The 60,948-nt window shown below is 45.7% G+C and overlaps 1 protein-coding gene across 3 annotated transcripts; it reads left to right on the top strand.

The window, feature by feature from the left end:
- The first annotated feature begins 11,387 nt into the window (after positions 1-11,387).
- On the top strand, positions 11,388-39,398 carry LRRC32 (leucine rich repeat containing 32). 3 transcript variants are annotated; one of them, XM_068139462.1, is made up of 3 exons: positions 11,388-11,739; positions 22,332-22,422; positions 32,794-39,398. In XM_068139462.1, the coding sequence occupies exons 2-3, from the start codon at positions 22,336-22,338 to the stop codon at positions 34,732-34,734; spliced, it is 2,028 nt and encodes a 675-aa protein (XP_067995563.1). In that variant the 5' UTR covers positions 11,388-11,739; positions 22,332-22,335; the 3' UTR covers positions 34,735-39,398. The 3 variants fall into 3 exon arrangements, with proteins under 3 accessions (XP_067995563.1, XP_067995572.1, XP_067995555.1); XM_068139471.1 differs by lacking the exon at positions 11,388-11,739 and adding an exon at positions 11,758-11,862; XM_068139454.1 differs by lacking the exon at positions 11,388-11,739 and adding an exon at positions 17,427-17,768.
- Positions 39,399-60,948: the final 21,550 nt, after the last annotated feature.

Here is a 60,948-nt window from a genome sequence, read left to right as displayed (position 1 = left end):
GGAAGATGTCCAGAGAAGGGCCACAAGGGTGATCAGAGGGCTGGAGCACCTCTCCTATAAAGACAGACTGAGAGAGTTGGGGCTGTTCAGTCTGGAGAAGAGAAGGCTCCAAGGAGAGCTTATTGTGGCCTTGCAGTGTCTGAAGGGGGCTACAAGAAAGCTGGGGAGGGACTTTTTAGGGTGTCAGGTAGTGATAGGCCTGGGGGGAATGGAGCAACACTAGAAATGGGTAGATTCAAATTGGATGTTAGGAAGAAGTTCTTCCCCATGAGGATGGTGAGACACTGGCACAGGTTGCCCGTGGAGGTGGTGGAAGCCTCATCCCTGGAGGTTTTTAAGGCCAGGCTGGATGTGGCTCTGAGCAACCTGCTCTGGTGTGAGGTGTCCCTGCCCATGGCAGGGGCATTGGAACTGGATGATCCTTGAGGTCCCTTCCAACCCTGACAATTCTATGATTCTAGGATTCATTATTTTTACTCCATGGGAAAAAAAAAAAAAAAAAAAAAAAAGAGAGAGAGATCCAAAATGCATCACTGAGGGTGGGTGGCAGTTAGGTTATTCCACAAAAGCCAACCCACTGCACAGGAAGCAAAGACATTTTGGAAATACCCCAGAACCCAGCTGTGGACTCTAAAAACAAACAAAAAACCAGAAATGCTTTCAATAAGTGATGCTGTATTGATGTATCAAGGGGCTATGGGAAGGATCAGAGGGTTTAAGGAACATGACAGAAATAGAGCATTTTTAGCTTATTTCTTTCCTCCCTAGGATTATGATTGCAACTTGTTTTTTTTTTCAGTGTTTGTCTGAAAAAAAATCATCATAGAAGGAGCAAAGGGCAGAGTAGATCAAACTTTTAGCCAACTGTGGTGAAATCCTTTTCCACAAAAGCTGACAATTACCTGTTTCATAATTCAGTGGGTAAAAAAAACCTGGCTGGATGGGCAAGTTTAAAGAGTGATGGGGAATGGAGTTAAATCCAGTTGGTGGCCAGTCACAGTTGGTGCTCCCCAGGGCTCAGTACTGGGGTCAGTTCTCTTATACATCTGAACAAGGGGTTAAGTGCACCCTCAGTAAGTTTGCAGGTGGCACAAAATTGGAAGGGAATGTTGATCTGCTTGAGAGTAGGAAGGCTCTGAAGAGGGATCTGAACACACTGGATCATCTGGTTGAAGTCAACTGTATGAGGTTTAACAAAGCCAAGTGCTGGGTCCTGCACTTATAGAATCATAGAATTGTTAGGGTTGGAAGAGACCTCAAGGATCATCCAGAATGGAATGGAATGGAATGGAATGGAATGGAATGGAATAGAATAGAATAGAATAGAATAGAATAGAATAGAATAGAATAGAATAGAATAGACCAGGTTGGAAGAGATCTTCAAGATCATTGTGTCCAACCTATTATCCAATACCACCTAATCAACTAAAAAATGCAACCAAGCACCCTATCAAGTCTCCTTCTGAACACATCCAATGATGGTGACTCCACCACCTCCCTGGGCAGCACATCCCAATGGCCAATCACTCTCTCTGTGTAGAACTTCTTCCTAACCTCCAGCCTAGACCTCCCCTGGCGCAGCTTGAGACTGTGTCCCCTTGTTCTGGTGCTGGTTGCCTGGGAGAAGAAACCAGCCCCCACCTGGCTACAACCTCCCTTCAGGTAGTTGTAGAGAGCAATAAGGTCTCCCCTGAGCCTCCTCTTCTCCAGGCTAAGCAACCCCAGCTCCCTCAGCCTCTCCTCACAGGGCTTGTGTTCCAAGTCCCTCACCAACTTTGTTGCCCTTCTCTGGACACATTCCAGCAGCTCAACATCTTTCTTAAACTGAGGGGCCCAGAACTGTACACAGTACAAGTTCCACAAGTTCCTCAAGTTCCTCAAGTTCAACTCCCTTTTACATTCCCTTACAGTTCTAAGTCTAGTAACTTCCTCCTTCAATTCAGTCACTAGGTTAAGCAGATAGTTGATCTGCAGCTCTCACCTGCTCAAGGCCATTTTGGTTGTGTTTAAATCCCCAGGCATGCCACAGGGTGCCACCATCAGTCAGTAATTACAAAATCTGATTTTTATAAGCATCTGTTAAAGGTCTGTTGCCCTAGAGAATTCTAGAGTTCCCCCACAACCCTTGAGGGCAATCTCCGGCACTGTTGCCAATGTTCTCTTTTTATCTTTACAGTTTCAATTGCTGTTTGTTGTTTCTGCATTGTTGCTCATATTGTTCAAATTGTTACTTGTTCCTGCTGGTGAGAGATCTGTTCCACAACAGAATATTTTGAACCAGTAAATAGGTTTTATTAATATTTTCCGTGGTATTTTTTAATTATTAATTAAGTTATTAATATTTTTATTAATCTTTCCTTCTATTGAACATTAATAGCCTCTTTGTGATCATAGCAAGGTGGTGAAGGGTCTAGAGAACAGGTCTGGTGAGGAGAGGCTGCGGGAACTGGGGTTGTTTAGTCTGGAGAAAAGAAGGCTCAGCAGAGACCTTCATACTCTTTACAGCTCCCTGGAAAGAGGTTGTAGTAAGGTCCAGCTGGTCTCTTCTCCCTAGTATCAAGTGACAGAATGAGTGGAAATGGCCTGAGATTGCACCAGGAGGGGGTTAGGTTGGATATTATGAATTATTTGTTTACATAAAGAGTGGTCAGGTATTGGAACAGGCTGCCCAAGGTAGTAGGGGAGTCACCATCACTGGAGGTGTTCAAAAACTGTGTGGACATGGCACTTCAGGACATGCTTTAATGGTCATGGTAGTATTGAGTTAACAGTTGGATGTGGTGATCTTAGAGGTCTTTTCCAACCAAAATCATTCAATGATTCTATGATTTTATTTTTAGATATAAGGTCTTGGATACATAATGCCAGAAAAGACTCCTTCACAGGATCAGAGAACCACAGAGTCACAGAACCACAGAATCTTAGAATCACAAAATCACAGAACCACAGAAGCACAGAACTACAGAACCACAGAATCACAGAACCACAGAATCTCAGAATCACAGAACCACAGAACCATAGAATCACAGAATCTCAGAATCATAGAACCACAGTACCACAGAATCTCAGAATCACAGAACCAAAGAATCACAGAACCACACAATCTCAGAACCACAGAACCAAATAATAACAGAATCACAGAATCACAGAACCTCAGAACCACAGAATCTCAGAACCACAGAACTACAGAGTCACAGAATGATGGAGGATGGAAGTGACATTTGAAGATCCTCTAGTCCAGCCCTCAGACAGAGCAGGATTACCCAGAGTAAATCACATGCACATGGGTTTTTACTGCTTCCAGAGACGTAACCTCTACAACCTGTCTGAGCAGCCTGTACACTATAGCTTCACTGCAGTAAATCACCACCTACCCAAAGCAAACAGTAAAGAGGTGCATCAGAAGGGCCAAGAAAAATGGGAAAACTGGTGATTTCAGTCATGGGTGATAGCTTAAAGTCATTTTCCCAAGGTCTGAGTCAATGGCAAGGACTGAAAACGCCAGGAGGAGCTACTGATTTTCTTCTTCCTTGTCCCAGCCAAAAGGAAATGAAAGAAAGGAAGAAGAAAGGATGCTGCTTCACACTTTGAACTGAGATCTAAAGAAAGAAACATGATCTTTAACCCTATTAGCACAGTTGACAGAGCCAACTGTTCTGCACCTTGTTTGGCACTACCTGATTCCGAGCTCCTCCTGCTGCAGTGGCATGCAGAGATATGAGAAGCATTTGCAAGAGAAACCACATCAGTCCCATCTGGTTTGCATTTCAAGACAAACCAGATTTGTCACATGGAGCATAGCTTCCTGAACCTGTTGATAAAGATTTGGATATTTCAAACACAGCAAGAAAAACATCCCTGGAGATGTTTGGGTTGGGGTAGACAGAGCCCAGAGACACCTTGAAAAATCTAAGGTGGATCATAGAATCAGCCAGGTTGGAAAAGACCTCAGAGATCATCAAGTCCAACCTATTACCTAATACCTAACACCCCATGACAACTACACCATGGCTCCAAGTGCCACATGAAAGCCTTTTAGAACACCTCCAGGGACAGTGACTCCACCACCTCCCTGGGCAGCACATGCCAATGGCAAATTACTCTTTCTGTGAAGAACTTTCTCCTCACCTCCAGCCTCAACTTCCCTCTGCACATCTTGAGGCTGTGTCCTCTTGTTCTGTCACTGGTTGCCTGGGAGAAGAGACCAACCCCCACCCATCTAAAACCTTCCTCCAGGCCATTGTAAACAGCAATAAGGCCTCCCCTGAGCCTCCTCTTCTCCAGGCTAAAGATTCAGGCTGCCTCCAGCCATCAGAGCCGGCAGGGCAAGTGCAAGACAGAAGGTCTCTGCTCTTATATCTGTCTTCTTGAGATGGTTCATCTGGCAGCTTTGCTTGCAAGTCATACCTCAAAGTTTCGCTAAGAACTGGTGTAAGCCTTAGGCCCACAGCCACTGGAAAGTAAAACCAGAGGATCCCAGGGACACTTTTGGCCTCCCACAATCCAAATACAAATTCCAGTTGCCCCATTTCAACCCCCAAAAATGCTGTGACTCTCTATAGCTCCTGAGATGCACTTTTTGTTGCCATAGAATCATAGAATTGTTTTGGTTGGAAAAGACCTCTAAGATCATCAAGTCTAACCATCAACCTAACACTACCATGGCCGTTAAACCATGTCCCAAAGCATGTCTTGCTGTCTTGCTGTCCCAGAAACTCCTACATAGAATCATAGAATTGTCAGGGTTGGAAAGGACCTCAAGGATCTTCTAGTTCCAACCCCCACCTGACACGAGCAGGGACACCTCACACTACATCAGGTTGCTCAGAGCCACATCCAGCCTGGCCTTAAAAACCTCCAGGGGTGAGGCTTCCACCACCTCCCTGGGCAACCTGTGCCAGTGTCTCACCACCCTCATGCTGAAGAGCTTCTTCCTAACATCCAATCTGAATCTCCCCATTTCTATATTTTTTTCCATTTCCCCCTAGTCTTATCATTACCTGACTTATGGCCATCATTTCCTCCTCACCTGTATTTGTGTTATCTTCTGTGGTTTCTCACTCTGCAGAAGACCCTCATCACCAAAGCCACCTCATCTAGACCCTGTGGTGGGATGTGCTCCTGTTGGGAGGCACAACAATACCTGCCGCTCCAAGTGATGTGCAATGGCCCTCAAGCACCCCACAAATATCTCAAGCAGTGCTTAGGGACAGGCATCCAACCATGAGTGAGAAGAGGAGCCAGGACTATGCCCATCCTGCAAATCACTGCATCATAGCATGGGCATGGTTGAGCCTTAGTCACATCTGCCTCGGTGAATCTGGAGTGGTCCTGGGGAACCAAACATGTTTTTTTCCCCCCAATTTTTGAATTAATTTCACAGATGCTTGTTCCTTGTGTCTGGTTTAGAGCCAGCTAAGGTATAATGGGGCTCTGATCAACCTACTTAGGGATGCTGCTGCTGACTGCAGGGGGGTTGGACTGGATGACCTTTAAAGGTTCCTTCCAATCCAGTGCATTCTATGATTCTGTGTCTCCTCTGCAGCTGCAAGTGGAGCTGTTTGCATCTTCCAATGGCAATGTCTTCGTGGCCCCAAGGCTAGGTGGACCTGAGGAAGGTATCACAGAGCACTAAGCCAGGCCTAGCCCAGGGAGATGCCAAGATGAGCATCTTCCTCAAGTTAACTTAAGACAATGCCTGACATGTGGCAGGTGCCATATGATGAGGCTGAGATGGGACAGGAACCACAGCTGAGCTGATGGCAAGGACAACCAACCCTCTTATCCTACTCACCAACAACATCAACATCAATGCAAGCCAAAATCCCAACCTGTAAAGCATCATCATGCCCCTAACAGCAAATTTCCTTGGCAGGAATAGAAAATTAGTGGCCAGAGCAGAGCTTTTGGGCATCCTGTTCCTCATGTACCTCAGAGCCGGAAGAAATGGAGCACCAATATCAGACTGGGTTGAGTCTGGGGAAATATCACTTCCAGTTAGAGATGAGCATCCTGTTGACATGGTACAACCTCCCTGAGCAGATGGTCAACCTCTAATCTTTTGCAAGAGACTAAAACCTGACAGTTCTTCTTTTCCTGGTTGGTTTCTTTTCCTTTTCCTTCTTTTATTTTTTTTATCTTTAGTGTCATATCTAAAAAGCAACTGGGCTAAAATCAGCAGAAGATGATGATGTAGTGGCAGTGAGATCTTGAAGTACCCTGAGAATGCTGGTTGACAGCAGCTGAACAGGAGCCAGCAGTGTGCCCAGGTGGCACTGAAGGCCAATAGCATCTTGGCCTGGATCAGGAATCATGGGGCCAGCAGGAGCAGGGATGTAATTTTGCCCCTGTACTCAGCACTGGTGAGGACTCAGCTTGAGCACTGTGCAGCTCTGGGCTCCTCACTTCAGGAAGAATATTGAGATGCTGGAGTGGGTCCAGAGGAGAGTGACAAGTTGGGGAAGGGACTGGAGGGAAAGTCTGATGAGGAAAGTCTGAGGGAGTTGCTGGTGTTCAGCCTGGAGAAGAGGAGACTCGGAGGGGACCTTACTGCTCTCTACAACTACCTAAAAGGAAGTTGTAGTAAGGTGGTGGTCAGGCTCTTCTCCCAGGCAACTTGTGACAGGACAAGAGGGCATGCTATAAAGCTGCATCAGGGGGACGTTTAGGTTGGGTATTAGGAAGCAATTCCTCACAGAAAGGCTGATTAGGCACTGGGATGGACTACACGGGGTGGGGGGGGTGGAGCTGCCATCACTACAGGTCTTTAAGAAAAGATTGGATGTGGCACTTGGTGGCATGGTTTAGCGGATGTGGTGGTGTTAGGTCACAGGTTGGACTTGATGATCTCAGAGGTCTTTCCCAGCCTCAATAATTCTGTGATTCTGTGATCTCAGTAACTGTGAATTTTGCTTTCTGTTCATACCCTTCTGCTTATCTCTATGCCAGCCCCATCAACCAAGCCTTTTCATCTCTCCCATGGCAGAGTGAGAATTCCATGAGACTTGGAAAGGCTGAGCCTAAGGTAGGCCATGACCAGTGCTTGACTTTGTGTGACCAGTGCTGACCTGTGGCCCTTTATCTGAAGTGAGATTTCCCTCTTGCCACATCCTGCTGCCCTAATGTGGAGGCATGCAGGTGGTATCAGAAATCATCACAGTATTGGTGTTTGTCAGCAGTTTGGGAAGCATGATGCTACAAGTCTTCAGGGTGTGGTGTCCCTTCTGGTGTCCTCAGGTTCTTTCATGGGATATGCATGGGTACATCAATGCTATCAGATAATCTGGCTCCCCACACTCAACCACACTGAAGTTTAGCTCTCTCCTGGACACCCTTCCCCACCAAACCAGCTTGGGTGTAGTTATGGAGTTTCCTTCAGGGCCTGCATCTGGTTTGGCTGCTTCTGCTCCACATTGTCCTCCTACACTATTCCAAAGGGGTTTGCATAGTGTCCCCACATTATCAAAAGCACTCTGGCAGACATATAACAGTGGAACAGTGACCTCAGGGCTGTGGGGACACCCTCCAGAGCTAGACATCTGAGTGATATTTACTCAGGCATCACCAGTTTTCTCTAGAGAAGGGCCAGGTCTGTGCAGATCAGGCCAGAGGTGACCCCCTGGTAGAGACATCTTTAGTGGGAGAGGTGTGCCTGGAGAAGCATCAGTACTCAAATGTCACTGAGGATCAGCCACAGGGTGACCCAAGATTTCTGCTGCCTGCACACCAGAGATGGAGGCCTAACAGCAGTAGGATTTGTGGGAACAATTCCTTCTGCTTCCATATGAGTCTGAAACTTACTCTCAGAAGACTTCTTATCCTTGCTGCAGGAGGGCATTTTCCTGTTATCTAGCCATGCATCATGTGGAAAATACAATTGGACCCCCATCTCTAAACATCAGCTCCACAACTCTCCTCCAGGTTTGGCTGCTATGACATCAGCTTGGCCTGGCATGGTCACAGGAGAGGATACAGTATGTTCTTGCTCCTCACTGAACTCTCACTGTGGATCAAATAACCTGGGAAAGAACTAAGAGGTGACTTCCAGCTTGAGTACACGTCCATCAGCACATCAGTGCCAAACTTGTGGCAAACCAAGTGGTGCAGCCATATTCACTAGGCATGGTGCCACAAGATGGAGTGATGAAGGATAGTGGACAGCTAGTTTAATCATTGCACAGAGCTGTTGGTGCTACAGAGCTTTTTCAGACCATGCGCTCACTCCTTGGTCCTACCCTGTATACTTGGGACCACCTATATCCCATAACAGTGTTATTCTGAGGACATCAAGAAAGTTTTTGGGTTGCTGTACAAGAGCAAAGTTCTCCATAGGATCTGATTCTGTGGGCAAGACAAGTCATTGAGAAATTGTTCACTAATTTATAAGCCCTGTAATAAATATATATACACAGCTGTACATGTCCTGCAGCAATAAAATCATGAGTGTTTAGAATTGTTAGGGTTGGAAGGGACCTCAAGGATCATCTATTTCTAACCCCCCTGACGTGGGCAGGGATCCCTCACAGTAGATCAGGTTGCTCAGGGCCACATCCAGCCTGGCCTAAAAAACCTCCAGGCATGACACTTCCACCACCTCCCTGGGCAACCTGTGCCAGTGTCTCACCACCCTCATGCTGAAGAACTTCTTCTTGACATCCAATCTGAATCTACCCACTTCTAGTGTTGCTCCATTCCCCCCAGTCTTATCACTCCCTGACACCCTAAAAAGTCCCTCCCCACCTTTCTTGTAGCCCCCTTCAGACACTGCAAGGCCATAATATGGTCTCCTCGGTGCCTTCTCTACTCCATACTGAATAGCCCCAACTCTCTGTCAGACCTCATAGGAGAGGTGCTCCAATCAGAATCAGAATCAGAATGAACTTAGCATTAGGTACATGTCAATATTAAATTTGTTAGTCTTGTTACACACTTACTGCAACAACACAGAATCATTAAGGTTGGAAAAGACCCATAAGATCATCACAGCCAGCCATTAATCCAACTAACCCATGTCCCAAACATGCAAAACATATTTACTGCAATATTTAGTCACAGAATCAAAGAACTGTTCTGGCTGCCAAAGGGCTCTAAGGTCATCAAGTCTAGCCATCAGCCCAACACCACCATGCCCACTAAACCATGTCCAGAAGTGACATGTCCACGCATTTTTTTAGTGCCTCCAGGGATGGTGACTCTACCACCTCCCTGAGCAGCCTGTCTCTATGCCACTCCTGCAGCAAAGAACTTTTTAATAACAGTCATTTTAAACTTTCCCTGCCACAATTTCCTTTCATCCTATCACCTGATACTAAGGAGAGGAGACCAACCCCCACCTCACTCCAACCTCCTCTCAGGTAGTTGTAGAGAGCAATGAGGTCTCCCTTCAGCATCCTCTTCTTCAGACTAAACAATCCCAGTTCCCTCAGCCACTCCTCACAAGATCTGTTCCTCAGGCCCTTCACCGGCCTCATTTCCTTTCTCTGGACATGCTTCAGCAACTCAATGTCCTTCTTGTAATGAACCACATATTTCACATCTGTGGATGTTTTCATCTTGAACCTTTTCATCCCAGGGTACTGCAGATCTGAAGTAACTTGAACTTGCAGGAGGAGGTGTGCTACAGAAAATGTGCAGTAGCCTGTTGCGAAGAGCCAAGGGCTAGGAGGTGGTGTATGTTAAGCAGAATCCACAAAGCTGTGTAGCGCATGGTATAAAAGGACATGGCTTCCATCTGATTTTAATAAGCACATCCAGGAAAGTGAGGCAGAATTGATGCTGTCCAGGAGAAGGCGGTCAGCACCCCAATTTTTGGAAGCAGATCATTTGCCATCATTGCATGTCTTGGTTGAAAGAGGGTGTGTGTGGGTGTGTGTATGGGTGTGTGTGTGTGTGAAACACATAGAATTATAGAATCTTGGAATCTTGGAATCATAGTATCATAGAATGGTCTGGGTGGGAAGGGATCTCCAAAGGTCATCCAGTCAAATCCTCCCTGCAGTCAGCAGGGACATCTCAACTAGATCAGGTTGCCCAGAGCCCTGTCCAGCCTCACCTTGAATATCTCCAGGGATGGGACCCCAACCATCTCCTCAGGCAACCTGTTCCAGTGTTCCACCACCCTCACAGTAAAGAACTTGTTCCTAATCTAATCTAAGTTTCCTCTTCTGTAGTTTGAAGCCATTGCCCCTTGTCTTGTCACTGCAGGCCTTTGTAAACAGTCTCTCTCCATCCTTCCTATAGGCTCCCTTCAGGTACTGGAAGGCTGTTCCTGAGACACCTACACAGGAGCTAGCAAAACCCTATTAGAAAGTGGAACTCTTGCAAACATGGGGAGCCAGTGGACATTTGCCCAGATACCAGAATGCTCCTAAATAGAAGACAGTAGGAACAATTTGCAGGTTTCCTATCAATTTGCACAGAAGCATTGCTTCTGGAATAAAAGGAATTTTCATACCCAAGGAAAAGAAACAGAAGTCCATACCATTGCCCTCTTTAGAAGACATTTACTTTATTACCCATCCAAGCATTAAATTGAATTTATCCTTTCCCCCAAGGGTACATTTTACCATCCCACTGCTGTGCCACAGTGACACACCTGAGTTTCTGGGACACCAAACAAGGTCTGTTTCCCTACTGTGATGCTTCCCCTCTGACTTTCCCTTTTCCCACACACCTTATCTTGCATGGATTTGAAGCTTAGGATTTCCACCCAGCTCATTCCCTGAAACAACATTGTGGAGAGGCTGGTACTGGTCTCTTCGCACAGGTAATTAGTGATAGAACAAGAGGGGATGGCCTCAGGCTGCTACTGGGTAGGTTTAGACTGGACAGTAGGAAAAAAAATTCACAGCAAGAGTGATCAGGCACTGGAATGTGCTGCCCAGGGAGGGGTTAAGTCACTAACCCTGGATGTGTTTCAAGGTGGTTTGGATGTGGTGCCTGGGGATATGGTTTAGGGGCGAACCTTGTGGAGTAGGGTCCCGGGTTAGACTTGGTGATCCTGAGGGTCTTTTCCAACCTGTGGGTCTGTGATTTACCCCAGTCCTGGAGAGAGCTCTGCCCCCAAGAACCTGCAGGTCATAGAATCATAGAATCGAGCAGGTTAGAAAAGACCTCAGAGATCATCAAGTCCGTGGGGTTGAAAACACCACTCACATCTGCAGAGCAGGCAGGGTGAACTTAGCTCAGGGACAGGCACTGTGAACTTCAGAGACAGGCATGGTGATCTTCAGAGGCAAGCACGTGTGCCTGCAGCCTGTGGAGGGGATTTTCTGTGGTATTCACAAGAGTGTTTCATGTGTCAATGCGAGAGGAGGGTAATTACCAGCTGAGAAGCTGCAGGAAACCAGCCAAGGTTGAACAAATGAAATGGAAAATCAAGAGAAGAGCAGAGGACACACACATTTTAAAACTATTACCGAGGTATGCATTCACGTGCTCCTGGGAGCCTGGGAATATATAAGAGCTCATGACTGCAAAGGAACGAATTCAAGGACTGGTCTATGGGGAGTATTTCTGTGTTGTGTTTTTTTTTTCCCTGTGACTTCAAACTTCTCTCAGAGCTCACAGAGTTTTAGTCAGCTGGCATGCAACAGAGGTACGACTTCCCCAAGGAAACTCTTCCTCAGCTTGAGCTGGAAAGGCTGCTGGGAGAGGCTGGGAGGCAGAAGGCTGCAAGCAGAGGCGAAACCTCCTCCTCCTTCTCCTCCACCTCCTCCTCCTCCTCCAGCCACAGAGCAGGTACGTGGAGACGCATGCGAGACCGGGAGCCGGCTGGAAAGTTGAGCTTTGGACTTCAGGAGAGATGGGGAATCTGTGGTGACTTAGAGCTGCAGCCTTTAAAACATAACACAGATGAGGAAGGTACTGTATAAATAAAATATGCTGTGCTTATGTACAGGCTGAGGAAGGGACGAAACACCCTATGTAGATGGGTCTGTGCACACAGCTGTATATTTAATCCATCAGGGACTTGCACTGCAGTGACTTAGAGCCTTTACTTTAAGGAGGCACCAGTTAGTTGATAACAATACAGTTGTCATCTGCCTGCTTTGTTGTAATTCTCAGCGTTTACAGCCGTGGAAGAGGAGGAGATGTCGGTGGGGTGTTGGGGTTTTTTTCTTTCTTCATGGGACTTTAGTCTATTTCTGGTGTTACTGCATTGTAGCAGGAGTGCTGCAGGGATGCGCTGGTTAAACGCTGCTCTCCCACACACCGAGTCCTATCATAGCCTTGGGCAAATCACACAGTGGCTGGGGTGGGATGGACAAAACGCAGCCTGCTCTTCTTACTATCAGCGCTGTCATTGAACTCTCCCTGTTGGAGTATAAGGTGTGAGACGACAGGGTTGGTGTTTTTTTCTACTCTTAGGATGCTGACAGCTTGAATGTCACCTTGGGAGGACTTACTGATAGCATTTTTGCTGCATCTGGATTGTTACCATGAGGAATTCGTCTTTGGGCAGTCTTTGGAAACTCAGTAAAGTTTGAGAAAATCCTGGGTTTTATACAAGTCAAAGATAATGTTCTAAGGCCAAACCCTGTTGTGTTTTTGCTAAAAGTAGAGATAAGTTCCCCTGAAGCAGAAGCCAGAAGTTTGGCTTTCTACAACAGTGGAAATCTCTTGGCTTTGTGTTTTTTGTTTGCTTGTTTGTTTGTTTGTTTTAACTAAGTCATCATTATTTCAAATTCAGCATTATTTTATTACTCTAAAATATTGAAATACTTTAGTTCTCAGTAACAAAACTTCACAAGCAGTCTCCTCTATTTAAAGGAGATGGTTACAACTTAATGATGGTGTCAGTGCTTGGCCTTTCACTAATGCAGTGATGGATGGATTCAAGGGTGGGTATTGGTATCATGTAAGACACATCTATTAGAAAGAGTTTTTCTCACTTCATTTTATCTCCTGTTGGATCATATAAATGGAATCCACCCCTTTCTCACATACTGACTCTACTCTCAGTAACAGAAAAACTGCTGAATTAAAAGCCAATTTTTCTCTCTCTTTTGCTACATTAAAGATGGTGAGGGGAAAAAAAAAAATCTCCTTTAGTTCCTGAATTTGAGTTCCTCCAGGGAAAGCATTTTGTGGTCAGAGAATTTTATCTGTAATGCCAGTGCATGTCACTTTTTGTTGATTGAAGTGTTCTTGTTCTCCTTTTCCCTTCTGCTGTTGCCCCTTTGGCCAGCTCACAAAGTCTCCAGCCTGGTGTCTTTCATGCAGTTCTCATTCACTTCCATTTTCTTTCCTGGAGAGAGGTGAATGAAGTAGGGGAGCTGGCTGAGCCCTTGTGTGTCCAGTTAATAGAAAATGTTCTTTTTGGTGGGGAAATATTGTTGGCCAAACAATAGAGGTGCATGTGGAGAGAGGACAAAGAGAAGAAGGCAGACAGTAGCTTCAAAAGACAGGAGGAAAATCATATTTGGATTAGAGAAGAGTCTGGTTTGATGTGTGGAGTTGGCACCAAAGAAGCAGGAGGCTCCATCAATCTGTGAGAGATCAAGCACAATGCAGGCAACATGAACAAACCCAACCAGTGGAGGCAGCTCCTGGAGATGCTGTAGGGGCTCAGGGGGCTGGATCTGTGCCTCCTCCTCAAAGTTCATGGCTTAGGATGGCATGGGCTGTTTATTTGTTTTGATAGGATTAATATTAATGTTGTCCCCAGCTCCCTGGTGGGATGAATCGCCAGGGAGCTATTCCGGTCGAAAGGGAGCAAGACTCGTCCCACTCCTGCCCCTGAAGTTCAGAGCCACTTTCTAAGGCGGGAGCTTGTTTTGTTTACTTCTCTGGAGAGATTGATTCATGCAGCTCGACACAGGACTCAACCCAAAAGCAGAGCCTTAGAAAGCAGCAACAGCAGCATTATGGATGGACAGACTCCAAAAGGTCTGGAGGTTCAAGACACATAATCGTCAAGGCATATTCTTGTTTATCTGAAACCCTTGGGAACCTGAAGCAGATTATGGACCAGCTCGTGAGAGCCACTGGCTGGGATATGCTTTTCCTTCTTGCTCTGGGCCAGGCTGGGAAGAGGGTTTGGAGAAGTCACCCTCAGCTTTGGGTGATGTTGGGCGAAATTGAGCTGATGTTGGCAGCAACCAAGCAGGCAGTAATTGCTGAGGAGACGACAGGGAAGTCAGGAGGGGTTTGATCTCAGTCAGAGGTGCAAACCCTTTAGTCAACAGTGAAATGGGACAGCCATTGCAATTTTGGGGACAGAAGAGCTTGATCCTCCAAGTCTGACTGATGGAGGTGACTCCAGGAGGAGACCCTTTCTCTGCAGACGTGCACATGCTGCCAAAGCACATGGAATCATAAAACCATAGGGAGGTTTAGGTTGAAAGGGACCTTAGAAACCATCTACTCCAACTGCCTGCTATGGGCAGGAATGCCTCTCACACCATGCTAATGTTTCAACAACATTTCAAGGTGTAAATTGCTGGGTAGCCCAGAGCAGACAAATATTGAGAACAGGAAGTCAGCCAAGGTGCTTCAGAGTCTTTGAAACTTTTTGCTGTCATATTCCCTTTAGGAAAGGGCAAAGACAGTAAGGACAGCACTGCTGGTGTCCTCTAAGGCTGTGGTTTTGATGAAGCAAAGTCCTGAGCAGCAGAATCAGTGCATGCCCTTCCCTCCTGCTTTGGCATTTGTTTCTGTCCAGGCTCTTCTTCACAGTTCAGCTGGCACAGCTGCTTGGCCACTCAGTAAAACAGCTTGAGGAACAGAGCTGGCTTTTTAAAGAGCACAACCAACAAACACCCTGCTATTTTTATCTCTGTGAGTTCAAACTTCCCAAAGTGCTCTGAACACTCAGGTAGAAGAAAATGTGAGGGGGCAACCATCCACAACATTTGCTACTCTTCATTATAGGCAAGATATCTGCATTCCATCTCCAAATCAAATCCAAATATTCTACTCAAACAACACCAACAATAAATTTCTTTTCTTGAAGAGCTTGAGGGAGGGTTGGATTTGATCATAGAATCATAGAATAGTTTGGGTTGGAAGGGACCTTTCAAGGTCATCTAGTCCAACCCTCCCACAGTCAGCAGGGTCATCTGCAACTCGAGCAGGTTGCTCAGAGCCCCAGACAACCTGCACTGGAATGGTTCCAGGGATGGGGCTTCTGCTACCTCTCTGGGTAATCTGGGCCAGGGTCTCACCACCCTCAGGGTAAAACAGTTCTTCCTTCTCTCTAGTCTGAATCTCCCTATTTTAGTTTCAAACCATTCCCCCCCTTGTCCTGTCACAACAGGCCCTGCTAAAAAGTCTGTCCCCAGGTTTCTTATTGTCCCCTTTAGTACTGAAAGACCACAATATGATCTTCCTGGAGTCTTCTCTTTTCCAGGCTGAACAACCCAAACTCTAAGAGGTCTTTTCCAACCAAAATCATTCAGTGATTCTATAAATATTTCAAATTTTCCTTGTGGAAGTGTCTGTGTGTTGCAAGTGCTGCTAACAGTAGGACAAGAGGAAATGGCCTTCAGGTTGCACCAGGGGTTGCTTAGGTTGAACACTGGGGGACATTTCTTACCCAAAGGGTTGTGAAGCCCTGGAACAAGCTGCCCAGAGAAGCTATGGAGTCACCATCCCTGAAGGAATTGTAAAGCCATGTAGATATGGTGGTGAGGGACATGGTTTAGTGGTGGACCTGGCAGTGCTGGGTTCATAGATGGATTTTGTGATCTGCAAGGCCTCTTTCAACCAAAATGATTCTAGGATTCTCCCTCTCAGGAGATATTCAAGACCCATCTGGATGCATTCCTGTGTGATCTGGTATAGGTCATCCTGCTCTGGCAGGATGCTGTGTGATTATTCTATTGCTGATAAGGCAAACTCTACACCAAAAAGGCATTTAAACCTCTACACAGCATAGTGATCCCAGACTTCACCACGGATTTCCTTCTTGCCTTAAGAGGATTGCAGATGGAGGGCTTGACTCTAAGAAGTCTGCCAAAAGAATCAAAGGGAAAACAGCTCTGGAAGCATCTCTCACCAAGGGCAGCTCAAGACACTACACATGTCTGACAAGGAAAGGCTGATTGACCGGGGGCACTTTAGCTTGTAGAAGAGAACACTGAGAGGGAATCTTATCAAAGCTTATCAGTATCAAAAGAGGGCAGGTCAAGAACATGAGGCAAGGTCATCAGGAGGTCAAGAACATCTTTTCAGTGGTGCCCAGTGACAGAACAAGGTGCAACAAGCACAAAGAGGAACAGAGGAGTTTCCACCTAAACATAAGGAAAATCTTCTTTCCTGTGAGGGTGCCAAAGCCCTGGACCAGGCTGCCCAGAGAGGTTGTGGAGTCTACTCTCTGCAGACTTTCACACTCTGCCTGGATGTGATTCTTTGCAGCCTGCTTCAGCAAAGATTTTGGGCTAGATGATCTCCAGAGGTCCCTTCCAACCTTAATCATTCTGTTACTCTGTGAAAACCAGTATGTTGAGAACCTAGTTGAGGAAAGCCTGCCCAGGGTTGTGATAATCTCACTGGCACTGTTCTCCTGAGAGCTAAATAATGAATTTTTTCTATCCATTTCACAAAACTATGCCCTCTCCTGCCCACACAAATGCTGCTGCCTCTTCAAAGCCTTCATGCCTCTCATTTCTGGGTGTATTGCAAAGCAAATGAGATGCTCTTTGGTGCATTATTTCAACCACGGGAAAAATGCGTGGCAGCAGTTCAGGCTTGTGAAACTGGGAGAAAACAATAGGGAGAGATCTTTGTAAAGGTGGATGTTCCAAAAGCAGGACTTAATTAGCAGGAGGGGGGTTGAGGAAAGCAGCAATTAAACATCTACTCCAGCCCTAGAGGGCAGCACAAAATAATAAATAAGAAGATCAACTCGCAGGCAATCTGACATCCTCTCTGCATGACCAAAAAAAAAGCCCTTTTGCAATGGGAAGTTTTCCTAGCAGCTCCAGTAGACTGAGCACTACCTACTCACTGCTCAGGAGCTCATCTGGGTGTTTGGATCCTCCTGAATCTCCCTAATTCCTGCCTTGTGCCATGAAAACCCTTCAAAGCTGGTGTGTTGTAGCTGCCACTGAAGTCTGATCCTGCCAGCAGATTGCTATCCTGTTCTGATCAGTGGGCTCACGGCAAAGAGGTTTTATTCTTTCAGGACAAGTTTCCAGATCCTGGGCTCTTTTTTTTCTTTTCAATCACAGCCATGAATTTGAAACCTTTAATCTTCAAGTGCTGATTTCCTAACCACGCAGAGAATTATTTAGGTGCAGGAGTAGGAAGCTGCAACCCTCCAGGAATGCAACTTGCAGACTCAAAACCCTAAAGTAAACACACCTCCTTGCACCACACTCACAGCCAAACAATGGCATTGGCCCTGATAAGTCATCTATTTCCCTGAGCAAACCCATGGCCTGATCCTGACAGTTCCTCTGGCATAAAATTCCCCCCTCCCGCTTCTTAACGCCTGCCGTGAGCGAGGGTTTCAGGATGTCGCACAGTAGCTGACTCCGTCCGGAGCACAGCGGTGGCTAGGACCCAGCAACAGCCTGGAGACGAGTCCAGAGGAAGACAGGCAACGTAATTTAAAGCAGACACTGTCCCAAATAAGGTTATTTCCCCTCAAAATGCCTTTGTTCTGAAGTTATGGGGAAGCTTTTTGGTGTCCTCCATGGGGGAACGTGAAGCTGAGGAACAATTTCATCGCTGCCGGGACTGAACTGGTTTGGAAGAGCTGGATATGCTTTTTAAAGACATGATCAGCAGTGTCTGGGGATGCCAGAAGCCCTTGAAACAAGGTAAATTGTGAAATATTAACTCTTTTGTAACCCTGAAGGCTCTAACTTAGCAGCAAAGAGCCCTGCGTCAAAAAAAAGGACCAGACCCTAGGTTGTGTTTTGTGTATCCTCTTGCATTTACCCTCTCTTGGGCACAGGAGAAAGTCTCTGCTAATTGTCTAAGCAGCAATAAAAGTGATCTTTGGGGGAAACTGGGAAGGTGCTACTATTGTTAGCTACAAGTAACATCTATGAAGTGGTTTCAGGGTTAATGTTGTAAAGAGAAGTGGAGGAAAGTGTTGTTCTAGAGTAGGAAATGGGCAAAACGGGACCAAATTGTGGATATTTCATGGCTTCAGATGCATCTTGGTGGAAATCACTGCTCTACTCTGCCTGCACCCTCCCATCTGTTAAGTGGATGTGCTGATGTGGTTTGGGTACCATGACTTTTCTATCTGCTAAATAATGTGACCCACTTAATAAGACTCCTTAGGGGTGTTCCTCACTGCAATCGCCTCTATTTTTCAGCTAGGGATGGGGGAGTTTAAAATCCTGTGATGGAAATCTGTGACACTGAATGAAGCTCAGAGCTCAGTCCTGCTCTGAGTTGTGCTGGGATTTTTATTACAGCTGCCAGTGGGAGCAAACTGGCACTGAGCATGGAGCTACTTCAACTCTTGGAAAGCCTTAGAGCACTAAAAACTTCTTTAGGTCAAATTTCTGCTGCTGCTGCCCCCAGACTGGTTTTGTAAGCTGTGATTTGAGACATCAGTGCCAGTGCCAGTGCTCTGACACCTGCCTTGATGTCAGAGAGAAGGGGACATTGTGCTGTGTCATGCTAGGTGTTGCTGAGGAGGCTCTAAATATTGTCCAGGTTAAAAACAGGCAGGGAAAGCTCCTCAGCTGGCCTGGTGAAGTGAAAACCACCTAGGAATGGAATTTCCACAAGCAAGGAAGTTCTGCTGTACCTTGAAGGGGTGACTTAGCCTTCTCTGGACAGAGTCCAGCAGTCTCATGTGCCAATAAACTGCCACTTCCTAGTGCTTCAGAGTTTGACAGCCACCTTAGAAACACCTTGAGGGACAGCATCCTTGCTTACTACAGCAAGACATTAAATCACTCTTCTTTTTTTGTTGTTGTGGTGTTCAAATAGATCAATTTCCTGTTTTCTTCATTAATTTATAATTTAAGAAGTTAAGACCCTGGATTGTGTCAGGTTTATTATTGAAGAAGCAAAGAGATCTTACTTTTGCACTGGCAGTGTAAGCAAAGAAGATATCTCAGAGTGCATGGGATGGAGGATGTCCATCAGGGTGGTGATCTGTCATGGGTAATATCCATGGAGATTTCCCCAGCCTAATTCATTTCATCTAAACAGAATCAGCATCCATCTGAGGGCTCTGAGTAAAGCCTTGCAATCATCAGTGTGTTTGTCACTTCTCTCAGTTCCAGCAAACCATATACCCAAATTATCCCATTTTCTCCTCCATAGAGGAGATATCCACACCTCCAAGCCTGGGGAATGAGGAACAGAGGAGGAATGACAGAGACATTATAGAATCATAGAATTTTTAGGGTTGGAAGTGACCTCAAGGATCATCTATTTCTAACCCCCCTGACATGGGCAGGGATCCCTCACAGTAGATCAGGTTACTCAGGGCCGCATCCAGCCTGACCTTACAAACCTCCAGGGATGAGGCTTCTACTACCTCCCTGGGCAACCTGTTCCAGTGTTTCACCACCCTCATGCTGAAGAATTTCTTCCTAGCATCTAATCTGAATCTACCCATTTCTAATTTTGCTCCATTCCCCCCAAAAAGTCCCTCCCCAGCTTTCTTGTAGCCCGCTTCAGTTACTGTAAGGCCACAATAAGGTCTCCTCGGAGCCTTCTCCTCTCCAGACTGAACAGCCCCAACTCTCTCCATCTGTCTCCATAGGAGAGGTACTCTACTCCTCTGATCATCCTCCTGGCTCTTCTCTGGACACATTCCAGCACCTCCAGATCTTTCTTGTAATAGGGTCTCCAGAACTGGATACAGTACTCCACGTGGGGTCTCACCAGAGCGGAGTAGAGGGAGAGAATCACCTCCCTTGACCTGCTGGCTATTTTAGTTGGTGGTATCAGCAATTCCTTCTTCCACAGGATATTTTCAGCACATTTGGCAAAGGTTACTTAGAAGGATGGAGAATGAACTTCCTTGGTCTTTTTTTAAAGAAGGGGAATAGATTTCTGACCCTGCCGCTGAGCCCCAAAAACAAACTCCAAGTTCTTTCTCCTTGGGAGTGCCAGGTCATCATCCATCACTACTTGTTTCCCTGAACTGGAAGGAATGTGCAGTTTCAAAATAGAGTAGCTGTGGTCCAAGCCTCCCCAGTTTTACTTTTCCTAGTACACAATTCTATTCTATGGGAAGAAGAGGGCTGGGAAACTTCCTATAGTGAACCTACTGGCATCACTATTCAGCAGTTGACATTGCTGCATGCAAGGGTGGCCATCAGCTGATCCCACAAAGAGTGACCAAGTGGAGAGATCCCCACCAGCTGGGAGTGATCCCATCTCTTTTGTTTCCACCTTTCTGATGCTCTGCAGGTGAAATGTGCTGAATAACAAGACACCAATGCTGAATTTTGGTGGCACATATGGATTGGTGTCCCTTTGGACCTTGCCAGAAGCAGACTTGCACTTAAGAGCAGTTCATAGAATCATAGAATGTTAGAGGTTGGAGTCCAACCCCCATGCCAAGGCAGGATCACCTAGGGTAGTCTACACAGGAATGCATCCAGGTGGGTTTTGAAAGTCTCCAGAGAAGGAGACTCCACAACCTCTCTGGGCAGCCTGTTCTAGCTCTAGCTAAGCACTGCTTGGTGGCTTCCAGTTGAGAGTTGGTATGTGTCCCATTGGCTCTGGATGCAGGTAGGACCAGCTCAGATCTGCATGCGAGGAGCCATACAAACACAGAGAGATTTGGTATGTTTGCAGCAGAGGCTGTCACAAAGAAGTGATGTCTGGAGCCTGCATCAGTCCTGACCACAGCCTGTAGCATCCATGTAGAAACAAATCACATGAAGTTTGAGTGCTTTCCCTTGGCGTCATTTGCTTTTGATTGCCATTGCCCAATGACAGCTCTCCCAGTGTTGTTAGCTCCTCTTGCAGTTCTTTCTGTGCTCTTTTCTGGAGTGCTTTCCAAAGAGTTAACCTCTGATGAATCCTTCATTTCACTCTAAGCCATTCCATCTGCTTTTGAATGCATTTTAAAGCCTGCCCATACCTGGGATGGATACAATAGAAAACTGGCATTTGACCAAAAAGTTCTCAGTCCATTCTTCAAACTCTTTATATTAGCTCAACAAATCTAGATGAGCATGCAAAACCTTATAGAAACTCTGGGATAAGAGGAGTGGAAAATGGATGGAAACAGAACCTCTTCCCAGTCCTTGCTGTTTCTGAGTGGCATCTCTGCTCTCGGCTCAAAGAGAGCAACAAAGCTGGTGAGGGGTTTGGTGCACAAGCCTTGTGAGGAGCAGCTGAGGGAGCTGGGGCTGTTTAGCCTCAAGAAGAGAAGACCTTATTGTCATCTCCAACTACCTGAAGGGAGGCTGTTGCCAGGTGGGGGTTGGTCTCTTCTCCCAGGCAACCACAACAGAACAAGAGGACACAGTCTCAAGCTGCAACAGGGGAGGTTTAGGATAGATGTTAGGAAGAAATTCTTCCCAAAAAGAGAGATTGGCCCATGGGAATGTGCTGCCCAGGTTGGTGGTGGAGTCACTGTGACTGGAGGTGTTTAAAAAGAGCCTGGATGGGGCAATTAGTACCATGGTCTAATTGATGAGATGGTGTTGGGTGGTAGGTTGGACTTGATGATCTTGAAGGTCTTTTTCAACCTGGTTAATTCTGTAAATTCTCTAATGATGACTTGGCACCCCAAAACTCCAGCCTAGTTGGAAGCACCTGGAGTTGTCATTAGAAGGGAGAAGGTAACTCAGTCTTCTCCAGCTGCCTTGCTACATGATGTCAGACCTATTTCCCAGCTGGAACATCTGGGCTTCATTGGGTGACCTGGTCAGACATTAGAATAGGCTGGCCAGGGAGGTGGTGCAGTCACCATCCTTGGAGGTGTTCGAAAGACAGGGAGACACAGCACTACAGGATGTGTTTTAATGGCCATGGTGGTTTTAGGTTGATGGTTGGATTCAATGATAGAATCATAGAATCAACTGTTTAGTTGGGAAAAGATCTCTAAGCTCATCAAGTCCAACCTCAAACTTAGAGGTCTTTCCCAACCAAGACAGTCCTATGATTCAATGACCTGGATATCATCTAGGTAGCAGCTGAAATCACAGTGGGACAAGCCCATGAATTGCCTTTGACCTTTCTTTCAAATCCTCATACAAATGTCTCTTTATCCCATCAGACTCAAAGGGATGCACATAGGTAGGTCATGAGTGCTGTAGGTTCAGAGATGGTTTCATTTATTACACTGTACACTTTTTTTCTCCATGCTAGACACTGATCTGGTGCCAGCTTTTGCATGTGTTGGCCACTGTGCCACATGTGAAGTCTAACCATCATTATTTTACCTGCAGAGCCATGAAACTGTACATCATCTTCCTCCTGGCAGTGGTGAACAGAGGGACCTCTGACAATCAACCCACAGAGGGGATGTCCTGTGAAATGGTAAGGTTGTCTCCCTACTCAACCCCCCTGAGATCTTGTATAAGGTTGGGACCTCCTTGCTGCAGGCACTGCACAAAGAGTTGTGGTGTCTGAGAAGGGAAATCCCCCCAAGGAGCAGGCTCTCTGTGGTGGCAGAGGTGAGCTCTGCTGGGTTAGTGGATGCACAGTAGGCTGTTCTCAGGCTATATTCCTTGCTGTAGGGGCAGCACATAAAAGGGTTAAAAGAAATGAAGGGTCACTATCTCCACATTTTTCTAAGGGGGAGCTGGTTAAAAGAAATTTGACCTCATTTCTTTGTGGCTGAGAAAAAGAAGCTAGACCTTAAAACAACTCCTTTATATCAGGCCTGAGCTTTTTATGCTTTAAATAAAGGATCTGCTGTGAAACATATATCCACCAGCCCTTTTGTAATAACAAGGAGCCTGACCTCCTGTGCTCTAACACACCACCTGACTTCTGCTGGAGGCAAAAGAAGTGACAAAGCCTCTTGCTCCACGACAAAAATTTGCTCCTTGAAATTTTCCAAGCACCTGGTGCTATATCCTAAATGTCATTCACAGCTGAACTTTCTCCCTTCCTTATGCAAGCTACCCAGTTCTGGGCCCCTCAGTTTAGGAAAGATGTTGAGTTGTTGGAACATGTCCAGAGAAGGGCAACAAAGCTGGTGAGGGATTTGAATCCCAAGCCCTCTGAGGAGAGGCTGAGGGAGCTGGGGTTGTTTAGCCTCGAGAAGAGGAGGCTCAGGGGAGACTTTATTGCTCTCTACAACTACCTGAAGGGAGGCTGTAGCCAGGCGAGGGCTGATCTCTTGTCCCAGGCAACCATCACCAGAACAAGATGACACAGTCTCAAGCTGCACCAGGGAAGGTTTAGGCTGGAGGTGAGGAAGAAATTCTTCCCAGAAAGAGAGATTGGCCATTGGAATGTGCTGCCCAGGGAGGTGGTGGAGTGACCATCACTGGAAGTGTTTAAAAAGAGCCTGGATGAGGCACTTGGTGCCATGGTTTAGTTGATGAGATGGCGTTGGGTGATAGGTTGGACTTGATGATCTCAAAGGTCTTTTCCAGCCTGCTTAATTCTGAATTTTATATTCTAAGTGCTTCTGACTGTTACAAGCAGTTTAAAAATACTTATCTTGGTGGGTTTTTTAATCCTTCCCCTGAATGTTGAAGCTGTTCAGCCCAAATCCTCAAGAACTTCCAAAATAGGGAAGAGGAAAAAAAAAATTAAAAAAAAAAAGGAAAGAAGAAATAAAAAAACAAACCAGAATTTGCTAGCTGTACACCATCTCCCTTATGGGACTCATTCCGTTCCTGCCCACTCTGCCTTACTGCTGCACTTCCTGAATTCCAGAGAAATTAAGACCTAGGATATATATACATAAAGATCTTTGGAAGGTGACTGGGCAACTCAGCTCCCTGGCTGGGGAGGGAAGACTGATGAAGCCACTGTAAACAGCACAGCTTGGATCCCATGCATCACAGTCACATCAAGGCTGGGCAAGACATGCAATAATCCCAGCAGATTCATCCCCTCCCATTTCTTGAAGGGTCACAAATCAGGCTGGTTGCTGCGGAGTAAACACAAGCTTGTTTCCACCACTCCGCTTCAAACTGCTTTCACCAAGCCAACAACCCAAGACTCTAGGCAATGAGGCTGGGACAAATTCAGCCTCAGCCTAAACCAAGCTGAAGGCAGGGGCTGTGATGGTATAAACTAGGAGAGCTCAGCATTGTTAGTGTCCATGAGACCTCAGCTACAGCAACCTGAAAGAAGGCTGTAGTGAAGGGGGGGGGGGGCAGACTCTTCTCCCAGGTAACGAGTGATGGGATGAGAGGAAATTGTCCTGAATCACACAATCACAGAATGTTAGGAGCTGGAAGGGACCTCAAAAGATCATCCAGTCCAAACCCCCCACAGAGCAGGATCACCTGGGGCTGTTTAGTCTGGGGAAGAGAAGGCTGAGAGGGGATTTAATAAGAGTTTATAAATATCTGAGGGCTGGGGGTCAGGAGGAAGAGGACAGGCTCTGCTCAGTTGCACCCTGTGATAGGACAAGGGACAATGCATATAAACTACAGCACAGGAGGTTCCACCTCAACATGAGGAGGAACTTCTTCACTGTGAGGGTCACAGATCTCTGGAAGAGGCTCCCCAGAGCGGTTGCGGAGTCTCCTCCGCAGACTTTCAAGCCCCATCTGGATGTGTTCCTGTGTGACCTGTGCTAGATTCTATGGTCCTGCTCTGGCAGGGGGTTGGACTTGACAATTTCTGGAGGTCCCTTCCAACCCCTAACATTTTTTGTTCCTGTGACCTAAACCAGATCACATAGGAACACATCCAGGTAGGTCTTGAATATCTCCAGAGAGGGAGACTCCACATCCCCTCTGGGCAGCCTCTTCCAGTGTTCTGTCACCCTCACAGGGAAAAAAATTTTCTTCATGTTTCCATGGAGCTGCTCTGAGCTGCAGCAAAGGAGGTTTATTGGATATTGTGAACATTTTCTTCACTGAATAGCTCATCAGGCACTGGAAGAGGCTGCCAGAGGAAGTGGTGGAGTCATCGTCCTTGGGGGTGTTTAAAAGACATCTGGATGAGGTGCTTAGGGATGTGCGCTTCACAGTTGTGTATAGGGGGATGATAGGTTATGGATGGACTCAATGATCTTAAGGTCTTTTCCAACCAGGCAATTCTGTGATGTTGATCATCTTCATTCACTTGGATTTGGTCCACTTGAAGGAGGATGTAAATCCCAACACAAAGCATGGGAGTCACTGGGCTAGTTGATGGGTCCATTGAGAGTCCTGCTTATTTCACATGATTGTTTTTCAGCTCAGCCTCACTCTTTTACTTGGTACTTTCCCTGTGGTGACACCTTTAGAATTGCAAAGGCTCAGAAGTGGAAGCTTTCATCCCAAATCTTGTGGAAGAAGCATGAGTCAGAAACCTGTGCCCCTTCTGACTCATCTCTGGTGCTCCTGTCATAGAACTAAAAGAGGCTTTAGGAAGCAAACTGTCCCTACAAGGCTGCTGACAGAGGATTGAGCTGCACTGATTATACAACTACTGCACATCCACCTGCCTGCCAGAACAAGGCACAACCTAAATGCAAGGAGATTCTTCCCAATTCCTTTTGGCTAGCAGGAGTAGGGAAGTGATTGTGCTCCTGTACTTGACACTGGTGAAGCTGCACCTTGAATACTGGGTTGAGTTTTGGGCCCCTTGATCCAAGAAGGATATTGGAGTGGTGGAGTGGATCCAGAGAAGGGAAATGAATCTTCTGAAGGGTCTAGAGAAGAGATCTTGTGAGAAGTGTCTGTGGGAACTGGGGTTGTTTAGCCTGGAGAAAAGGAGACTGAGGGGAGACTTTCCTGCTATGACTACCTGAAAGGAGGTTGTAGTGAAGTGGATGTTGGTCTCTTCTCCCAAGTAACAAGTGACAGAACAAGAAGAAACAGCCTCGTGCTGTACCAGGGGAGGTTTAGGCTGGGTGTTAGGAACAACTTTTTCCCTAAGATTGTTGTCAAGTCCTGGAACTGGCTGCCCAGGGGGGTGGTGGAATCACTGTCCCTGTACATGTTTAAAAGACCTGTAAATGTGGTTCTGAAGAGAATGGTTTAGTGGTGACTAGGGAGAAGAGACCAACATCCATCTTTCAGGTAGCTGTAGAGAGCAAGAAGGTCTTCCCTCAACCTCCTCTTCTCCAGACTAATGATGGTTAAGCCAGAACTTGAGATCAGCAAAAAACTCTTTTCCAGCCTCAGGCTGACAGCCCATTGGGCTATGGGGTAGGAGAAGTGGAAACACAGACAAACAGATGCTCCATCCCACTGGGACATGCTTCATCTTTCCTTCCTAGAGCTGATGAGAATGAAATTCATGCTGCTTGAGACTCAGGGGGGAAAAGATGGTGCAGAAGATGCTAGATAAGAAATTCATTGAGGAGCAAAATAGTCAGTGGAAAAGAATGAAAGTATATAACATGTTATAGGAACGAACGGCAGATGGTGGGAAGTACAGATTTTACCAGCCCCTTGTATCACTGGGAAGGTTCAGTAGATGCCCATTTTAAAGGCCTAGTCCTGCAAGATACCTGATGAACTGGGACTGACCTCTTGGTCACTGAAAACCAGCTGGGTGATGTTGAAGGGAGTAAGGCCAGGACTGTTAAGATGCTGGGTAACCAGAAGGAGGGGAGGGTGCTCAATATTTCACAGAATCACAATATTGCAGGGGTTGGAAGTGACCTTTGGAGAACACAGTATGCTAGGGGTTGGAAGAGACCTCTGGAGATCACCAAGTCCAAACTCCCTGCCAGAGCAGGAGCATAGAATCTGGCACAGGCCACACAGGAACACATCCAGACAGGTTTTGAAAGGCTCCAGAGAAGGAGATGCCCCAAATCTCTGGGCAGCCTGGCAAAGGAGACTCTCTGAGCAGCCTAGTCCAGTTCTCCATCACCCTCAGAGTAAAGAATTCTTTTCTCATGTTGAGGAGGAATTTCCTGAGTTCCAGTTTGCATCCATCGCCTCTTGTCCTATCACTGGGCACCAGTGAAAGGAGGCTAGCCCCATCTTCTTGACACCCACTCTTCAGGCAATTGTAAGCACTGATCAGATCCCCTCTCAGCCTGCACTTTTCCAGGCTAAACAGCCCCGGGTCTCTCAGCCTCTCCTCCTAAGAGAGATTTTCTAGTCCCTTAATCATTCCTGTAGTCCTTGTTGACTCCAAGTGAGGGAAGAAACCTGGCATCTGCCTTAGGCTCCAAAGCAGCTGCTGCTTTTCCACTCTGGATTTCTGTACGCTTTTGGCTTCTCCCTCTTCTACAAAACAAGCAAGAAGAAACTTCCTGCTCTGTTGTTTGGGCCTTGAAGCTAAACCCAGTTCTGTGCATATTTTAGCTCAAAGTGACCAAATCTACAATGAACTTGCAGGAAAACAGCAATGTCATAGAGAAGCAAGAGAACACTCTTCTCTTTTTTTTTCCACTGTCTTTATGTTTTTCTCTTTTGTTCTTTCCTTTTTTGCTCTTTTTTTCCTTTTTCTCCTATTTTTGTCTTCTATTTAGCTTTTATTTTGTTGCTTCTTGTATGCTTTTTTTAATATATAATCTAGGGTAGATATGAGTGGCTTGCAGGAAAGGAGGGGAAAGGCCCCTCAGTTTAAGAAGGACATTGAGACACTTGAATGTGTCCAGAGAAGGGCAACAAAGCTGGGGAGAGGCCTTGAGCACAGCCCTGTGAGGAGAAGCTGAGGGAGCTGGAGTTGTTTAGCCTGGAGAAGAGGAGGCTCAGGGGAGACCTCATTGCTCTCTACAACTATCTGAAGGGTGGCTGCAGCCAGGTGGGGGTTGGTCTCTTCTCCCAGGCAACCAGCACCAGAACAAGAGGACACAGCTGCACCAGGGGAAGTTTAGGCTCGAGGTGAGGAGAAAGTTCTTCACCGAGAGAATGTGCTTCACTGCTGGAATGTGCTGCCCAGGGAGGTGGTGGAGTCACCATCCCTGGAGGTGTTCAAGAGGGGATTGGATGTGGCACTTGGTGCCATGGTCTAGTCATGAGGTCTGTGGTGACAGGTTGGACTTGAAGATCTTTGAGGACTCTTCCAACCTTGGTGATTCTGTGATTCTGTCATGGAGAAGCTAGAGAATCCCCTTCTCTTTTTTTTTTACTTATCTTCTATTTTCTTTTTATCCCCTCTTTCTCTTTTCTTTCCTTTTTTCATATTTTTTTTCCTTCTTTGTCCTTTTTCTGTTTTCCTTTTTTTCTCTATTTTAATTTTGTTTTTACTTTTTCCTTCTTTTTTCCTTTTTTTCCTTTTTTTGTTTTTTTTTTCTACTTTTCTTTTTTTCCTTTTTTTTTGTTTCTTTTTTCTATTTTTCTTTTTTCCTTCTTTTTCTTTTATTTTTTCTATTTTTCCTTTTATTTTTCTTTTTTGTTTGTTCTCCTTCCTTTTCTTGTTTCTCTTCCTTTTTATTTCTTTTTTTTTTCCTTTTTACTCATTTCTCTTCTTTTTCTTCTTTTTCTTTCTTTTTTTTTTTTTTTTTTTTTTAATAATCTAGAGGAGATCTGAGTATCTTGCAGCAAAAGAAAGCAAGGGGTTGAAGGCTCAGCAGGACATCTATTTGGGATCTTTGTGCAAGATGGATCATGAGAAGGGCTGTGGAGCAGCCTGTGTATATCTACAGTTTGGATGAGCACTTACACTCCTCTGGCACATTTTTGTGCAGTCTCCAAAATTCACATGATTCCAAAGAGACTCCCAAAATGCTGACTACTGCCCCACATCTCCTAAACAGACCTGCCACTTCAGGCACCTAAAAGTTCACATGAAACAGATGCCTTTTGATATGTTCTTTTATGGCTTTTAATGTTTCTTTAATCTCTGAAAGGCTTTACGTCATGGAATCTTGATTCTGCTTCTCCACATAAGTTAAGATCCAACAGATCTTTTTATTTTTTCCCTTTCTCCTCTCTCTGCTGTTTCTACAAACAGTACATGACCCAGTCACCCAAATGCATTCATAACAAGAGTCTTCCTCCACTAAATTAAATGCTGTCTAAACCTTTTGCATTCTGCTTGCTCTTGCTCATGTAGGTTCTCAATAACAAAATACACAGAATAACACACAGAGAATCAATCAGGTTGGAAAAGACCTCAGAGATCATCAAGTTCAACCTATTACCTAATACCTAACACCCCATGACAACTAAGCCATGGCTCCAAGTGCCACATCCAATCCTTTTTTGAACACCTCCAGGGATGGTGACTCCACCACCTCCCTGGGCAGCACATGCCAATGGCAAATTACTCTTTCTGGGAAGAATTTTCTCCTTACCTCAAGCCTAAACCTCCCCTGGTGCAGCTTGAGACTGTGTCCTCTTGTTCGGGTGCTAGCTGCCTGGGAGAAGAGATCAATCCCCACCTGGCTACAGCATCCTTTGAGGCAGTTGTAGAGAGCAATAAGGTCTCCCCTGAGCCTCCTCTTCTCAGCTTGTTGGTTACACAAGAACAATTATGTTGTGTGCTCACAGCCCAGATGCCAGCCATCTCCTGCACTTCATCCCCTGTGGGCAGCAGGTGGAGGAAGGGCATTCTGCCTCTCTGTTCCTCTCTGCTAGGACCCCATCTGCCATTGAGTCCAACTCTGGAGTCCTCAGCATGGGAGATACATGGACTTGCTGGAGCAGGGCCATAGGAGGCCACGAAATTATTCTGAGGGCTGGAACCTCTCTGCTGTGAGGACAGGCTGGAAGAGTTGAATTTGTTCAACCTGGAGAAGAGATGTTCTGGGGAAACCTTATGTGGCCTTTCAGTACTTACAGAGGACCTATAAGAAAGATGGGGACAGGTACTTTAAGGGCTTGTGACAGGACAAAGGATGATGGTTTTAAAGAAAAAGAAGGAAGATTTAGACTAGATAGAAGGAAGAAATATTCTAGTGAGGGTGGTGAATCATTGGCCCAGGTTGCCCAGAGAGGTGGTAGATGCTCCATCCCTGGCAACATTCCAGGTCAGACTGGACAAAGCTCTGAGCAATCTGATCTAGTTGAAGACATCACTTCTCACTGCAGGGGGTTTGGACTAGATGACCTTTAAAGGTTCCTTCCAACCTAGACAATTCTTTGATCCAATGGAATCTATCCTCATGTTTCCAATTTTCAGTATGAACATACTGAGGGAGCTGGGATTGCTCAGCCTGGAGAAGAGGAGGCTCAGGGGTGACCTTATCACTCTCTACAACTACCTGAAGGGAGGTTGTAGACAGGCAGATGATGGTCTCTTCTCCCAGGCAGCCAGTACCAGAACAAGAGGACACAGTCTCAGGCTGCGCCAGGGGAGGTTCGGGTTGGATGTTAGGAAGAAGTTCTACACAGAGAGAGTGATTGCCCATTGGAATGGGCTGCCCAAGGAGGTGGTGGAGTCGCTGTCATTGGAGGTGTTCAGGAGGAGACTTGATGGGGTGCTTGGTGCCATGGGTTAGTTGTTTAGGTGGGTTGGATTGGTTGATGGGTTGGACACGATGATCTTGAAGGTCTCTTCCAACCTGGTTTGGTTTATTCTAAATAAATAAAGAGTTTTTTCTAAATAAATAAAGTGTCCAAGGGAAGGCCTCACTTAGAAATCTGAACTAGTCACATCACACTCCAAATTTTACTCTGGGCACAGATTCAGTCCTAGCTGAAATTAAGCAGACGTGAACTTAAGTTAATTTGACATTGATACTTGTTTGTTTGTTTTCTTTTCTTTACACTTCTGTAGAGAATTGGACTAAGAAGACATTGCTATCAGTCCACGTCACAGCTTTTTTTCCCTCTCAAAACCTGGCTTTACATAACTTGCCTTTTCCGTCTTGTATCATGTGTGTCTTGTGTGGGTAGTTTCATAAGGTGTGTTCCCCATGAAAGAAGACGAGAACCTTTAGGAATAGGGTAAACTTGGATGGTAAGAATAGGAGGAGCTCAGAGATTTGCGTCAGAAATGTTTCAGTTAAAGATGTGTTGTCTAACTAAGCCATGCCTAAAGCTGTGATCAAATATTTGAAGATCTGACCTTAGTAGGAAGAAGAGAGATGGTTTTGTGCTATTGGATCCTGTGACCACTTTAGGCTGTGCCTTTAAGAAAGGGACAGCTGCTGGAACACTCTGGCTGAATGTTTTGAAAACATTCAGATATTCTAAACGAATTTCATTGGTAGATTGGTAAAATGCAACTTTAAGTTTTAGTTCAGTTTGAGTCTCTGTCTCATTTCCAGTCTGTTCTGTCTTTTCAGCCTGTCTGCTTCTGAGCAACAGCTGCGGGACCAGTTAACCTTGAGATAAGAAAACTAATCCTTGCGTGCACTTTGAGCTAACAGAATTGTCCTCCTTAATAATTACTTTTTCTCTCTCTCTCTAACCCTTTTGGGAAAAAAAGGGAGGTAGGGGGAGAAAGGGAGTACAGTGGGGGGACCCTCCTCTGGCTGGAGGAGGGAGTTTTGTTCTGCATTACTTCCTTTGCTGTGTATTTCTGTATATATTGTAAATATTGTATATTGTGTATATATTCACTGCATTTCATCCTGCTTGTAAATATAGCTCATTATTCATCTTTGCTTCTCTGACTTAGTTAGCCGTGGTTTCTTTGTGGGGGAGGGAGAACTGAACTTTCTCTCACCACCACAGATCCTTACACATTTCACCAGGTCCTTGCTTTGAGAGACTGAGAGCCCTGGGGCTGTTTAGTCTTGAGCAGAGAAGACTGAGAGGGGATCAGAGTAGTGTCCATCAATATCTGAGGGGTGGTTGTCAAGTGCAGAGAGCCAATCTCTTTTTGTTGGTGCACAGTAACACACCAAGGAACACTGGATACAAACTTGGACATAGAAGATTTTGTCTCAACATGAGAAGAAACTACTTTATAATGAGGGTGACAGAGCCCTGGAACCCAGAACCCAGGGGAGTTGTAGAGTCTCCTTCTCTGGAAAGTTTCAAACCCCACCTGGATGCATTCCTGTGCAGACTACCCTAGGTGATCCTGCTTTGGCAGGCGGGGTTGGACTTAATGATTTCTGGAGGTACCTTCCAACCTCTGACATTCTATGTTTCTATCCCCCAACAGAGTGAAGTTCTGGTTGGTTTAATGGTTTAGAGGTGACCTAGCATTACTGGGTTAATAATTGGACTTGGTGATCTTGAAACTCTCCTTCAACCAATATGATTCTATGAGTCTATGATTCTTCTGAGTACTACTTACTATTGCAAATACAGTTGGCAAAACTAAGTACAGTGATGAATCTGAGAAAATTAAATATCAGAAGTAAGGTGAGGAAATGATGTTTGATTGCAACTGGAAGCAGGCAAAGCTCCTTCTCTTGGGACTAATAAAATGAGCCTAGGAGAAAGGTACAAAAAAAGAGAACATCTGGTAGGTATCACATACAGATAAAACTGTCTAGTGCTGTAGAGAGTTTAGGCTTCATGGAGAGGCTTGCCAAGACTTGAAACAGGCTGCCCAGGGAAATGGTGGAGTCACCATCCCTGGAGACATTTAAAAGACATGTAGATGTGGTTTAGTGGTGACCTGACAGTGGTTGGTAAATGGTTGGGCTTAATGAGATCAAAAGTCTCTTCCAACCAAAATGATTCTATGATTCTAAGTCAGAAATGCCTTTAAAGTTAACTGCTGCAAGCAGCAAAGAAGGGTTAGGATCTTTAAGGTCCCTTCCAACCCAAATCACTCTGTGATTCTGTGATTGTTGTTCTTGCTGTCTGAATGCTCAGAGAAAGTGGTGTTATCAGTGCTTCAGAAGAAGGCTCTGCCTGGATGTTGAATTTGTTTTCTTTATACTTCATGCCACATGGTAACTCCTTTTCTTTCTTTTTGTGGCAGGCAAACTCACAGGCATTTTGCCACAACAAAGACCTCCACCAAATCCCTCGTGTGCTCCATCCAAAGTTAAACAAAATAGATCTGTCTGGAAACCTGATTCAAAGCATCCCTGAAATGCCATTATCATCTTACACCTCCCTCCAGTGCCTGGATTTAAGCTCTAACCAGATAAGCTTCATCACGCCCGGAGTCTTTGCACACATGACAAGTTTGCTGGAAATTAATTTAGCCAACAATCACTTATATGAGCTTGCTCACAATGGGACAGAGGGAATTGGACTTTTACCCAAGGTGGAAGTACTAGACTTGTCCCACAACAGTCTGTACAATGGGATGGCTGAGTATTTCATCAAACAAGCTCCAGCACTGCGCTACCTTTCCTTGGCAGACAACAGCATTATAATGATATCACACAAGATGTTTCAGGGATCTCCCAGTCTTGTGGAGATAGACCTTCAGAGTAACATCATCATGGAAATAGAAGAAGGTGCTTTTGAGCCTCTAGTGAACCTTTCCAAACTTAATCTCTCCATGAATTCTATTACTTGCATCTCTAATTTCAACCTCAGGCAGCTGGAGATACTTGACCTTAGCAGGAATAGCATTGAGACCTTCCACACCACAATGTCGGACGATGAATATAGCTTAAGACGTTTGGATCTGAGTGAAAACAAACTGCTTTACTTCCCAGCCTTCCCCCAGGTAAATAAGCTGGTAACTCTGAATTTATCAAAGAATTTAATCCAGCTCATTTCTGAATCCTCTCACAATAAAATGGACTACATGGAAAATGAGTGGCTGGATGCTTCTATTCTTATTCTTGATCAGAAGCAAAGCAGAAACAAAAGTTCTCTTTATTTGCCCCAGCTTGTATATTTAGACTTAAGTTATAATGAAATCAAATCCATTCCGGATGATTTCTTTGAATCAATGTTGTCCCTTCACACCCTTAACCTCAGTAAAAACTGTCTTCAGGCATTTGCAGTGACTTATGACAGCGTTTTGGTCTCCCTAACTGTCCTTGACTTGAGCTACAACGCCTTGCAGAGCCTTCTCCTAGATGCTGGCACATTGTCAAATTTGAAGGAGCTCTATATTCAAAACAACCACCTTCAGACCCTGCAATTTGATATCTTCTCAAGTCTTCCTAGCCTCAGACTGCTTAATCTACAGAGCAATAACATCAGCATTTGCAGCATGTACTCAGGATTAGCTAAGCGAAGACTTGCTGGAGAGGAAAGTGGTTGTGTGTCATTTGTTGATTCTTCCACTCTTCAGTGCTTGTACCTGGCTGACAATATGTTGAGCATCCTACCAGCCTACACTTTCTACAAGACCTCTTTGGTTGTCTTGGATCTCTCCATGAACCCTGGACTGAAAATAGAAGTGAAAGCATTGTCAGGACTGGAAAACTCTTTGGAATATTTGTATTTACATGGCAATAGCCTGCTAGATTTAAATATTGATTTGCCTTGTTTTAGTCACCTTAAACATCTAAACCTCTCTGAAAATCAGCTGAACTGGTTGCCTAAGTGGGATAGTGACTCTCCACTAGAAGTCCTGGACCTAAGGAACAATAGGTTTAGCACATTACAGGGCAGCAACATTTTAGCATTAGAAAATTCCCTTAAAAACTTATATCTCACTGGGAACCCACTCGACTGCTGTGGAAATATCTGGCTCTCGTCAATGATCCAGAACAAAAACGTCCGGATCCCCAACGTGGAGCACTTAATGTGCCAGCACACTCAGAACTTTGGGTACCAGGAGGAAATGCACATTGAGAACATTAGACCAGAAGACTGTGAAAAAGAGGACCTGAAGAAAATCAACTTCCTTATTATATTGACTTTTGTCTTGGTTTTATCCGTCATCATCATCGGCGTGGGGTCGTTCTTCTGCTTCCGCAGGCAAAACTTCAGCCATCAGTTTAAAGCTTAGGACCACAAAATGCCTTGAAGAAAAAATAACAGTAATATTTAAAAAAAAAAATAAAAAATGAAGAAATCAGGTGCTACACTGCCAGTGTGTAGAAGTGAAGGGTAAAATTCTCACCTTTGATTTTCAACTGTGGATTCTGAGGTTGCTTTCAACGTGCCCCTGAAGTGAGCCACTACCGCTCCAGGTTGCGATGCCAGAAAGGAGGAATTTGTTGGTTTCCACTTCACTCATGAGCAGATCTGCTTTAAAAGTTTATGAAGTAGTAGGAGAGGCCACTGCAAAGCCCTGATGGTTTTTTTTGAGGGATGTGCAATTCAAACCAGGCCGAAACAAACACACAAAAAAACCCCCAGCTCCACTCTCTTAAGTTGTTGAGAGTTTTTGCTAGGCTCAGAAATAGCCTTTGTGATGTCCCTTCACAGAAAGACTTTCCGCAAATTGAACATTCTAACCTAATCACTTTTTTATGACAGTCATTGGAGACATCAGCTGAATAGGAAAGCGCTTTTCGAAGCTCTGAGATATTTTGATTTGTTCTGGCTTTTCCTTTTTCCTAGGCTTCTTCAATCAAAATCATACAAACTTAGGCCAGGGCTGGCCAAAATACAAATTTCCCCTCCTTGAAGTCGGTCTCAAATCTCTCTTGAATTTGAAAACAAAAAGAGTTTAGCTAAAACAAAAAGAAAGAAATCACAGTTTGTGTCTGTTGTTCTCAGGGCTGCCATTTAGGAACTCCCCAGCTGACCATGAGAACTGAAGTCCTTGGTGGTAGGAACCTTTTTTTGGGTACCTCCCTTTGTTTGTAGCATGTTGCTCCGGCCACTGGGGCAAGATGTGAGAGACAGATGAGGTCATTTAGTCTTTGCACTTAATACCCATGAGGTATGTAAGACAAATCTCAGGCTTGAAATAGCTGCACTGTACATTACCCAGATCTGCTCGGAAGGTCACAAGCTCCACAGTTCAACTCAAAGAGGAGAAATTCACCCCTCAAGTGCAATACATATTTAACTGGGTTTAATGTGAACAAATTCATCTCTGGGGGGATGGCTTTTTAAAAAGAAGGGGGAAAAAAAAAAAAAAACAAACAAACAAAACTCTGAGAATGAATTTCAACCAGCCAACATTGAACTGAAACATGGGGTTTTTCATTTCTGAGGAAAACTGTTGGGAAGTCCTCGCATACAGTTGCATTCCGAAGCAAAAGGATAAAAACATCTATTTTTAAAGGTCATAGGAGATAGATAGCAAATCAAAACAAACCAAACAAAAGAAAAAGGTGTTTTAAAGGTAGTTTGAAAACCTAGGAAACCTAGTCCTGGGCCGTTGTTCAGACTAGACGTCCACTGTTCTCTCCCTCAAAAAAAAAAGGTCTAGAGGACTGGCTGCAAGAAAAGTTATGTAGATTGTAGTTCTGTGATGGGTTTAAGATGGTCAACCTCTTGTGCTGCTAAAAGCACTGAGAGCAAGTTCACTCTTTCGAAGTGAAAAAAGAAGGCTGACCAAACGTGAGAGCCTGACCTTCTAACAGGCTTCAACAGCTCCAAAAGGAGCTAGATCAGGTTTTTCTCTTAATGCCAGGAACTGTACATTAAAGCCACATAGGAGAAGTAGAGATCAAACCAAAACCTGTCCAGGTAGTTTCAAAGACAAATTGCTGCTCCATTTCTGGTTCTTCCAGCTAGTGAATGTCAAAATGAACACACTACAAAAAGGTGTACAACTCTATTTTTTAAAGCAAAATGTGTAAGAAGCTGGCTGGTGGCTTTCATTGTGGAATTTTGTACAATAAAAACACCTCTGAATTTTGTAAAAAGCACAGGGTTGTGAATATATTAAAGCACCAGCTTGGAATGCTGCACAGATGCAAAGTTATGTCTTCCTATTTTTCTGCTGTTCAAACTCCACCTTAGACCTTTACCTTCTGGTCCTGAAACAGGGAGAGCTGTTCTGTATCTTAGAGTACCACCAATGGAGAAAAAAGAAGATCTAGTGAAGGGTGCTGGTTGAAAGCAAGCTGCAGATGAGCCAGCATTGTGCTCAGCTGGCCAGGAAGGCCAACAGCATCCTGGCGTGGATCAGCAATAGTGTCCAGCAGGAGTGGGGAAGTGATCATTCCCCTGTTACTCAGCACCGGTGAGGACACACTTTGAATACTGGGTTGAGCTTTGGGCCCCTCATCACAAGAAGAACATTGAGGTCCTGGAGCTTGTTCAGAAAAGGGCAATAAAGTTGGTGAAGGATCTGGAGAAGAGCTCTGGTGAGCAATCACTGAGGCAACTGGGAATGTTTAGTTGAGAAAGAGGCTGAGGGGAGAACTCATTGCTCCCTACAATGGTCTGAAAGGAGGCCGGAGTGAGAGGAGGCTTTATCTCTTCTCCCAGTATCATGTGATGGGATGGGACTAAATGGCCTCAAGTTGTGCCAGGGGAGGTTTATGTTTGATATTAGGAAAAAAACCCATCTTTTCTGAAAGAGTGGTCAGGCATTGGAATAGGCTGCCCAGGGAGGTGGTGGAGTCACCATCTCTGGAGATGCTCAAAGAACACGTAGATATGGCACTTCAGAACGTGGTTTCATGATGGTGTTAGGCTGATGGTTGGATTGCATGATCTTAGAAGTCTATTCCAACTGAAACAATTCTATGATTCTAAGATGTAGGCAAAGAATTGCTCAAACAGGCAGCAACACTAGGGCCTGATCTAGCATCTATGAAAGCCAATGTTACCCATTGGCTCCAGCTCTCACTATTGTAGGAGAAAGTTTGCAATCTCAGGGATTAGTTGGTGACCCTCTCCTCTGGTGTGAAAGTAAGCTGAGCTGTGTGCCCAGACACGGGCTGAGTTCATGCCTTTTGTGTGGAGCAGGGTGAAATGATATCTCCTTCTGAGAGGCAGCATTAGCTTGGCTGCTCTGACTGGAATTAGTTAATAACCTAATGACAGAGCCAAACCCATTTAATTAACGGTTTTAACACTGCTTTTGTTTGGCTTCAGCAAAAGGAAGTGCTTGTTATTACTAAGCATCTGGGATTAATTAGGCTTCCATTGACTTCCCTGGGAGCAGAAACAGCTTTCTTGAGGAACAGACCTCAGGAGTAAAGTGCAGCAAGGCTCATTCGGATGTCTATTAGCAGCACAAGCAACCCAGGAGTGACATGAGCCTGTTCCAGCCAGCTCTGTTATTCTGGATGGCAGAAGGAGGGAAAGAAAATATGAATAAAAGAGGAAAGAGAGGGGGAAAGGGAGAAATGGAGCTCTCTAGGAAGACTGGGGTTGTCTAGCCTGAAGGAATGAAGGAGCAGGGAAGACCTTTTCGCTCTATAAAACTACCTGAAAGGAGGTTATAAGAAGGCAGGGTTTGGTCTCTCTTTCCAAGTAAGCAATAAGACAAGAGGATATCATAGAATGGATTCAGTTGGAAAGGATGTTAGAGATCATCTAGTTTCAACCCTGCTGCCCTGGGCAGGGACACCTCCCACTAGATCACGTTGCTCAAAGCCTCATCCAGCCTGGTCTTAACCACTTCCAGGAATGAGGCATCAACAACTTCTCTGGGCAACCTGTTCCAGTGTCTCACTGCCCTTATAGTAAAGAACTTCTTCCTAATGTTCAATCTAAATCTCCCCTGCTCTAATTTAAAACCATTGTCCCTTGTCCTATCACCATAGGCCCTTATAAAAAGTCCCTCTCCAGTGGGCCTCAAGTTGTACCAGAGGAGGTTTAGACATTATGAAAAAATTCTTCACTGAAAAGGTTGTCAAGCCCTGGAACAGGCTACTCAGGAAAGTGGTGGAGTCACCATCCCTGGAGGCATTTGGAAGCTGTGTATGTGTGGTGCTGAGCGACATGGGTTAGCCTTGGACTTGATAGTGCTGGGTTAATAATTGGACTCAAGGATCTTAAAAGTCTTTTCAAACCAAAACCGTTCTATGATTCTAAGATTATTCCTCACAATGGGGGTATGCAGATGACAGTCCCCAACTCTTGCTTCTCCTATCTTCTGTGCCTACAAGAAGCCCAAACAGCCAAGTATCTGATCCTGCATCAAACATAGCCATTATACAAACCTTACATGCCAGTCAGTCCCATTGACACAGAATCACAGTCACTGAATGGCAGAGGTGGGAAGGAAGCTCTGAAGATCATCTACTCTGGTGATCCTTCCAAAGCAGGATCATCTAGATCACAGGAGAGTGTCCAGGTGGGTTTTGAATGGCTCCAGAGGTGGAGACTCCACAACACCTCAGGGCAGCCTGATCCAGTGCTGTGCAGCCTTCAAAGTGAAGATTTTTTTAATTTGTGTTTACATGGAAGCTCCTCTGATCCAGTTTGTGCCCAGTGCCCCTTGTCATGTTAATGGACACCACTGAGAAGAGTCTGGCTCCATCCTCCTGACACTCAGCCTTTAAATATTTAAAAGCATTAATGAGATCTCCTCTCAGGCTCCTTTTCTCCAGGCTAAACATCCCTGGTCTCTCAGCCTTTCCTCAGAAGGTGAATGTTCCAGTTCTCTCATCATCTTAGTGGCTCTCCACTGGACTCTCTCCAGTTCCTTGTCTTTCTTGAATTGGGGAGCACAGAACTGGATCCTATGGATGCAATATTCCAGGTGAGGTCTTGCCAAGGCATAATTCAAGCTGTCCTAATCATGATTTTGAACCAAAGATTACATCCTCATGTATTGCGTCTTAATAAAGTCCTTTCAACAACCTCTGTTGATACAAAGAGAGATCATGCTGCTAAGCCAAGGAATATCACAGTCACAGAATGTTAGGAGGTGGAAGGGCCCTTGAAAAATCATCCAGTCTAAACCCCCTGCCAGAGCAGGATCACCTAGACCAGATCACACAGGAACACATCCAAGTGGGGCTTGAATATCTCCAGAGTAGGAGACTCCACAACCCCCCATGGCAGCCTGTTCCAGTGTTCTGTCACCCTTACAAGGAAAAAGTTTTTTCTCATATTCACATGGAACTTCCTATGCCTCAACTCCCACCCATTGCCCCTTGTGCTGTCATTGGACACCACCAAGCAGAGCCTGGCTCCATCCTCTTGGTTCTCACCCTGAACATCTTTATAAAAACATGAATGAGGTCACCCCTTACTCTTCTCTGCTCCAAACTAGAGAGCCCCAGCTCCCTCAGTCTCTCCTCATAAGGAAGATGTTCCACTCCCTTCATCATTTTTGTGGCTCTGCACAGCAGTTCCCTGAGGTCCTTCTTGAACTGAGGGGCCCAGAACTGGACACAATACTCCAGATGTGACCTCACCAGGGCAGAGTAGAGGGGGAGGAGAACCTCTCTCGACCTACTGGTCACACCCCTTCTAATCCACCCCAGAATGGCATTGGTCTTCTTGGCCATAAGAGCATGTTTCTGGCTCATGGTCAACCTTCCATCCACTAGGACATATGGGATATATAGTAGAGCATGTGGGATTCATGCTGCCAATGCAAACTTCTCTTCAAATTGTTGCATGTAACAAGCGGCTCCCTCTCTGAAACTGTTTGCATGTGGCAGGACAAGAGATTTCCTTCAAATATTTTCTGCCACAGATTGCTGCATTCCCAAGAATGAAATTCTGTAGTGAGATCAAATAGAGATGAGTAATGGCAGCACTGGGAAAACTCCCAGAGAGAGTTCCTAAAAGTTCAGCAAGTCATGACTCACGTTGGCCTTCCATGGAAAGTCAAGCCTCAGTTTCCAAAGGCGTTGGCTTTTCCTGCAAAGTCAGGACAAAACAATACCCAAGCTCAGAACCAGAGCCTCTAGGTACAGACCTCTCTGCAGGGACTCTGCTCAGTCCTGAACTAGACACAGTGGATTAGCATAACACCCACTACATGATCCCTGGTATTCTGGGAGCCTGGAGCGTTTGTTTTCCTGTTCCTGTCTTTTCCCCATGCAATTCAGCACCTTCTTACTTGCCTGGGGAGAATCAAGCCAAAACCACAACCTCAGTCCCCTGTGCTTGGCAGTGGAGAGGCTGCACCTCAAAGCCTGGGGTCAGTTTTGGGCATCAAGAAAGACATTGAGGTGCTGGAGTGTGTTCACGGACAGGTGACAAAGCTGGTGAACAATCTGGAGAACAGGGCTGGTGAGAAGCAGCTGAGGGAACTGGGATTGTTGAGGCCTGATTAAAGGAGACTAAGGGGAGACCTTCTCACTCTACAACTCCCTGAAAAGAGGTTGCAGTAAGGTGGGTGTCGATCTCTTATCGTTAGCGACAAGTGATAAGACAAGAGGAAATGGCTTCAAGTTGAACCAGAGGATGTCTATGTTGGACACTAGGAACAATTTCATTTGCAAAAGTGTTGTCAAGCCCTTGACCAGGCTACCCAGGGAAGAGGTGGAATCATCATGGAAACATGAGGAAAACGTTTTTCACTGTGAGGGTGACAGAATAGTGGAACAGGCTGCCCAGCAGAGCTGTGGAGTACCCTTCTCTGGAGATATTCAAGACCCACCTGGATGTGTTCCTGTGTGATCTGGTCTAGGTGATCCTGCTCTGGCAGGGGGGGTTGGACTGGATGATCTTCTGAGGTCCTTTCCAACCCCTAACATTGACAAATGAAGCCAGTATTTGTGGTGTGAGAAGGACCAAGCTAAACACCTCCTCTCCACTCACAGAACAATCATATACCTGCTGTTGTGGCTTCATTTGAGTGAAAGAGGAAAGAACAGAAATTAAGTGTAGGGTCTGCAGCTTTCTGACAATGCTCCAATTATTCAGCCAGAGCAGATTTTGGTGTCACGGGACACAGACTGGTGAGTGTCCAAATAAATTTGGCTAGGGAACAAGAAGAGAGATGAGAGGAGCTGAGAGCCAACAGAGAGCTCAGGGTAAGTGATGGGAGAAGCATAAAACAAAGTGGTGTAATACCCTTCAAGCAGTGGAAACCTGAAACTAAGTACCTGCTGACCAACCCATCAGGTTAGAGGGGATCTGTGAATCTTCATCCCATCTATTGTAGTGGAAAGATGAGAAGAGAGTTGAGAAGACAGAAAACAGAGAAGCAGAAAAGAAGGATAATAGAAGACAGACCTACAGTAATGATCAGAGGGCTGGAACACTTCTGCTGTGGACAGGCTGAGAGAGTTGGGGTTGTTCAACCTGGACAAGACTACACAAAGACCTTACTGTGGAATTTCAGTACTTAAATGGGGACTAGAAGAAAGATGGGAAGAGTCTTTTTAGCCAGGCCTGTTGTGACAGGACAAGAGGTGATGGTTTTAAACAAAAAGAGGGAGATTCAGACTAGATATAAGGAATGAGCATTTTGCAATGAGTGTGGGAAGTCACTGGCCCAGGTAGTGCAGAGGTGGTAGGATGGGATAGGATGGGATAGGATGGGATAGGATAGGATAGGATAGGATAGGATAGGATAGGATAGGATAGGATAGGATAGGATAGGATAGGATAGGATGGGATGGGATGGGATAGAATAGAATAGAATAGAATAGAATAGAATAGAATAGAATAGAATAGAATAGAATAGAATAGAATAGAATAGAATAGAATAGAATTAACCAGGTTGGATAAGACCTTTGAGATCATCGAGTCCAACCTATCTAATCAAAGAAACTATGGCACCAAGCACCCCTCATCCCCAGAAATATTGTAGGTCAGGTTGTTTGGCGATCTGAGCAACCTGATCTGGTTGAAGATGTCCCTGTTGACTTCTAGGGGTTGGACCAGATGACTTTTAAAGGTCTCTTCTAACCCAAACTGCTTAGTGATTCCATGATTCTAAGTGAAAGAGGGAAGAGGAGTAGAGAAGAGGGGTTTAGTAAAATTTAGCTCTTCTTGATGGGTAACAGAGAAGTGTAACTGCAAACTGGAGAGCTTCCAGGGAAGGGGGATGGGTAAATCTTAGCAAAGAAGCCATGAGAGCTCAGTTGTATGGATCAGGAGAAGACATGGGAACCTTAGGTAGGCTACACAGAATCCTAGAATGTTCTGGGTTGGGAGGGAGGAAGAGACATCCAACATCTAGTCCAACCTCCCCAGTTTTTAGGCTAGCTGCCTGGAAATATGTGACACATGTAAACAAAGAGGGACATCAGCTTGCAAGGGATGACAAACAGAAGTTTATAGTAACCAGGGAAACAGGATGGAAAGGAAACAGGAGGGAAAAGAGACTGGATAAGCACAGCAGTATTTTCCGAGGAGGGCTCGTCATGCTCTGCAACATATTTTTGGAAGTAAACACATTTGGAGGCTGATGCAACATGCTAAAACCCAAAATTTTGGCAAATATAAAGGAACAGTCCTGCAACACTGCTGGGAGAATCAATTTTCTCCCAGGCTATCGATCGTGGCTCTGTCACATTGCAGAGCCAAGTTACTTCCACAGATTTCCTCCTTCTGTCCATTCCTAACAGTCATTGCATCAACCATGTGCATTCTCCAGTTCATAAGCTATATTCTTTATGAGGAGACATTCTGGAGGGTGATAACAAAAGTGATTCCTCTCTACTGTTTCTGACCTTCCCAGAAAATGGAGTGGAGAGTGAAGTCCATGAGGAAAGGACCATGGAGCCGTGAGTAGAAATGGAGAGAAACAGATTTTCAGGCAGAAAACTACCCAAGAGAATAAAGCCTGGGACGTGTTGGAAGGTCTCCAGAGAAGGGCCATGAGGATGAGCAAAGGGCTGGAGCACCCCTCATACTGAGAGAGTTCGGGTTGTTCAGTCTGGAGAAGAGAAGGTTCCAAGGAGACCTAATTGTGGCCTTCCAGTAGCTGAAGGAGGTCTTCAAGAAAGCTGGGGGGGGACCTTTTAGGGTGTCAGGGAGTGATAGGACTAGGGGGAATGGAAAAAAAAATAGAAATGGGGAGATTGGATGTCAGGAAGAAGTTTTTCCCCATGAGGGTGGTGAGACACTGGTACAGGTTACCCAGGGAAGTGGTGGAAGCCTCGTCCCTGGAAGATTTTAAGGCCAGGCTGGATGTGGCTCTGGGCAACCTGGTGTAGTGTGAGGTGTCCCTGCCCATGGTAGGAGGGTTGGAACTGGATGATCTTTGAGGTACCTTCCAGTTATGACAATTCTATGATTCCACATGAGGCTCTGAGTCAAACTTCATGACGTTCAGCAAAGATCTGCGCCCTTGCACTGAACAAGCTCATGCAACACTCCAGCCTAGGGACAAGATGACTGGAAAGTAGCTGTGCAGAAAAAGGCCTGAGGGTCTGGGTGGACACAGAGTTGTCCATGAATCAACATCATGCTCTTAGTGACAACTAAATCCAGCTGCACACTGAGCTGTATTTGTAAAAGCTTAGTGAGAAAGTCAAGAGATGCTGTTACTCTCTACTTGGCAAATCTAACACCACATCTGGTTATTGTGTCCAGCTGTGGGCCTCCCAGTGAAAGAGAGAAGCTGACAAAATGGAGTGAGTCCAGCAGAGGCCACCAGGATGGTCAGGGGGCTGAAGCATAGAATATCTGATATCTGAGAAATAGATAGAGGGAACTAGACTTGTTCAGCCTGGAGGGATGTGCTCTGGGGGGAAGTCTTCCTTCAGCACTGGAGGGGCAGTTAGAAAGAAGATAACATGAATTCCTCCCAGGAGTATTCTGTTATAGGACAAGATGTGACTGCTGAGAGTTGCAACTGAGGAAGTTCAGCGTGAACATGGGGGGCGTGGGGGGGGAAACATTCTTTATAATGAGAGAGGTCAAGCTTGGAATGTTTTCAAAACTCGTCACGGCAATCACTACTGACATTGAAGCTGGCCCTGCTTTGATGGGGGAGCTGGACTGGAGCTCTCCAGAGGCTCCTTTCAACCCAAATTCTTCTCTGAATCTTTGCAAAGCAAGAATGAGTCATGCACTGAGGTGAGGGATAGAGTAGCAGAGAAACTTCGGAGCAGCAGAAGCCTGCTAGTGATGCTTACTCCCTGCAGTGAAGCTGTGGAAGGGATCTGGCAGCAGCAATGTCCAGAGAGGTGGCAAAAGTGGCTGCTGCTGTCTGATGTGGGCAGAGTGAGGCAGATGGTGAGAGTCTGAATTCACATAATGTTTCCTCTAATTTGAAAGTAATGTTTTCATTTTTTTTTCCATGAAAAACAAAACAAAGACACACAAAAACGCACACAAAAAAAAACCAACAACACATGAAGTTGGGATATGTTTTCCTTGTCAAGTCAGAGCTTCAGTTTGAAATCTGTTATTCCTGCTGCACGTTCTCACACAATTAAAAGCAAATAAATCATTGCAACATTCGGTTTGCTTTTGTTATCCTTGTTCTAGAGCAGATGAGGAAATGCTTCAATGTTATTTCCCACCCACCCCCAATTATCCCCAAATCAAACCAAAGTCAACCAAAACAAAGTAAAAATAAAATGTATATATAGATATGCCAGGCTCTTGAAAATATATAAATCTTTTCCTGTTTGAATGCATCAGTTAGTGCTGGGACACAGGGAAAATATGTAATAAATTAAGAATAATATTAACTATCTGAAGTTCCAGAAGAGACCAGTTAGGTGAGAGCACAGAGTTGTCAGGGTAGGAAGGGACCTCAAAGATCAGCTAGTTCCAACCACCCTACCATGGGCAGGGACACCTCACACTACATCAGGTTGCTCAGAGCCACATCCAGCCTGGCCTTAAAAACCTCCAGGGATGAGGCTTCCACCACCTCTCTGGGCAACCTGTTCCAGTGTCTCACCACCCTCATGGGGAAGAACTTCTTCCTAACATCTAATCTAAATCTCCCCTCCTCTAGCTTCCATCCATTCCCCCTAGTCCTATCACTACCCCACATCCTAAAAAATCCCTCCCCTGCTTTCTTGTTGGCCCCCTTCAGATACTAGAAGGCCACAATAAGGTCTTCTTGGAGCCTCCTCTTCTCCAAACTGAACAACCACAAGCCTCTCAGTCTGTCCCCATAGGAGAGGAGCTCCAGCCCTCTGATTCATCCTCATGGCCCTTCTCTGGACATGCTCCAGAACCTCCAGATCTTTCTTGTAATAGGGGCTCCAGAACTGAACACAGATCATAGATTTGTAGACTGGTGGGCATTGAAAGGGACCTCCAAAGCTCATCTAGTCCATCACCCCCTGCTATTGCAGATTAATGTTTCGACTCAGAAATGTTTTCTTTATTGTACAGTTTCCTTCCATGGTGAGTACTTGTGCCATAATTGCTGTTTTTTAATAATATTTACAAGTTTTAGGACTCCACTGCCTTTCACTTTAAAATGTTATTACAAAAGATTCTGGCAAGAGTCTTAGGCTGAAGAGTTTCAAAACCCCAGCTTCATTAGTTGTTTCTTACTCTTGGAAAAAGCTTTTTTTGTAATAGACTATAACATATGTTTCTTGCCTTGCATGTGTGATCCAAGGCCATATGTTTCCTCTAATCTGTCCCCCGTGTTTCACCACAGACATCAGGCAAGCTATTGCATTTCTGAACTGGACCCAGCACCCCCAAATCTTGCTCCTTTCCTATTTGGCAGGAGTGATGCTCAGCAAGGTGAAGGTCCAAAAGGGGGAAATTTAGGTGCTTCAACTGACACTCTAGATATTTAAGTCCAACAATCTAAATCTTAACAGTCCTTGTTCAGCTGCTAATTGTTCTGTCTCGTGCCTAAACTCTGTAGAGAACTGTGTTTGATGTTGAAATTTGAGAGTCTGCTTCTTGGCATATTCAGAGATGCTTTGCAGCCATTTGTATCTGTGTCAGCCCCAAGAGAACTCTCATGTTGAGCATGCCTCTACCAAATCCCTCCTAAGAGGGCAGATTCACAGGATCATAGAATCCTGGGGGTTGGAAGATACCTCTAGAGATCATCTACTCCAACCCCCCTTCTGAAGCACGGTCACCCAGAGCAGGTTGCAGAGGATGACACTGTTCAGGTGGGTTTTGTAAGTCTCCAGAGAAGGAGACTGGGCAGCCCGGTCCAGCGTTCCAGCAACCTCACAGGAAATCATTTTTCCCTCATGTTCAGGGGGAAGCTCCTGTGTTCTTGTTTGCTCTTTTTGCCCTTTGTCTTGTCACTAGGCACCAATTAAAAGAGCCCAGCACCACTTTCATGACCACCATCCTTCATATATTTGTATATATTTATAAGATCCCCTCAAAGTCGTCTTTTCTCCAGGCTAAACTGTCCCAGGTCTCTGAGCCTCTCCTCCTAACAGAGGTGCTCCAGTCCACTCATCATCCCCATGGTGCTCTCTTGGACTTTCTCCACTACTTCCCTGTCTCTTTGGAACTGGGAAGCCCAGAACTGGGAAGCCCAGAACTGGACACAACACTGATGATTTGGCCTCGTAAGGGCAGAGCAGAGGGAAATAACCTCCCTCAACCTACTGGCCACACTTGTTAATGTACCTCAGGACATCATTTGCCTTCTTGCCCCACAAAAGCACATTGCTGGATCTTTGTGGACTTGTTGTCTACTAGCAAGAAGAACCTCAGGATCCTTCTCCACAGTTCATCTGCAGCATTGCCAAAGCATCACTGCCAGATAAAGCTCTGTACAAAGCATACCTGGAAATTGAGCTGCCATGGTAACTCCATGCCTAAACAGCTTGCTCCATTCTATTCCCTACCCAGGTAGGTGCTTTCTGCTCCTCCAGAAGTGCTCTCTTTCTCAATTCAAGGAGAGAGCTAAGTGGACCAAATCAATTTATCCTCAGTTTTGTGTCAATTTAGAGAATGTTGAGCCCCTTAAGGAGCAATTTGGTAATCTGTGGAGAAGGGAAACATGCCCTCCACACAATGTCATTGGGACTGCAGAAGGCAGAGGGCAAGAGCCTGAAAAAGATGTTTGGGAAGTACCATGCTCCCATATTATTTGCTGTACTGATTAAAGCAATTCTCTTCCTGCAGAGAAGAAAACTGGCCATACTCTACAGGATGCTCTAAACACCCTGAGAAGGAAAAGCTACCACAACCTCTATTCATTGTATTTCATGAGAAAGGTCTAGGGATGTGGACTCCCAGTAGCCAGTGCCACCTTGAGCTCTAGCCCAGGTTAAGGCACTGAAGACAGGCAACCTAAAATACAGGTGCCAGCATGAAAGATTACAACATCTCAGTCTGCTGATGGACAGCTGAGTTCCTTTAGGTCTTCTGATGGAGTCTATGACTCTGATCTTCTGGGAGATCCACAGTCCTGCTACTAGGTGAGCTGAACCTCTCTTCAGCCTTCATCAACTGTATTGAATAGATCTCCACTAGCTGCAAAAGAAGCATCAAGCATCAGCTCACATGGTGATAACTACATCTAGACATTTACAGTCAAGTATCTAAGAATCACAGAACAGCTTAGACTGTGTCCAGGTTTGAGCAACGAGCTGCCCAGAGTGACAGGACAGGAAGCATTTTGCCCCAAAGGAGTAAATAAAAACACTCACACAGAATTGGAGGCTAAATAGAAAATACTATTTACAAAAGTAACCAAAAGTACAGAATATATAAAGGCACAAAGGATGTATATACACAAAACACTGGAGCACCTCTCCTATGGAGACAGACTGAAGGAGTTGGGGGTGTTCAGTCTGGAGAAGAGAAGGCTCCAAGGAGACACTATTGTGACCTTCCATTATCTGAAGGGGGCTACAGGAAAGCTGGGGAGGGACTTTTTAGGGTGGCAGGGTGTGATAGGACTAGGGGGAATGGAACAAAAATAGAAATGAGGAGATTCAGATTGGATGTTAGGAAGAAGTTCCTCTGCATGAGGGTAGTGAGATACTAGCACAGGTTGCCCAGGGAGGTGGTGGAAGCCTCATCCCTGGAGGTTTTGAAGGCCAGGCTGGATGTGGCTCTGAGCAACCTGCTGTAGTGTGAGGTGTCCCTGCCCATGGCAGGGGGGTTGGAACTGGATGATCATCGAGGTCCCTTCCAACCCTAACAATTCTATGATTCTATGAAATCAGAATGAGCCTCGGCCCATCTGGGCTTACCAAGGCTCACTTGGCCTCAACCAGGACAAAACCTTTGCTTAGTTTCTTTAAATCCTAAGTAGGCCAATCTGCCCCTGCCACCACCAAGAGAGGCCTACCAGGCCTACTTATATATGGATTGCAAGATTAGGGGATGGAACAGCAAAATTACAATATCCTGTGTCCACCCTTTGGGGATTACCCACCCCTGGCACTCCAGAGAAATTTATTCTTATGGTAGGACACCTAGTCCTCAACCTATAGCATGCTGGAAGGGACCTTAGAGATCATCTAATACAACCTCCTCGTCATGGGCAGGAGCACCTCTCAACTAGACCAGAGAATACAGAATACAGAAGTAACCATGTTGGAGGACACCTCTGAGATTATCAATTCCAACTGATCACCCAACCCCATCTAATCAACTAAATCATGGCACTAAGTGCCTCATCCAGGCTCTTTTTAAACACTTTCATGGATGGTGACTCCACCACGTCTCTCGGCAGCACATTCCAATGGCCAATCTCTCTCTGGGAGGAATGTCTTCCTAACATCCACCCTAAACCTCCCTTGGCACAGCTTGAGACTGTGTCCTCTTGTTCTGGTGATGGTTGACTGGGAGAAGCGACCAACCCCCACCTGGCTACAACCTCCCTTCAGGTAATTGCAGACATCAATAAGGTCTCCCCTGAGCCTCCTCTTCTCCAGGCTAAGCAACCCCAGTTCCCTCAGTCTCTCCTCACAGGGCTGTGCTCCAGACCCCTCCCCAGCTTTGTTGCCCTTCTCTGGACACCTTCCAGCATCTCAACATCTTTCTTAAACTGAGGGGCCCAGAAATGGACACAGGACTCAAGGTGTGCCCTAACCAGTACTGAGTACAGGGCAGGATGACTTCCCTGCTCCTGCTGGCCACACTATTCCTGATACAGGCTAGGATGTCATTGGCCTTCTTGGCCACCTGGGCACACTGCTGGCTCATATTCAGAGGCAATTAAGTTGGAAAGATCCTTAAGATTATTGAGTCCAGAAAGAACATTGAGTCCAACTATTAACATAACACTGACAAGCCCACAACTAAAGCATCACCCACTCCAGCTCCTCAATGTCCTTCTTGTGAGTGGCCCAAAACTGAACACAGCAGTCAAGATGCGGCCTCAAAACTTCCAAGAACAGGAGAATGAGTCCTGCTGGCCTCACTAGTCCTGCAGGTTGCACTACTTCTGATACAAACCAGAACTTCATCTGAACAACCCAGAGATAAAGACTTGAGTCAATTGTCCAAACACAGGCAGCAAGAAACTAGTGCAATTTGGGGGGTTAGATACATCAATACAGCATTTGCAGGGATGATACAGGATAAAGAGAAAGCTCAGCTCTTCTTCAGTATCAGCTGGAGGCCAGGCAGCATAATCCAGGGTATTTCAAAGCCAAATGAGCACCAGTTTGTGGGCATTCAGTCAAACCCACTGTTGGATCAGAAGTCAGAGTTAGTTTGAGAAACAGGAGTTTTTTTTAACTGGTTGATACTTTAGATCTGCTCTCTGAAGTCTAATGTCAGCACAGACTCTTTTTAACAGTAATCAAAACCAGAAACCAGGACCAGCTTTCAGCCAGGAAGGTTTTGAACCACTCTCTGCCTGGTTTCATCCAATATCATGTTATCTGCTTTTCTGCTTTTCCCACGGTGTAATTGCTTTCCCAACCTCCTGCTTGCTTAAGCTGCTCACGAGGAGGCTTTTGAGTAAATGCAAGAGAAGTACAATGATGATGTGTGTGTGTGATACAGAGTGTGTCACTTCATTCAATTTCATATGTCCACTTCCTACTACTCTTCAGGGGAACTCTGGGCTCCCACACAAGAAGTATACTCAGATGTCTCCTAGCAGTGTACCTGAGTGATGTGTTGTTAAACAAACCACAGAATCACAGAATTGTGGGGATTGAAAGGATCTCTGGAGATCATCTATGGTTGGAGCACCTCTGTTATGAAGACAGGCTGAGGGAGGTGGGGTTGTTCAGCCTGAAGGAGAGAAGGCTCTGGGAAGACCTAAGAGCAAATTGCCAGTCCCTGAGGGGGGCCTACAAGAAAGATGGAGAGAGACTGTTTACAAAGGCCTGCAGTGACAGGACAAGAGGCAATGGTTTCAAACTAGAGAAGAGCAGATTTGGATTGGATATTAGGAACAGGTTCTTTACTATAAGGGTTATGGAATTCTGAACAGATTGCCCTGAAAAGGGACATCCTCAACTAGATCAGGTTGCTCAGAGCCCTGTCAAACCTCACCTTGAATACTTGCAGGGATGAACCCCCTAACACCCCCTTGCACAACCTGTTCCCCTTTGATTGTAACACCCCATCCTCATGACCTCCACCCTTTAGATATTGATAAGCATTGAATCACAGACTTTAGAATCATAGAACCACAGAATCATGGAACACTAGAGGTTGGAAAGGACCCCCAGAGATCATTGAGTCCAACCCCCCTGCCAAAAGCAGGATCACTTAAGGTAGTCTGCACAGGAATGCATCCAGGTAGGTTTTGAAAGTCTCCAGAGAAGGAGACTCCACAACCTCCCTGGGCAGCCTGTTCTGGTGCTCTGGCACCCTCACAGTAAAGAAGTTTCTCCTCATATTGAGGTGAAACCTTCTATGTCCAGGTTTGTATCCATTGGTCCTTGTCTAATTGCTGTGCACCACCCAAAAGAGCTTGACCCCCTCCACTTGAAACCCACCTCTCAGATATTGCTAGACATGGATCAGATCCCTCTCAGTCTTCTCCACACTAAACAGCCCCAGGGCTCTCAGTCTCTCTTCATAGGGGAGATGCTCAAGTCCCCTAATCATCCTTGTGGCAGATCCCTGTCTCTCTTCAACTGGGGAGCCCAAAACTGGACACTATACTCCAGGTGTGGTCTCACCAGGGTAGAGTAGAGGGGCAGAAGAATCTCCCTAGACGTGCTGAACACTTTTCTTGGTGCACACAGGATTGCATTGTCTCTCTTGGCCACAAAGGCAGATGACTGTTTCACAGGGAACTTGATGTCCACCAGGTCTCCAAGGTCTTTCTGAGAAGATCCCTTTTCACTCTTTTTTTTTCCAGTCCAAAGATCCCCAGGTCTCTCAGAGGCCCAGGTTTCACTTGCTGTGGTCTGTGCAACAAAGCTTTCAACATCTCATGGTTCAAATGCTGTGGATTTTCTCTTATCACTTATTTCACAACTCCCCTGTTGGGATTTTGGTCTTATGCAAGAGCTGTAGTGGGAATAAAGTTTTATCTCAAAAAAAGATCTTGCTTTCTTTGGCTTAAACAAAAGGAGTAGATCCCCCTAACTTTCTTCCTCCAATAATAATAATTAAAAGACAGAGTTAAGGCATAGATAAGTTTTTCATACAAACATCAAGACCTCCCTTGCTTTTCCACTCTTTCAGACACCTCCACAAATCAGAAGTGCAGACAAAATGCACTATCCACACTGGCAATCATTTTTCTGCTTACCTCAGTGGAGTTTTTGAAGACACCTCAGCCATAAATGAACGGGATCAGTTACAATTTGTTTACCAGCCAAACCCTCACAGCTCTCTACACCTCTCCTCATTTGTAAAGTAGTTGAAATCATCTTCATGTTTCACCTGACAAATGAGAAAGGCTAAGACTATGTCCAAGTATCATTTACAGCCTGAACAGGTGTCCTGGTCTGAGCTAGAACAGCACTAATTCTGCTCAGGAATTTAAATTTCCAGCTTAGTCTCAGCTCAGGGAGGGCACTTTCTGAAGTTCAGGGCAGTTTGTACAGCCAGAGGCTGCTTCTAACAGTGAGAAGCTCATGGGGAGAGTAACTGCCCAGGGTTGGACTGCAGAAAGGCTTTGGCTGAGACTTGCTCCTGTGCAGACTAAGGGCACTGTTACATCTTGTGTGCCACACTGGGATGCAGTAAGTAAGAGGGGGCATCTGTGGGGAGGATCAGACAGGAGAGGTGATGCTAAAGTGACACACAAGAGATTTCATCCCATGGATGTCGTGTTCAGCATCAACAGATTCAAGCTCTGTTCCTGAGTGGCTGGGGTCTGAGAAGGATTCTATCCATTCTGTTTTCAATTCTACCCATGAGTTACTGAATCTTGTTGCAGAAACCAGGTCCTGAATCCAGTTCAAAACTGCCACTGAGTCCATTCTGGACTTTCCCAGTGCCTGCCCACAGCATTCCTGGTGCTGGTAACACGAATGCCATCAAGGGTTGTGTTTGTTGTTGGTTTGCATCTATTGTATCTATTTTGTTTATTGTTATTATTACCATTAAAGCTGGTTTGTTTTCTTTCCCAACCCATCAGCCTCTCTCTTCCTTATTCCTTTTATTTTCCCTTTGGGAAGGGAGAAGGGGCTCACAGAGAGCCCCTGTGAGCCCATCCCCAACCCTTGACAGCATTATTAGGTCATGAGACCCAGTGCCATGGCAGCTGCTTCTCTCCCCCTTCTGCTCCCTTGTTTTGCAGAGCTCCCAAATGCACTCCTCAAGCTCCCTGGTACTTTCTTTCAAGAATGAGGTTAAGAAACCTGGAAAAGTTTTCCAGCCAGACACTGTGAGAGAGTTCAGAGGGTTCAGCAGCAACTGGGAAAGGTGTGAGAAATGGGACCTTTGCAGAAAGGTTATGAGAATTGGTTCAGAGTGGAAGAAGGAGAATAAAAGCATATAAACAGAAAGGGATGTTTTAAACATTCTGTATCAGCAGGGAAGAAGGAAGAAACACATAGAAAATATAAGTCAAAATGTTGAGTGGATTTTTTACCACCTCAATGGCAGCGTAGATGTAAATGTCTGCTGGGATCAATCCTGATCCCAGAGGACCCTGCAGAGACTTGCCTCCTGGAAGAAGCTTCATGCAATGGGGAAGGGAGAGATGCTTTCCCATCAATTTGGACTTGCAAAAGATGGAATGTGAATTATTCAGCACTTCTGGGACAACTTGAATTATTCTGGAGGGTTTTCAGATCAGGCTGAGTGCCTGAATCCTTCTTGTTCCATGAATTAAAAATGTACTTGTTTCTCCCAGGACAATTCAACCAGCACATCCAAGTTCCTGCTTGGGAACAGGCCTTAGGTGGGAGAGTTTCATTCACACCAGTGAAGGCACAGCTGTCAGCGGTGCTCTCTCTTTGCTCTACAAGTGGTGCCAACAACATACATGGGTCTGGTGATGATATCAGGTGATGCCATCAGGTGATACTCAGAGAGTTTGATGTATCCAGCAGCTTTTTGGACTGTGCTCAGAGGACAACCTGGGTGAAAACCTCACCATCAAAAGTGAGGCTTTGTACAGAGTATTCATTCTTCTACTGCATTTCCTACTTCTTCTTCTCCAGCTGTTCTGTTTGCTGCATCCTGACCACTGCCATCCTCTTCCCCTCTTCCTTGTTCCTATCCTCTCATCTGTTTCAAGCTGTCTGTCCCAAGCAGACCATAAATTCAACAAAATTGGATCCCAAGCTGAACTTTTGAATTGTATGAGAGGACTAGAGATTAGGTCACAGGAATTTGCATGCCCACGTTTCAGCAAGAGATGAGGCCTCTCTTCTTTGTTTATTATTACTAAAACATTTAAATGGTTAGGAAAAAAATATTATTGATTAGGAAAAAAAAATCTGCTCTAATTGAAACTGTCATTTCAATGTACCAAAATATTATGACATCAGCCAAGTTTGTGCTCTAAAGGACGTAGGCAAGCATGAATTATGGGCTGGCACTGTGTCAAAAATGCAGCTATTGTTCTCAAAAACAGGATGCAGACCAAGGGGAAATAGTGTCTAGTCTTGACTTTCATAGTATAGGCTCAAAAAAACCTACCAGAGTCCTACTGAAAAGGTAGAAGGTCAAATTTTCATGGGAGAATTTTTTTTGTTGTTGTTATTCTCCTGAATCTGTTGATTTCCACCAGTAAAGGTCTGGATCACCAAACATAGAATTACAGAATTGTCAGGGTTGGAAGGGACCTCAAAGATCATCCAGTTCAAACCCCCCTGCTAGGGGCAGGGACACCTCACACTACATCAGGTTGCTCAGAGCCACATCCAGCCTGGTCTTAAAGACCTCCAGGCATGAGGCTTCCACCACCTCCCTGGGCAACCTGTGCCAGTGTCTCACCACCCTCATGGGGAAGAGCTTCTTCATAACATCCAACCAGAATCTACCCACTTCTAGTTTTGCTCCATTGCCCCTATCACTCCCTATCCCCCTATCACTCCCTGACACCCTAAAAAGTCCCTCCCCAGCTTTCTTGTAGCCCCCTTCAGATTCTGGAAGCCCACAATAAGGTCTCCTTGGAGCTTTCTCTTCTCCAGACTGCACAACCCCAACTCCTTCAGTCTGTCCCCATAGGAGAAATGCTCCAGCCCTCTGATCATCCTCGTGGCCCTTCTCTGGACATGGTCAAACACGTCCAGATTATTCCTGGAACAGAGGCTCCAGAGCTGGACACTGTACTCCAGGTGAGGTCTCACCAGAGCAGAGTAGAGGGAGAGAATCACCTCCCTTGACCTGATGGCTATGCTTCTCTTGATACAGCCCAGGATGTGATTGGCTTTCTGGGCAGCGACATATTTAAAAGGATTTGGTTCATTCATCCATTTCTGGAGTGTGTTATCCATAGCACATGTGGAACACTTCAAAGCAGAGAAACTGATAAATTATAAACTTGGAAAGTTCCTTTAAAATCTGGTATTTCAAAAAAAGCTGCAGAAAATTGACTTAAAAACCATTGCAGACTTTGAACCTATGTGGACAAAGAAGAATTCCTTTTACGTTCCTCAGGTAAGGACTTGTCCATGCCGCAGTCACTGTGAGAGTCCTGCAGGGATCAGGACTGCCCTGTGATAGGTGTGTATCAAAACACAGCAACTGTCTCACATCTGCATGGTCAAGTCTTCTAAAGAGTTTGGGGATGCAGAGATGTGGTGCTGAAGGATGTGGTTTAGCACCAGACTTGGCACAGTTGGATAGTGGTTGGACTCAATGTTCTTGAAGGTCTTTTCTAGTCAAGACAATTCTATGATCTGATGTCTGAAGAGATTCCAGTCAAAGTTAACCAAAAATGGGTGGAGAGAAGCACAGCCTTCCTCCTTCCATAGATGGGGAGGATCTCATCTCAGGTATTGGAATAGGTAGCTCAGGGAGGTGGTGGAGTCAACATCCCTAGAGGTGTCCAAGAAATGTGAGGACATGGCACCTCAGGACATGGTTTAATGGCCATGGTGGTCTTAGGCTGATGTTGGATTCAATGATCTTTGAGGTCTTTTCCAACCAAAACAATTCTATGATTCTATGACCTGCATAAATCCCTTCAAACACAAGGAGAAACTGCACAGCCGAGACAAGAAACTACTGGGAAGTGTCCAGTGGAGGGCTGTGAAGATGCTGAGGGGAAAGGAGCATCTCTCTTAGGAGGAAAGGCTGAAAGACCTGGAGCTGTAGCTTAGAGAAGAGCAGATTGGGAGGGGATCAATATCTGAAGGGTGAGGATCAAGAGGATGGTGCCAGACTCTTTTCAACAGTGTCCTGTGACAGGACAAAGGGCAGTGGGTGCAAATTGTAACTGAGAACGTCTTTCCTTTCAGAATGACAGAGCACTGAGCAGGCTGCCCAGAAAGGTGGTGGAGTCATCTTCTCTGGAGATATTCCAAACCTGTCTGGACACTGTGATCCTGTGCAACCTGCTCTGGCTGACCCTGCTTTAGCAGGAGGGTTGAACTAGATGATATCCAGAGGTCCTTTCCAACATCTATCATTGTGTGTTTCTGTGACTCTGTTACTCCATTTGGAGCCTCCTTATCCAGTAGATATCTCCTTTAGATAGTTCTCGTTCTTCAGGTGCATCAATAGCTCACACTCCATACTTGCAACAAAATGCATTTTGCGTTGGGCAAGGGTGGTGATGTGCTCTGCACTAACCCCAAGGCACAGAGCCATAGGAACACAAAGTGCTTTGGGTTGGAAGGATCCTTTAAAGGTCATTTAGTTCAAATCCGCTACAGTGAACAGGGACATCATTAAGTACATCAAGCTGCTCAGACTGCCATCCTACCTGACCTGGAATGTTTCCAGGCATACATATCTTTCCTGAATTTCCTTGTAACAGCCATTCTCCATGTCTCCAGATCCAACCCCATCAAGCTGGAGATAAACTTGAAGCTTCCGGTTTAACAACCAAACCAGTTGGTCCTCAATCCAAACTAAGCTGAATGGAGCTTCCCTGTATGGTTCTTCTAGCTGGATGGCTGCTCTTCGCCTTCCCTTGAGTTGGGAAAACCCATGCATGGGTCTCAAAAGGGATCTGGGTCCTGAGGAAGTTGTGAGAGAAAGCATCTTTCTGTTGCTTAGCAATACTCAGATAACACTGAAGAGCAGATCCTCACCTCAATGGAGGGAAGGAGAGAAGGATGGCACAGTGAAAACACCCCAGGGGGCTTGGCAGCTGACTTGCCACCTCTCCAGGGTGCTTTTGGATACAGTGGTAGGGAATAAATCATGCTTTCCCCAGACCCAGGCGACTTGATGCTACTGTTTTCCTTCCATGCAGTAACATGCGCCACAAATCATGGCTTTTGTAACTCAGCACTCCATCAGCCTATGAGCACATTCCTCCTCCATGAAGGAAACAGCCCCCTGAGGAAGGTTGCTCCAGACAAGTCCTGTGCCAGGGAAAATGCTTCTGGGGAAAGGCATTGGATAACCCTCCCCAGCAGCTCTGTGCTTCCCTTTGACCTCCCCAAGGGTACATCTCCACAAACGGGTGCAGACGGATGTATGTTTACTCCACCCAAGTGCTGAGCTGCTTGGCCTTAAGCCAGCTCTGACTGCAATCTTCATGGTTGCATGGGCCTGAGCTCACAGCTTCTACCAAGGAGTTTTCATGGGCACACAGCCCCAGACAGGGTCAGCCCATACCCTAGCAATGTCTCTCTCTGCTGACTAGCCCACAGAGAGGTCAAAGGCTGAGGACTCGGGAAGTGACGTAGCTGCTCTGCTGTGCTCCCCGCTACTAAATTAGGGAAACTCCTAATAAAACTGGAACCAAGCAGCTCCTGGGGCCACTTGGGCTGACAGAGATGACTCAGTAGCCATACTGATCACTCTGATCACATAGATCACTCTGCTGTTTAGTGCTGCTTTTATCTAATGTAAGAAACCTATCCCAGAAAGGGCAACACAGACATGGCTCACCATGTCTGACATAGGGAATGGTCCAAGGATGGTTGCTAACATCAGAAACCCACAGGATAGCTGCTCTGATGGGTAGCTGAGATGTGAGGGATTATGTTTTATGAAGAGTGGCTGAAAGAAACACAGAATGTTAGGGGCTGGAAGGGACCTCAAAAGATCATCCAGACCAAGCCTCCTGCCAGAAAAGGATCACCTATACCAGATCACACAGGAACACATCTGGGTGAGTCTCCAGAGAGGGAGACTCTACCACCCCCCTGGGCAGCCTCTTCCAGTGTTGTGTCACTCTCCACAGTGGAAAAAGTTTCCCTCATGTTTCCACTGAACTTCCTATGCCTCAACTTCCACCATTGCCCCTTGCCCTGTCACTGGGCATCACTGAGCAGAACCTGGCTCCATTGTCTTGGCACTCACCCTGCACATCTTTATAAACATTAAAGAGGTCACCCCTTAGTCTCCTCCCAACTAAAGAACCCCAGCTCCCTCAGGTTTTCCTTGTAAGGGGAGATGGGGTTGCTTAGTTTGGAGAAGAGAAGGATGAGGGGAGACCTCATTGCTCTCTACAACTACCTGAAGTGAGCAGGGGGTTAATGTCTTCTCTCAAGTAACTAACAATAGGAAAAGAGGAAATAGTCTCAGGTTGCACCAGGGAAGGTTTAGGTTGGATATTAGGAAAAAAATCCTTCCTGAAAGAGTTCTAGGGATTGGAACAGGCTGCCCAGGGAGGTGGTGGAGTCACCCTCCCTGGAGGTGTTCAAAAGACGTGTAGACATGTCACTTTGGGACATGGTTTGCAGGTGCTGTGGTTGGATTGATGATTGGACTTGATCTTAGAGATTTTTTCCAACCTTAATGATTCTATGACTCTATGACTAGTCTCTGCTATGCATGATTAGTGAACACAGGCAGCAGCATTTCCTTTCAAGGTCCTGGAGAATCTTGTGGTGCTTGCAGGATGCTCTGAAGAAGAATTAGTTTTGGTGCCTGGGGATGGGTGAAGGGGCAAGCCGTTTTGCACTCAATTCACACAAAGCAGTGGGTGTCCCGCCTAAGGACTGCACTGGGTGTGCTCCATTCCTTCCCAGTGATTGACCTGGACCTTGTCAGGCTTTTCGTTGCAATATTACGGTTACGCTCCAGCAATGCAAAGAGGTAGAGAGGACAGGGCTGAGGCTCAAGTCCTCTCTGTGAGCAGGCAACAGCCCTTTGCTCAGTGTCCTGGAGAGGGGAGCTAGGCTGGCAGGGGTGCAGAGAGGCTGTACAGCAGCCCAGGGGAGGGCTTTCTGGCTGATTCAGCAACGTTACTCATGCAGACTCTTTGGCTGCCCGCTCCTGACCAGGGCTGTTTAAAAGATAAGCAGCTCCCTGATTATCAGCTGCAAGAAGCGATAGTTGCTTTAACAAGCCAACTGTTACATTTTTCTCACAGTGGAGGATTGTCCTTACTGAGAAAGCTTGGAAAATACTCAGAGGAGCATGAGAAATCATCCAGGGTGCAGGCAGAGGTCATGCAAGATAGCAGACACTTTTCTCCTGGCATATTTTTCCTGGGATCCTGCACCTGAGTTGGGACAATCCACAGTATCAATCCAGGCTGAAGGGGTGAAGGGATGGAGAGCAGCCCTGCAAAAATGGACTTGGTGGTGCTGGTGGACAAATAGATGGACATGAGCAGACAGTGTGAACTTGCAGCCCAGAAGGCCTGCTTCAAAAGAAGCATGGCCAGCAGGTTCAGAAAGGTAATTCTGCCCCTCTGCTCTGCTCTGGTGAGACCTCACTCAGAGTACTGTGCCCAGCTCTGGGGCACTCAACACACGTCCTTCTAAGAAGGACATGGACCTGATGGAGAGGGTCCAGAATCAAAAATGATCAGAGGGTTGGAACATCTCTCCTATGATGACAGGCTGAGAGAGTTGGAGTTGTTTAGCCTGGAGAAGAGAAGGCTCCAGGGAGAACTTACTGTGTCCTTCCAGCTCCAAAACAGAGCCTACAAGAAAACTGGGGGTGGACTATTTATAAGGGCATGTAGTACTAGGACAAGGGGCAAAAGTTTTAAACTGGAGAAAGGGAGATTTAGGTTGGACATCAAGAAAAAGTTCTTTACTATGTGGGTAGCTGGATACTTGAACAGGCAGCCCAAGCAGATGGTCCAGGCCCCATCCCTGAAGACATACAAAATCAAACTTGGGAGGTCTCTGAGTGACCTGACCTAGTTGGAGATGTCCCTGCTCACTGCAGGGGGGTTGGACTAGATGACCTTTAATGGTGCCTTCCAACTCAGTGCCTTTTCCGATTCTGTGACTCTATGATTTTACTTTTGGATGTTCAGCCTCTACTTGCAAAACACCAGGGAGTGCAGGGGCAATCTGGCCAGGACACAGGCTACCGGAGAGAGGGTTTCACTGATTTTTTTTTTCTGTTGTTGATGTCCTTTCTCTACCTAATTATCAATGGGGATTGCAAGGCAAAACAAACAGCCTTCCTTCTGGCATAAGTTCCCTGTGGCCATGCCCTCTTTCCCTGTTCAGGGGGCTCTCCCATGCTGTTCAATTTTCTCATCAATCCTGGCTTTATTCACAGCTGACATGAGTTGCATTGCTGGGAGGGTAGAGGTCTGTTAACCAAGTATCTGTCATCACCAGGTAATACTGGAAACTGCAGCCAATTAATCATTATTGCTAACTGATTTAGAATCATAGGGTTGGAAGAGATCTTTAAGACCATCAAGTCCAGCCATTTACACAACATTACCAGGTTACCACTAAACCATGACACTCAGCATCACATCTACACAGCTTTTAAATACCTCAAGGAAGGTGACCCCACCACCATTGAAATCAATTCCAGGGATGGTGAATTGACCAACATTTTAATATCTAATCCCCTTGTGAGCAGAGACTGAGGGAGCTGGGGCTCTGTGGCTTGGAAAAGAGGAGACTAAGGAGTGACCTCATTCATGTTTATGAAGATGTGCAGGGAGAATGCCAAGAGGATGGAGCCAGGCTCTGCTCAGTGATGCCCAATGACAGCACAAGGGGCAATGGGTGGAAGTTGAGGTATAGAAAGTTCCATGAGGAATCTTTTTTTCACTGTGAGAGTGACA

The sequence above is a fragment of the Melanerpes formicivorus genome, unplaced genomic scaffold (genome assembly GCF_026170545.1).
Source record: "Melanerpes formicivorus ecotype bairdi unplaced genomic scaffold, bMelFor1.0.p_v2 SCAF_1, whole genome shotgun sequence".
Classification (NCBI taxonomy): domain Eukaryota; kingdom Metazoa; phylum Chordata; class Aves; order Piciformes; family Picidae; genus Melanerpes; species Melanerpes formicivorus.
This window is presented reverse-complemented; position numbering and strand designations above follow the sequence as displayed.

What these genes read in the sequence shown, in the direction of transcription:
- LRRC32 (XM_068139454.1), top strand. Translation starts at nt 17,746, where the DNA reads ATGCCAGAAGCCCTTGAAACAAG. An exon ending in CCAGAAGCCCTTGAAACAAG is followed by an intron (nt 17,769 to 22,331) that starts GTAAATTGTGAA and finishes TTTTACCTGCAG; the next exon opens with AGCCATGAAACTGTACATCA. An exon ending in AGGGGATGTCCTGTGAAATG is followed by an intron (nt 22,423 to 32,793) that starts GTAAGGTTGTCT and finishes TTTTTGTGGCAG; the next exon opens with GCAAACTCACAGGCATTTTG.